Here is a 72089-nt window from a genome sequence, read left to right as displayed (position 1 = left end):
CTCAGCTCCGTCACTCCCTCAGATCCCACAGCTCCCAAAGCTCCCTCAGATCCCACAGCTCCCAAAGCTCCCTCAGCTCCCTCACTCCCACAGCTCCCTCAGCTCCCACAGCTCCCTCAGATCCCACAGTTCCCTCAGCTACCTCAGCTCCCTCATTCCCACAGCTCCCTCATTCCCACAGCTCCCTCAGCTCCCACAACTCCCTCAGCTCCCTCAGCTCCCTCAGCTCCCACAGCTCCCACAACTCCCATAGCTCCCTCAGCTCCCATAACTCCCACAGCTCCCTCAGCTCCCTCAGCTCCCTCAGCTCCCACAGCTCCCAAAGCTCACACAGTTCCCACATCTCCCACATCTCCCACATCTCCCACTCTCCCACTCTCCCACAGCTCCCTCAGCTCCCTCAACTCCCGCATCTCCCACAGCTCCCTCCGATCTCTCAGCTCCCTCAGCTCCCACAGCTCCCACAACTCCCACATCTCGCACAGCTCCCTCAACTCCCACAGCTCCCACAGCTCCCACAACTCTCACAGCTCCCACAGCTCCCACAGCTCCCTCAGCTCCCACAACTCCCTCGGCTCCCTCAGCTCCCTCAGCTCCCTCAGCTCCCTCAGCTCCCACAGCTCCCACAGCTGCCACAACTCCCATAGCTCCCTCAGCTCCCATAACTCCCACAGCTCCCTCAGCTCCCTCAGCTCCCTCAGCTCCCACAGCTCCCAAAGCTCACACAGTTCCCACATCTCCCACATCTCCCACATCTCCCACTCTCCCACTCTCCCACTCTCCCACAGCTCCCTCAGCTCCCTCAACTCCCGCATCTCCCACAGCTCCCTCCGATCTCTCAGCTCCCTCAGCTCCCACAGCTCCCACAACTCCCACATCTCGCACAGCTCCCTCAACTCCCACAGCTCCCACAGCTCCCACAACTCTCACAGCTCCCACAGCTCCCACAGCTCCCTCAGCTCCCACAGCTCCCTCAGCTCCCACAGTCCCCACTCTCTCACAGCTCCCACATCTCCCACAGCTCGCACAGCTAACGCAGCTTCCACAGCTCCCTCAGCCCCCTCTCTCCCACAGCCCCCATCAGCTCCCACTCTCCCAAAGCTCCCACATCTCCCACAGCTCCCACAGCTCTCACATCTCCCACAGCTCCCACAGCTCCCTCTGCCCTCTCAGCTCCCTCAGCTCCCACAGCTCCCTCAGCTCCCACAGCTCCCTCACTCCCTCGCTCCCACAGCTCCCACAGCTCCCACAGCTCTCACAGCTCCCTCACTCCCTCAGATCCCATATCTCCCACATCTCCCACAGCTCCCTCAGTCCCTCAGCTCCCACAACTCCCCCAGCTCCCACAGCTCCCTCACTCCCTCATATCCCACTACTCCCACATCTCCCTGAACTCCCTCAGCTCCCACAGCTTCCTCAGCTCCCTCAGCTGACACAGCTCCCACAGCTCCCACAGCTCCCTCAGTTCCCACTCTCCCACAGCTCCCATAGCTCCCACAGCTCCCTCAGCTCCCACAGCTCCCATAGCTCCCACAGCTCCCTCACCTCCCACTCTCCCACAGCTCCCACAGCTCCCTCAGCTCCCTCACCTCCCTCAGCTCCCACATATCCCTCAGATCCCGCAGCTCCCCCAGCTCCCACAACTCCCTCAGATCCCGCAGCTCCCCCAGATCCCACAGCTACCTCAGATCCCTCAATTCCCTCAGCTCCCACTCTCCCTCAGCTCCCTCAGCTCCCACTCTCCCTCAGCACCCTCAGCTCCCACTCTCCCTCAGCTCCCTCAACTCCCAAAGCTCCCAAAGCTCCCACAGCTCCCACAGCTCCCTCAGCTCCCACAGCTCCCACAGCTCCCTCAGCTCCCACACATCCCTCAGCTCCCACAGCTCCCACAGCTCCCTCAGCTCCCTCAGCTCCCACAGCTCCCTCAGCTCCCACACATCCCTCAGCTCCCACAGCTCCCACAGCTCCCTCAGCTCCCACAGCTCCCCCTCTCCCACAGCTCCCTCAGCTCCCTCACTCCCTCAGCTCCCACAGCGCCCTCAGCTCTCTCAGGTCCCACTCTCCCACTCTCCCATAACTCCCTCAATTCCCTCAGCTCCCACAGCTCCCACAGCTCCTACAGCTCCCTGAGCTTCACCAGCTCCCTCAGCTCCCTCAGCTCCCACAGCTCCCTCAGCTCCCTCAGCTCCCACAGCTCCCTGAGATCCCACAGTTCCCTCAGCTCCCTCACTCCCTCAGCTCCCACAGCTCCCACAGCTCCCTCAGCTCCCTCACTCCCTCAGCTCCCACAGCTCCCTCAGCTCCCACAGCACCCCCTCTCCCACATATCCCTCAGCTCCCACAGCTCCCTCAGATCCCACAGTTCCCTCAGCTCCCTCACTCCCACAGCTCCTACAGCTCCCACCGCTCTCTCAGGTCCCACTCTCCCACTCTCCCATAACTCCCTCAATTCCCTCAACTCCCACAGCTCCCTCAGCTCCCTCAGCTCCCACTCTCCCACAGCTCCCACAGCTCCCTCAGCTCCCACTCTCCCACAGCTCCCACAGCTTCCTTAGCTCCCACAGCTCCCTCAGCTCCCTCACTCCCTCAGCTCCCACAGCTCCCTCAGCTCCCTCAGCTCCCTCAGCTCCCACAGCTCCCTCAGCTCCCACGGCTCCCACAGCTCCCTAAGCTCCCACAGCTCCCGCAGCTCTCTCAGTTCCCACTCTCCCACTCTCCCATAACTCCCTCAATTCCCTCAGCTCCCTCAGCTCCCTCAGCTCCCATAGCTCCCACAGCTCCCTGAGCTTCACCAGCTCCCTCAGCTCCCTCAGCTCCCACAGGTCCCTCAGATCCCCCAGCTCCCCCAGCTCCCACAGCTCCCTCAGATCCCTCAGCTCCCACTCTCCCTCAGCTCCCACAGCACCCTCAGCTCCCTCAGCTCCCTCAGCTCCCTGAGCTCTCACAGCTCCCACTTTCCCACAGCTCCCTCAGCTCCCTCAGCTCCCACACTCCCAGAGCTCCCTAAGCTTCACCAGCTCCCTCAGCTCCCACAACTCCCTCAGATCCCTCAATTCCCTCAGCTCCCTCAGCTCCCACAGCTCCCTCAGCTCCCACAACTCCCTCAGATCCCTCAGATCCCTCAATTCCCTCAGCTCCCACAGCTTCCACTGCTCCCTCAGCTCCCACAGCTCCCACTTTCCCACAGCTCCCTCAGCTCCCACAACTCCCTCAGATCCCTCAATTCCCTCAGCTCCCACAGCTCCCACTCTCCCACAGCTCCCACAGCTCCCACTCTCCCACAGCTCCCACAGCTCCCTCAGCTCCCACAGCTCCCAATCTCCCACAGCTCCCACAGCTCCCTCAGCTCGCACAGCTCCCACTCTCCCACAGCTCCCTCAGCTCCCACAGCTCCCACTCTCCCTCAGCTCCCACTCTCCCACAGCTCCCAGAGCTCCCTCAGCTCCCACAGCTCCCGCAGCTCTCTCAGGTCCGACTCTCCCAATCTCCCATAACTCCATCAATTCCCTCAGCTCCCACAGCTCCGTCAGCTCCCTGAGCTTCACCAGTTCCCTCAGGTCCCACAGCTCCCTCAGCTCCCGCAGCTCTCTCAGGTCCCACTCTCCCACTCTCCCATAACTCCCTCAATTCCCTCAACTCCCACAGCTCCCTCAGCTCCCACCCTCCCACAGCTCCCACAGCTCCCACAGCTCCCTCAGCTCCCTCAGCTCCCACTCTCCCACAGCTCCCACAGCTCACAGCTCCCTCAGCTCCCACAGCTCCCTCAGCTCCCACAGCTCCCTCGCTCCCTCAGCTCCCACGGCTCCCTCAGCTCTCACAGCTCTCACAGCTCCCACAGCTCCCTAAGCTCCCATAGCTCCCACAGCTCTCTCAGTTCCCACTCTCCCACTCTCCCATAACTCCCTCAATTCCCTCAGCTCCCTCAGCTCCAACAGCTCCCACAGCTCCCTGAGCTTCACCAGCTCCATCAGCTCCCACAGCTCCCTCCGATCCCCCAGCTCCCACTTTCCCACAGCTCCCTCAGCTCCCACAACTCCCACAGCTCCCACAGCTCCCACATCTCCCACTCTCCCACAGCACTCATAGCTCCCACAACTCCCATAGCTCCGACAGCTCCCACAGCTCCCTCAGCTCCCAGTCTCCCAAAGCTCCCACAGCTCCCTCACTACCTCAGATCCCACAGCTCCCTCAGCTCCCACAGCACCCACAGCTCCTACAGCTCCCACAGCACCCACAGCTCCCTCAGCTCCCTCAGCTCCCACTTTCCCACAGCTCCCTCTCTCCCACAGCTCCCACAGCTCCCTGAGCTCCCACAGCTCCCACAGCTCTCACAGCTCCCCCAGCTCCCACAGCTCCCTCAGCTCCCTCAGCTCCCACAGCTCCCACAGCTCCCTCACCTCCCTCAGCTCCCTCAGCTCCCACAGCTCCCACAGCTCCCTCAGCTCCCTCAGCTACCTCAGCTCCCTCAGCTCCCACAGCTCCCTCAATTCCTCAGCTCCCACAGCTCCCACAGCTCGCACAGCTCGCACACCTCCCACAGCTCGAACAGCTCCCACAGCTCCCACAGTTGCCACAGCTCCCACAGCTCCCTCAGCTCCGACAGCTCCCTCAGCTCCCACAGCTCGCTCAGTACCCTCAGCTCCCTCAGCTCCCTCAGCTCCCACAGCTCTCTCAGCTCCCACTGCTCCCAAAACTCCCACATCTCCCTCTGATCTCACAACTCCCTCAGCTCCCACAGCTCCCTCAGCTCCCACAGCTCCCTCAGATCCCTCAGATCCCTCAATTCCCTCAGCTCCCACAGCTTCCACAGCTCCCTCAGCTCCCACAGCTCCCACTTTCCCACAGCTCCCTCAGCTCCCACAACTCCCACATCTCCCACAGCTCCCACATCTCCCACTCTCCCACAGCACCCATAGCTCCCACAACTCCCATAGCTCCCACATTACCCACAGCTCCTACAGCTCCATCAGCTTCCACAGCTCCCACAGCCCCCTCAGCTCCCTCAGCTCCCACAGCTCCCACAGCTCCCTCACTACCTCAGATCCCTCAGCTCCCACAGCTCCCACAGCTCCCACAGCTCCCTCAGCTCCCACAGCTCCCTCAGCTCCCACAGCTCCCACTTTCCCACAGCTCTCTCAGCTCCCACTCTCACACAGCTCCCCCTCTCCCACAGCTCCCACAGCTCCCTCAGCTCCCTCAGCTCCCTGAGCTCCCACAGCTCCCACAGCTCCCTCAGCTCCCTCAGCTCCCACAGCTCTCACAGCTCCCACAGCTCCCTCAGCTCCCACAGTTCCCTCAGCTCCCACAGCTCCCTCAGCTCCCACAGCTCCCACAGCTCCGACAGCTCCCTCAGCTCCCACAGCTCCCACAGCTCGCACAGTACCCTCAGCTCCCTCACTCCCTCAGCTCCCACAGCTCTCTCAGCTCCCACTGCTCCCAAAACTCCCACATCTCCCTCTGATCTCACAACTCCCTCAGCTCCCTCAGGTCCCACTCTCCCACAGCTCGCACAGCTCCCTCAGCTCCCTCAGCTCCCTCAGCTCCCACAGCTCCCTCAGATCTCACTCTCCCACAGCTCGCTCAGCTCCCTCAGCTCCCACAGCTCCCTCTCTCCCACAGCTCCCTCAGCTCCCACAGCTCCCACAGCTCCATCAGCACCCTCAGTGCCCTCAGCTCCCTCAACGCCCTCAGCTTTCTCAGCTCCCTCAGCTCCCTCAATCCCTCAGCTCCCACAGCTCCCTCAGATCCCACAGTTCCCTCAGCTCCCTCAGCTCCCTCACTCCCATAGCTCCCACAGCACCCACAGCTCCTACAGCTCCATCAGCTCCCACAGCTCCCTCAGCTCCCTCAGCTCCCACTTTCCCACAGCTCTCTCAGCTCCCACTCTCACACAGCTCCCTCTCTCCCACAGCTCCCACAGCTCCCTCAGCTCCCTCAGCTCCTACAGCTCCATCAGCTCCCACAGCTCCCACAGCTCCCTCAGCTCCCAGTCTCCCACAGCTCCCACAGCTCCCTCACTACCTCAGATCCCTCAGCTCCCACAGCTCCCACAGCTCCCACAGCTCCCTCAGCTCCCACAGCTCCCTCAGCTCCCTCAGCTCCCACTTTCCCACAGCTCTCTCAGCTCCCACTCTCACACAGCTCCCTCTCTCCCACAGCTCCCACAGCTCCCTCAGCTCCCTCAGCTCCCTGAGCTCCCACAGCTCCCACAGCTCCCTCAGCTCCCTCAGCTCGCTCAGCTCCCTCAGCTCCCACAGCTCCCTCAGCTCCCACAGCTCCATCAGCACCCTCAGTGCCCTCAGCTCCCTCAACGCCCTCAGCTTTCTCAGCTCCCTCAGCTCCCTCAATTCCTCAGCTCCCACAGCTCCCTCAGATCCCACAGTTCCCTCAGCTCCCTCAGCTCCCTCAATCCCTCAGCTCCCACAGCTCCCTCAGATGCCACAGTTCCCTCAGCTCCCTCAACTCCCTCAGCTCCCTCACTCCCACAGCTCCCACAGCTCCCTCAGATCCCACAGTTCCCTCAGCCTCCTCAGCTCCCACAGCTCCCTCACTCCCACAGTTCCCTCAGCTCCCTCAGCTCCCTCACTCCCACAGCTCGCTCAGCTCGCTCAGCTCCCACAGCTCCCTCAGCTCCCACAGCTCCCATAACTCCCACAGCTCCCTCAGCTCCCTCAGCTCCCACAGCTCGCACAGCTCCCAAAGCTCCCACTCTCCCACTCTCCCACACCTCCCACAGCTCCCTCAGCTCCCTCAGCTCCCACACCTTCCTCCGATCTCTTAGCTCCCACAGCTCCCACACCTCACTCCGATCTCTCACTTTCCCTCAGCTCCCACAGCTCCCTCCGATCTCTCAGTTCCCTCAGCTCCCAAAGCTCCCACACCTCCCTCCGATCTCTCACTCTCCCTCAGCTCCCTCAGCTCCCACAGCTCCCTCAGCTCCCTCAGCTCCCACAGCTCCCCCTCTCCCACAGCTCCCACAGCTCCCTCAGCTCCCTGAGCTCCCACAGCTCACACAGCTCCCTCAGCTCCCTCAGCTCCCACAGCTCCCACAGCTCCCACAGCTCCCTCAGCTCCCACAGCTCCCTCAGCTCCCACAGCTCCCTCAGCTCCCACAGCTCCCACAGCTCCCTCAGCTCCCTCAGCTCCCACAGCTCCCTCAGCTCCCACAGCTCCCTCAGCTCCCACAGCTCCCACAGCTCCGACAGCTCCCTCAGCTCCCACAGCTCCCACAGCTCGCACAGTACCCTCAGCTCCCTCACTCCCTCAGCTCCCACAGCTCTCTCAGCTCCCACTGCTCCAAAAACTCCCACATCTCCCTCTGATCTCACAACTCCCACAGCTCCCTCAGCTCCCTCAGCTCCCTCAGCTCCCACAGCTCCCTCAGATCTCACTCTCCCACAGCTCGCTCAGCTCCCTCAGCTCCCACAGCTCCCTCTCTCCCACAGCTCCCTCAGCTCCCACAGCTCCATCAGCACCCTCAGTGCCCTCAGCTCCCTCAACGCCCTCAGCTTTCTCAGCTCCCTCAGCTCCCTCAATCCCTCAGCTCCCACAGCTCCCTCAGATCCCACAGTTCCCTCAGCTCCCTCAGCTCCCTCAATCCCTCAGCTCCCACAGCTCCCTCAGATCCCACAGTTCCCTCAGCTCCCTCAGCTCCCTCACTCCCACAGCTCCCACAGCTCCCTCAGATCCCACAGTTCCCTCAGTCTCCTCAGCTCCCACAGCTCCCTCACTCCCACAGTTCCCTCAGCTCCCTCAGCTCCCTCACTCCCACAGCTCGCTCAGCTCGCTCAGCTCCCACAGCTCCCTCAGCTCCCACAGCTCCCATAACTCCCACAGCTCCCTCAGCTCCCTCAGCTCCCACAGCTCGCACAGCTCCCAAAGCTCCCACTCTCCCACTCTCCCACACCTCCCACAGCTCCCTCAGCTCCCTCAGCTCCCACACCTTCCTCCGATCTCTTAGCTCCCACAGCTCCCACACCTCACTCCGATCTCTCACTTTCCCTCAGCTCCCACAGCTCCCTCCGATCTCTCAGTTCCCTCAGCTCCCAAAGCTCCCACACCTCCCTCCGATCTCTCACTCTCCCTCAGCTCCCTCAGCTCCCACAGCTCCCTCAGCTCCCTCAGCTCCCACAGCTCCCCCTCTCCCACAGCTCCCACAGCTCCCTCAGCTCCCTGAGCTCCCTGAGCTCCCACAGCTCCCACAGCTCCCTCAGCTCCCTCAGCTCCCACAGCTCCCACAGCTCCCACAGCTCCCTCAGCTCCCACAGCTCCCTCAGCTCCCACAGCTCCCTCAGCTCCCACAGCTCCCACAGCTCCGACAGCTCCCTCAGCTCCCACAGCTCCCACAGCTCGCACAGTACCCTCAGCTCCCTCACTCCCTCAGCTCCCACAGCTCTCTCAGCTCCCACTGCTCCCAAAACTCCAACATCTCCCTCTGATCTCACAACTCCCTCAGCTCCCTCAGGTCCCACTCTCCCACAGCTCCCACAGCTCCCACAGCTCCCTCAGCTCCCTCAGCTCCCTCAGATCCCACAGTTCCCTCTGCTCCCTCAGCTCCCTCAGCTCCCTCACTCCCACAGCTCCCACAGCTCCCTCAGATCCCACAGTTCCCTCAGCCTCCTCAGCTCCCACAGCTCCCTCACTCCCACAGTTCCCTCAGCTCCCTCAGCTCCCTCACTCCCACAGCTCGCTCAGCTCGCTCAGCTCCCACAGCTCCCTCAGCTCCCACAGCTCCCATCATTCCCACAGCACCCTCAGCTCCCTCAGCTCCCACAGCTCGCACAGCTCCCAAAGCTCCCACTCTCCCACTCTCCCACACCTCCCACAGCTCCCTCAGCTCCCTCAGCTCCCACACCTTCCTCCGATCTCTTAGCTCCCACAGCTCCCACACCTCACTCCGATCTCTCACTTTCCCTCAGCCCCCACAGCTCCCTCCGATCTCTCAGTTCCCTCAGCTCCCAAAGCTCCCACACCTCCCTCCGATCTCTCACTCTCCCTCAGCTCCCACAGCTCCCACAGCTCCCACAGCTCCCACAGCTCCCTCAGCTCCCTCAGCTCCCACAGCTCCCACAGCTCCCACAGCTCCCTCAGCTCCCACAGCTCCCTCAGCTCCCACAGCTCCCACAGCTCCGACAGCTCCCTCAGCTCCCACAGCTCCCACAGCTCGCACAGTACCCTCAGCTCCCTCACTCCCTCAGCTCCCACAGCTCTCTCAGCTCCCACTGCTCCAAAAACTCCCACATCTCCCTCTGATCTCACAACTCCCACAGCTCCCGCAGCTCCCTCAGCTCCCTCAGCTCCCACAGCTCCCTCAGATCTCACTCTCCCACAGCTCGCTCAGCTCCCTCAGCTCCCACAGCTCCCTCTCTCCCACAGCTCCCTCAGCTCCCACAGCTCCATCAGCACCCTCAGTGCCCTCAGCTCCCTCAACGCCCTCAGCTTTCTCAGCTCCCTCAGCTCCCTCAATCCCTCAGCTCCCACAGCTCCCTCAGATCCCACAGTTCCCTCAGCTCCCTCAGCTCCCTCAATCCCTCAGCTCCCACAGCTCCCTCAGATCCCACAGTTCCCTCAGCTCCCTCAGCTCCCTCACTCCCACAGCTCCCACAGCTCCCTCAGATCCCACAGTTCCCTCAGTCTCCTCAGCTCCCACAGCTCCCTCACTCCCACAGTTCCCTCAGCTCCCTCAGCTCCCTCACTCCCACAGCTCGCTCAGCTCGCTCAGCTCCCACAGCTCCCTCAGCTCCCACAGCTCCCATAACTCCCACAGCTCCCTCAGCTCCCTCAGCTCCCACAGCTCGCACAGCTCCCAAAGCTCCCACTCTCCCACTCTCCCACACCTCCCACAGCTCCCTCAGCTCCCTCAGCTCCCACACCTTCCTCCGATCTCTTAGCTCCCACAGCTCCCACACCTCACTCCGATCTCTCACTTTCCCTCAGCTCCCACAGCTCCCTCCGATCTCTCAGTTCCCTCAGCTCCCAAAGCTCCCACACCTCCCTCCGATCTCTCACTCTCCCTCAGCTCCCTCAGCTCCCACAGCTCCCTCAGCTCCCTCAGCTCCCACAGCTCCCCCTCTCCCACAGCTCCCACAGCTCCCTCAGCTCCCTGAGCTCCCTGAGCTCCCACAGCTCCCACAGCTCCCTCAGCTCCCTCAGCTCCCACAGCTCCCACAGCTCCCACAGCTCCCTCAGCTCCCACAGCTCCCTCAGCTCCCACAGCTCCCTCAGCTCCCACAGCTCCCACAGCTCCGACAGCTCCCTCAGCTCCCACAGCTCCCACAGCTCGCACAGTACCCTCAGCTCCCTCACTCCCTCAGCTCCCACAGCTCTCTCAGCTCCCACTGCTCCCAAAACTCCAACATCTCCCTCTGATCTCACAACTCCCTCAGCTCCCTCAGGTCCCACTCTCCCACAGCTCCCACAGCTCCCACAGCTCCCTCAGCTCCCTCAGCTCCCTCAGATCCCACAGTTCCCTCTGCTCCCTCAGCTCCCTCAGCTCCCTCACTCCCACAGCTCCCACAGCTCCCTCAGATCCCACAGTTCCCTCAGCCTCCTCAGCTCCCACAGCTCCCTCACTCCCACAGTTCCCTCAGCTCCCTCAGCTCCCTCACTCCCACAGCTCGCTCAGCTCCCACAGCTCCCTCAGCTCCCACAGCTCCCATCATTCCCACAGCACCCTCAGCTCCCTCAGCTCCCACAGCTCGCACAGCTCCCAAAGCTCCCACTCTCCCACTCTCCCACACCTCCCACAGCTCCCTCAGCTCCCTCAGCTCCCACACCTTCCTCCGATCTCTTAGCTCCCACAGCTCCCACACCTCACTCCGATCTCTCACTTTCCCTCAGCCCCCACAGCTCCCTCCGATCTCTCAGTTCCCTCAGCTCCCAAAGCTCCCACACCTCCCTCCGATCTCTCACTCTCCCTCAGCTCCCTCAGCTCCCACAGCTCCCTCAGCTCCCTCAGCTCCCACAGCTCCCCCTCTCCCACAGCTCCCACAGCTCCCTCAGCTCCCTCAGCTCCCTGAGCTCCCACAGCTCCCACAGCTCCCTCAGCTCCCTCAGCTCCCACAGCTCCCACAGCTCCCACAGCTCCCTCAGCTCCCACAGCTCCCTCAGCTCCCACAGCTCCCTCAGCTCCCACAGCTCCCACAGCTCCGACAGCTCCCTCAGCTCCCACAGCTCCCACAGCTCGCACAGTACCCTCAGCTCCCTCACTCCCTCAGCTCCCACAGCTCTCTCAGCTCCCACAGCTCTCTCAGCTCCCACTGCTCCCAAAACTCCCACATCTCCCTCTGATCTCACAACTCCCTCAGCTCCCTCAGGTCCCACTCTCCCACAGCTCCCACAGCTCCCACAGCTCCCTCAGCTCCCTCAGCTCCCTCAGCTCCCACAGCTCCCTCAGATCTCACTCTCCCACAGCTCGCTCAGCTCCCTCAGCTCCCACAGCTCCCTCTCTCACACAGCTCCCTCAGCTCCCACAGCTCCCACAGCTCCATCAGCACCCTTAGTGCCCTCAGCTCCCTCAACGCCCTCAGCTTTCTCAGCTCCCTCAGCTTCCTCAATCCCTCAGCTCCCACAGCTCCCTCAGATCCCACAGTTCCCTCAGCTCCCTCAGCTCCCTCACTCCCATAGCTCCCACAGCACCCACAGCTCCTACAGCTCCATCAGCTCCCACAGCTCCCTCAGCTCCCTCAGCTCCCACTTTCCCACAGCTCTCTCAGCTCCCACTCTCACACAGCTCCCTCTCTCCCACAGCTCCCACAGCTCCCTCAGCTCCCTCAGCTCCTACAGCTCCATCAGCTCCCACAGCTCCCTCAGCTCCCAGTCTCCCACAGCTCCCACAGCTCCCTCACTACCTCAGATCCCTCAGCTCCCACAGCTCCCACAGCTCCCACAGCTCCCTCAGCTCCCACAGCTCCCTCAGCTCCCTCAGCTCCCACTTTCCCACAGCTCTCTCAGCTCCCACTCTCACACAGCTCCCTCTCTCCCACAGCTCCCACAGCTCCCTCAGCTCCCTGAGCTCCCTGAGCTCCCACAGCTCCCACAGCTCCCTCAGCTCCCTCAGCTCCCACAGCTCCCACAGCTCCCCCAGCTCCCTCAGCTCCCACAGCTCCCTCAGCTCCCACAGCTCCCTCAGCTCCCACAGCTCCCACAGCTCCGACAGCTCCCTCAGCTCCCACAGCTCCCACAGCTCGCACAGTACCCTCAGCTCCCTCACTCCCTCAGCTCCCACAGCTCTCTCAGCTCCCACTGCTCCCAAAACTCCCACATCTCCCTCTGATCTCACAACTCCCTCAGCTCCCTCAGGTCCCACTCTCCCACAGCTCCCACAGCTCCCACAGCTCCCTCAGCTCCCTCAGCTCCCACAGCTCCCTCAGATCTCACTCTCCCACAGCTCGCTCAGCTCCCTCAGCTCCCACAGCTCCCTCTCTCCCACAGCTCCCTCAGGTCCCACAGCTCCCACAGCTCCATCTGCACCCTCAGTGCCCTCAGCTCCCTCAACGCCCTCAGCTTTCTCAGCTCCCTCAGCTCCCTCAATCCCTCAGCTCCCACAGCTCCCTCAGATCCCACAGTTCCCTCAGCTCCCACAGCTCCCTCAGATCCCACAGTTCCCTCAGCTCCCTCAGCTCCCTCACTCCCACAGCTCCCACAGCTCCCTCAGATCCCACAGTTCCCTCAGCCTCCTCAGCTCCCACAGCTCCCTCACTCCCACAGTTCCCTCAGCTCCCTCAGCTCCCTCACTCCCACAGCTCGCTCAGCTCGCTCAGCTCCCACAGCTCCCTCAGCTCCCACAGCTCCCATAACTCCCACAGCTCCCTCAGCTCCCTCAGCTCCCACAGCTCGCACAGCTCCCAAAGCTCCCACTCTCCCACTCTCCCACACCTTCCACAGCTCCCTCAGCTCCCACACCTTCCTCCGATATCTTAGCTCCCACAGCTCCCACACCTCACTCCGATCTCTCACTCTCCCTCAGCTCCCACAGCTCCCTCCGATCTCTCAGTTCCCTCAGCTCCCAAAGCTCCCACACCTCCCTCCGATCTCTCACTCTCCCTCAGCTCCCTCAGCTCCCACAGCTCCCTCAGCTCCCTCAGCTCCCACAGCTCCCCCTCTCCCACAGCTCGCACAGTACCCTCAGCTCCCTCACTCCCACAGCTCTCACACCTCCCTCAGCTCCCTCAGATCTCACTCTCCCACAGCTCACTCAGCTCCCACAGCTCCCTCAGCTCCCTCAGGTCCCACTCTCCCACAGCTCCCTCAGCTCCCACAGCTCCATCAGCTTCCTCAGCTCCCACAGCACCCTCAGCTCCCACAGCTCCCAGTCTCCCAAAGCTCCCACAACTCCCTCAGCTCCCTCACTCCCTCAGCTCCCTCACTCCCTCAGCTCCCACACCTCCCACAGCTCCCACAGCTCGTTCAGCTCATTCAGCTCCCACAGCTCGTTCAGCTCCCACAGCTCCCATAATTCCCACAGCGCCCTCAGATCTCACATCTCCCAAAGCTCCCACAGCTCCCACTCTCCCACAGCTCTCCCATTTTTTTTTAGGTTAGATTAGGTTACATTACAGTGTGGAAACAGGCCCTTCGGCCCAACAAGTCCGCACCGACCCGCCGAAGCGTAACCCACCCCTACCCCTACATTTACCCCTTACCTAACACTACGGGCAATTTAGCATGGCCAATTCACCTGACCTGCACATCTTTGGACTGTGGGAGGAAACCGGAGCACCCGGAGGAAACCCACGCAGACACGGGGAGAATGTGCAAACTCCACACAGTCAGTCGCCTGAGGCGGGAATTGAACCCGGGTCTCTGGCGCTGTGAGGCAGCAGTGCTAACCACTGTGCCACCATGCATCACATTTCCCACAGTTCCCTCAGCTTCCACTCTCACACAGCTCCCACAGCTTCAAGAGCACCCTTAACGCCCTCAGCTCACTCAGCTCCCTCAGCTCCCATAGCTCCCACAGCTCCCTCAGCTCCCACAACTCCCACATCTCGCACAACTCCCTCAGCTCCCATAGCTCCCTCAGCTCCCTCAGCTCCCACAGCTCCCATAGCTCCCACAACTCCCACAACTCCCACATCTCGCACAGCTCCCTCAGCTCCCACAACTCCCACAGCTCCCACAGCTCCCTCAGCTCCCACAGCTCCCACAGCTCCCTCAGATCCCTCAGATCCCTCAACTCCCACATCTCCCACATCTCCCACAGATCCCTCAATTCCCTCAGCTCCCACAGCACCCACAGCTCCCTCAGGTCCCACAGCTCCCACAGCTCCCACAGCTCCCACAGCTCCCACAGCTCCCTCAGCTCCCACAGCTCCCACAGCTCCCACAGCTCCCTCGACAGCAGCTTCCAAACCCACAACCTCGTCCACCCAGACAGACAGCAGCTACATGGGGACACCACCCAGTCCTACTTTCCCAGAGTGGAGCTCGATCCCCAGGTCAGTGTTCTTCTCTTTATCCGTTTGTCCTTCCATCTCTTTGTCATGGAACAGAGAACAGTACGGCACAGGAACAGGCCCTTCGGCCCACCATCTTGTGCTGAACATGACACCAAATGAAAGTAATCCCAAATGAAACTGAACCCCACCCTTCCAACCGCAACAAGGACAGAGTGAACCCCCCACCCCCCAGGTCCTTCCCGCCCACCCCACCAATCCCCAAAGGCCTCTTACTTCAAGGACTGCAACCTCCACACCCACGTGGTTGCTGATGTCCTCCAGCACATCTCCTCCACTTCCCCCACATCCACCCTTGAACCGCCACCCCCCCCAACCACAACAAGGACAGAACCCCCCTAGTCCTCACCTTCCACCCGAACAACCTCCCATTCATTGCATCATCCTCCAGCATTTCCGCCACCAACAAACAGATCCCAGCACCGGGGAAAGATTTCCCTCCCCACCCCTATCTGCATTTCAGAGAGACCATTCCCTCTGTAACTCCCTTGTCAGGGCCACGCTCCCACCCTCCCCTCCCGGCACCTTCCCCTGCCACCACAGGAATTGCAAAACCTGCGCCCACATCACCTCCCTCACCTCCATCCAAGGCCCTAAAGGATCCTTCCACATCTGTCAGAGTTTTACCTGTATTTTCATACATGTCATCTACTGTGTCCATTGCATCTGATGTGATCTCCTCTACATCGGGGAGACAGGACGTCAATTTGCGGAATGCATCAGAGAACATCTCTGGGACACCCACACTAGCCAACCCAAGCCCCGTGATTGGACACTTCAACTCCCCCTCGTACTCCCCCATTGCCAGTTTATAGCCACCCAATGCCTGGAGGAAGAATGCCTCATCTTCCACCTTGGGACACTCCAACCACACGGAGGCACGGTGGCACAGTGGTTAGCACTGCTGCCTCACAGCACCATGAGACCTGGGTTCAATTCCTGCCTCAGGCGACTGACTGTGTGGAGTTTGCACGTTCTCCCCGTGTCTGCGTGGGTTTCCTCCGGGTGCTCCGGTTTCCTCCCACAGTCCAAAGATGTGCAGGTCAGGTGAATTGGCCATGCTAAATTGCCCGCAGTGTTAGGTGTTCAGTATTGGGGTATGGGTGGCTTGCGCTTCGGCGGGTCGGTGTGGACGTGTTGGGCCAATGGGCCTGTTTCCACACTGTAATGTAATCTAATCTAATCTAAAAAAAAATCTAATCTAATGTGGAGTTCACCAGTTTCCTCATCTCTCTCCCCCCACTTCATCCCAGTTCTAACCTTCCAACTCAGCACTGCCTTCATAACCTGTCCATCTTCCTTCCCACCTATCTGCTCCACCCTCCTCTCCAACCTATCACTGTCACCCCCACCTCCATCTACCTATTGCATTCTCAGCTACCTTCCCCCCAGTCCCAACCCCCTCCCATTTATCTCTCTGCCCCCTTGGGCACCCCTACTCCTCATTCCTGATAAAGAGCTTATGCTCAAAACATCGACTCTCCTGCTCCTCGGATGCTGTCTGACCGGCTGTGCTTTTCCAGCACCACTCTTTCCGACTCTCACTTGGCCCATTTTCCTCCATTCCTTGTATATCCCTGTGCTTATCTGAAAGCCCCTGAAATGCCCCTATCGTATCTGCCCCCACCACTACTCCCACACTCCCACCACTCTCTGTGTAATAAACCTTTCCCCTCACATCTCCTTTGAACTTTCCCCCTCTCACCTTAAATGCATGCCCCCTAGTTTTTGATATTTCAACTCTGGGATAAAGATTCTGACCGTCAACACGATCTGTGCATCTCAATTTTATAGACTCCCCTCAGGTCTCCTCTCAGCATCTGCTGCTCCAGGGAAGACAACCTGGGTTTTCCTCACTTCCCCTTATCGCTCATACCCTCAAATCCAGGCAGCATCCTGGTAAACCTCTTCTGTACCCTCTCCAAAGCCTCCACATCCCTCCTGTAATGGGGCGACCGGAACTACAGTTCATTAGTTCATCATTCTCTCCCTGTATTAGTCCCTTAATCTATCCCTCTCTCGTTTTGGGGATAATTGTGTTGATAATTGATAAACCCCTCAGTTGCTGTCATTTGCCCCGTCTCTGATGTAAACAGTGACAGCACACACACTCACCTCGTTAATGAAACAGTTTCAAATATTTATTTTAAACAAAAGCTGTAACAGTTTGACCCTGACGAGTCGGTCAGTGGGCGAGGAATGGAGTGGGCCCTCTGTGCCCGTGGCCATTTGTGATCCCTGAGGGGGGTGAGGGGGTTATCACTAACGTCAGACTGTTTCTGGGGATGAACCAGGGGCCATGACAGCTGAGACTGGGAGATTCAGGGGGATAGACAGCTGACAGACTGACAGTCTGAGGGAGATGGAGAGAGTGAGAGACAGGGAGAGCGACCGACAGGGAAGGAAAGAGATAGTGAGTGAGAGAGATCAGATGACATCGACTCTGGCGAAGGACTGGTCCATTCCCAGACTGTTCTCCACAAAGACTTCATACTTTCCAGCGTCTGCTTTTGTGACATTTTTGATAGTCAACGTGGTGGTGTCTGCGTCAATATCGTAAAACAACCTGAGAGAGACAGAGAGAAAGAGACAGAGAAAGAGAGAGAGAGAGACAGAGAGAGAGAGAGAGAGAGAAAGAGACAGAGAGAGAAAGAATCAGAGAGAGAAAGAATCAGACACAGAGACAGACAGATGGAGAGAAAGACAGAGAGAGAGAGAGAATCAGAGAGAGAAAGAGAATCAGACACAGAGACAGACAGATGGAGAGAAAGACAGAGAGAGAGAGAGAGACAGGCAGAAAGGGAGACAGAGAGGAGCTGAGTTTCCAATCAAAGCTCATAGTGTATCCATTTGTAAAACCTCTTTGCCATCCCAACCCCCTCCATTCCTGTCATACATCCCACGCCTGAACCTAAAAACATACAGTGCATTAAGAGGCCATTCAGCCCATGGTGTCTGTGGCAGCCCTTTGAAAGAGCTCTCCAAATAATCTCATTGCCTGCTCACTCTTCACCATCCTCCCCACTCCCAAGTAAATTTCCCCTCTTCAGCTCCCCTTTTGAAAGCTCTGGTTACCCCGCACATCCCCCCACCTCACCCCCAGCCTTTCAGACAGTGCCTCCTAGTGCCCAGCTGAGTTAATGCTTCTCCTAGTGCCCCCTCCAGACCCATTGACCAGGGACAGAGATGACTATGAGACAGCCCACAGCTCCCTCAGGCTTAGCATCATTCTGATTCAAAGCTAAGGGAGGCCATTTGGCCCTTTGGGCCTGCTGTGCCATGCAGTAAGCCCATGGCTGATCTTCTGCATGAATCTTTCACTTCACTACTATTCAGACCCTCAATCACGTACGGATGGTAGGAAAGGGAGGGGAGTGATGTTTATTGTAGTACCGGTGGGATGATGGCATCGTGGGATTATCACTGGCCTATTAATCCAGAGACCCAGGCAATGTTCTGGGGGACCTGGGCTGGGATCCCACCACGGCAGATGGAGGCATTGAATACAATAAGAATCTGGAATTGGGGATCTAATGATGACCATGAATCCATTGTCCATTGTTGGGAAAACCCATCTGGGTCACTAATGGCCTTTAGGGAAAGAAACTGCCATCCTTACCTACACGTGACTCCAGACCAATGGCAACGAGGTTGACTCTTAACCGCCCTCTGAAATAGTCCAGCAGGACCCTCAGGTTGGGGGTAATTAGGGATGGGCAACAAAAGCTGGTGTTGACGGTGGGGCCCGGTGAAACCTCACTACCGGCGCCTCCTGCAGGCCACAGGCTGGACATTGCCATCCAGACACATGGCCCCTCAGAATGAAACAGAAATAATCGAGGGCACTCTTCCAAATGTGTTTCCATGGAAACAAATGTGACCTAGTTCCCCAAGTCCCCCATTGAGCTCAGTCTGAGATGTAACTTCCCCACCTCCTACCCCCCCACCTCGGATTGGAGGGATCACCACCCCCCTCTCACTGCACCCCCCCCCCCCCACCCGACGCGGATCAGTGATGTCACCCCCCTCCCCCACCCCCACCCCCTCTGATTCAGATTGGAAGTGTCACTCCCCTCCCCCACCCCCACCCCCTCTGATTCGGATTGGAGGTGTCACCACCCTTCCCCCCCCTCGCCTCGGATTGGAGGTGTCACCACCCCCTCCCCCACTGCCCCCCCACACCCAACGTGGATCAGTGATGTCACCCCCCCACCCCCACCCCGAGCCGGACGGGAGAGCTTGGTACCTGTCATCCTCCTCCACGTCCTCACCATCCTTGGCCCAGCCCACGTCAGGCTCAGGCTCTCCACTGATGTGAGCGACCAGCTTCACCATCTGACCAGCCTTCACCTTCACACTGTCCGGCCCCTTCTGAATCTTCCCCGGGACTGCAACGAGACAGACTCCGAGTCAGAGAGACCCACCGGTGTGGGGCATGTGACACAGCCAACCACAGAATGCCCAGGGCGCTGAGGTCAAACCAAGAGGGTCTCACAAACAGTGGGACTCTGTAACCTCAGGAGGTCAGTGTTATCACAAGATGTCACAACACAGATGGCCATTCAGCCCATCATGGCTGTGCCAGGCTATCTGTTGCTTCCATCAACATCCTTGACTAGAAACTCAACTAAACTCGCCACATAAACACAGTGGCTACAAGAGCAGGTCAGAGACGAGGAATCCTGCAGCAAATAACTCCCCTCCTCACTCCCCAAAGCCTGTCCACCATCAACAAGGCACAAGTCAGGAGTGTGAGGGAATACTTCCCACTTGCCCCTGGATGGGGGAAGCTCCAACAACACTCAGGAAGCTTGACACCATCCAGGACAAAGCAGCTGATTGATTGGCACCACATCCACAATCATCCACTCCCTCCACACCAACGCTCAGTAGCAGCAGTGTGTACTATCTACAAGATGCATTGCAGAACTTCACCAAAGATCCTCAGACAGCACCTTCCAAACCCACAACCACTTCCATCGAGAAGGACAAGGGCAGGAGATCCCACGTTGAATTTCATCAGCCATTTCCTGGACCACTCTCCCAAGGTGCCTCACGGGAGGCTGCTGAGTAAGGTGAGGGCCCATTGTGTTCGAGGTGAGCTACTGGCATGGATTGAGGATTGGCTGTCTGACAGAAGGCAGAGAGTTGGGATAAAAGGTTCTTTTTCGGAATGGCAGCCGGTGACAAGCGGTGTCCCGCAGGGTTCAGTGTTGGGGCCGCAGCTGTTCACATTATATATTAATGATCTGGATGAAGGGACTGGGGGCATTCCAGTGAAGTTTGCCGATGATACGAAGTTAAGTGGACAGGCAGGTAGTACTGAGGAAGTGGGGAGGCTGCAGAAGGATCTAGACAGTTTGGGAGAGTGGTCCAGGGAATGGCTGATGGAATTCAATGTGAGCAAATGCGAGGTCTTGCACTTTGGAAAAAAGAATACAGGCATGGACTACTTTCTAAACGGTGAGAAAATTCATAAAGCCAAAGTACAGAGGGATCTGGGAGTGCTAGTCGAGGATTCTCTAAACGTAAACATACAGGTTGAGTCCGTGATTAAGAAAACGAACGCAATGTTGTCATTTATCTCAAGAGGGTTGGAATATAAAAGCACTGTTGTGCTGCCGAAACTTTATAAAGCTCTGGTTAGGCCCCATTTGGAGTACTGTGTCCAGTTTTGGTCCCCACACCTCAGGAAGGACATACTGGCACTGGAGCGTGTCCAGCGGAGATTCACACGGATGATCCCTGGAATGGTAGGTCTAACATACAAGGAACGGCTGAGGATCCTGGGACTATATTCATTGGAGTTTAGAAGATTAAGGGGAGATCTAATAAAAATTTACAAGGTAATACATGGCTTGGAGAGGGTGGACACTAGGAAATTGTTTCCGTTAGGTGAGGAGACTAGGACCCGTGGACACAGCCTTAGAATTAGAGGGGGTAAATTCAGAACAGAAATGCGGAGACATTTCTTCAGCCAGAGAGTGGTGGGCCTGTGAAATTCATTGCCGCAGAGTGTAGTGGAGGCCGGGACGCTAAATGTCTTCAGGGCAGAAATTGATAAATTCTTGATGTCACAAGGAATTAAGGGCTATGGGGAGAATGCGGGTTAGTGGAGTTGAAATGCCCATCAGCCATGATTCAATGGCGGAGTGGACTCGATGGGCCGAATGGCCTTACTTTCACTCCTATGTCTTATGGTCTTATGGTCTTATAGATCCATGGGAACACAGCCCCCTGTAAGTTCCCCTCCGAGCCACTCACCATCCTGACTTCGAAATATATCGCCGTTCCTTCACTGTCACTGGGTCAGAATCCTGGAATTCCCTCCCTAATGAGTGACTCCCCACCACCTTCTCAAAGGGAAACTAGGGATGGGGAATGACTGCTGGGCCCAGCCAGCGACACCCATGTCTCATGAACAAAGGGGAGATGATGGCCTCATGGTATTATCACTGGACTGTTAACCCAGAGACCCAGGGAATGTTCCAGGCACCTGTGTTGATATCCTGCCACGGCAGATGGTGTAATTTAAATTCATTAAAATCTGGAATGAAGAATCTACCATGAATCAATTGTTGATTGTTGTAATAATGTATCTTGTTCACTAATGTCCTTGAGGGAAGGAATTTTCCATCCTTCCCTGGTCTGGCCTACATGTGACTCCAGACCCACAGCAATGGGGTTGACTCTTAACTGCCCTCTGGGTAATAAGGAATTTAGGGTAATAAATACTGGCCTGGCCAGTGATAATCTTATCCCATAAACAAATGAAAAACAAACCTAATTTATTTGGCTCTTTCCCCATGATTCCTCAAGTTCTTTTCCTGTCCAATTATTTATTTAAATCTCGATGAAATTTCCTGTTGAAACTGCCCCCATTGCTCATTTAGGCAGAGTGTCCCACATCACTGTAACTCCCCGTCATTCCCGTTTGAGTTTAGCTAAGTATAAGAACAAAGACGTTCGGGGAGAATGTCCCATAGAACGGGGCGAGGCCTCAAATAGACTTGGCAAGACTTTCAGATTCACGGATTGGGATGTTCAATGTGGGGAACTGGACGAGAAACAGGTAGAGGAGGGTTCCAGAAGGATAGTGAGAAACTGCAGGTGAGTGAGATGGTCCAGTCCAAGGGATAGTCAGTGAGGGGCCTGGGTAAGCAGAAGGGGGGGCTCCAGAGAGGGAGAAGGACTAGGGACCAGAGGGCAGTCAGTCACTGACAGCGTCGGGTTTGAAGGTGACATCACACAGGTAAAGGGCTTCACCAGCAAACTGACAGTATCAGTGAGGGGATATGGGGTGATGTGACAGTGAGGGGATATGGGGTGATGTGACAGTGAGGGGATATGGGGTGATGTGACAGTGAGGGGATATGGGGTGATATGACAGTGAGGGGATATGGGGTGATGTGACAGTGAGGGGATATGGGGTGATGTGACAGTGAGGGGATACAGGGTGATGTGACAGTGAGGGGATATGGGGTGATATGACAGTGAGGGGATATGGGGCAATGTGGCAGTGAGGGGTTATGGGGTGATGTGGCAGTGAGGGGTTATGGGGTGATGTGACAGTGAGGGGATATGGGGTGATGTGACAGTGAGGGGATATGGTGTGATGTGACAGTGAGGGGATATGGGTGATGTGTCAGTGAGGGGAAATGGGGTGATGTGACAGTGAGGGGATATGGGGTGATGTGACAGTGAGGGGATATGGGGCGATGTGACAGTGAGGGGATATGGGTGATGTGACAGTGAGGGGATATGCGGTGATGTGACAGTGAGGGGATATGGGTGATGTGTCAGTGAGGGGATATGGGTGATGTGACAGTGAGGGGATATGGGGTGATATGACAGTGAGGGGATATGGGGCAATGTGGCAGTGAGGGGTTATGGGGTGATGTGTCAGTGAGGGGATATGGGTGATGTGTCAGTGAGGGGATATGGGGTGATGCGACTGTGTGTGGATATGGGGTAATGTGACTGTGGGGGATATAGGGTGATGTTACAGTGAGGGGAAATGGGGTGATATAACAGTGAGGGGATATGGGGTGATGTGACAGTGAGGGGATATGGATGATGTGACAGTGAGGGGATACAGGGTGATATGACAGTGAGGGGATATGGGGTGATGTTACTGTGAGTGGATATGGGGTGGTGTGACAGTGAGGGGATACAGGGTGATGTGACAGTGAGGGGATATGGGGTGATGTGACAGTGAGGGGATACGGGATGATGTAACAGTGAGGGGATATGAGGTGGTGTACAAATGAGGGGATAGGGTGATGTGACAGAGAGGGGATATTGGGTTATGTGACAGTGAGGGGATATGGGGTGATGTACAGTGAGGGGTTATGGGGTGGTGTAACAGTGAGAGGATATGGGGTAATGTGACAGTGATGGGTTGTGGAATGAAGAGACAGTGAGGGGATATGGGGTGGTGCAACAGTGAGGGTATATGGGGTGATGTGACAGTGCGGGGATACAGGATGATGTGATAGTGAGGGTATATGGGGTGGTGTAACAGTGAGAGGATTTAGAGTAATGTGACAGTGAGGGGATATGGAATGATGTGACAGTGAGGGGATATGGATGATGTGACATTGAGGGGATATGGGTGATGTGACAGTGAGGGGATATGGGGTAATGTGACAGTGAGAGGATATGGTGTGATGTGACAGTGAGGGGATATGGTGTGATTTGACAATGAGGGGATATGAGGTGATGTAACAGGTGGGGATATGGAATGATGCAGCAGTGAGGGGATATGGGGTGACGTGACACTGAGGGGATAAGGAATGATGTGACAGTGAGGGGATATGGGTGATGTGATAGTGAGGGTATATGGGGTGAAGTGACAGTGAAAGGATAAGGGTGATATGATAATGAAGGGATATGGTTGATATGACATAGAGGGGATAAGGGGTAATGTGACAGTGAGGGGATATGGGGTGATCTGACAGTGAGTGGACATGGGCTAATATGACAGTGAGGGCATACAGGGTGATGTGACAGTGAGGGAATATGGGGAGATTTGACAGTGAGGGGTTATGGGGTGATGTAACATTGAGGGGATACAGGGTGCTATGTCAGTGAGGAGATATGGGGTGATGTGCCAGTGAGGGGATATGTGGTGATGTGACTGAGCGGATATGGTTTGGTGTGACATTGAGGGGATACAGCGTGATGTGACAGTGAGGGAATATAGGGTGTTATGTCAGTGAGCGGAGATGGGGTGATGTGACTAGAGGGGATATGGGTTTTGTGACAGTGAGGAGATATGGGGTGATGTGACACTGAGGGGATATGAGTGATGTGACACTGAGGGGATATGGGGTGATGTGACAGTGAGGAGATATGGGGTGATATGACAGTGAGGGGATATGGGTGATGTGACAGTGAGGGGATATGGGGTGATGTGACAGTGAGGGGATATGGGTTATGTGACAATGAGGGGATATGAGATGAACTGACAGTGAGGAGATATAGGGTGATGTAATAGTGAGGGGATATGGGATGGTGTAACAGTGAAGTGATATGGGGTGGTGTAACAGTGAGGGTATATGGGGTGATGTGACAGTGAAGGGATATGGGGTGGTGTGGCAGTGAGGGGATATGGGGTTATGTAACTGTGAGGGGATATGGGGTGATATGACAGTGATGGGATACAGGATAATGCGACAGTGAGGGGTTGTGGGGTGATGTGACAGTAATGGAATATGGGGTAATGTGACATTGAAGGGATATGGCATGATGTGACAGTGAGGGGATATGGGGAGAAGTGACAGTGAGAAGATAATGGGTGATGTGACAGTGAAAGGATAAGGGTGATCTGATAATGAAGGGATATGACAGAGATGGGATAAGGGGCAATGTGACAGTGAATGGATACAGGGTGAAGTGACAGTGAGGGGTTATGGGGTGATGTAACAGTGAGCGGATATGGGGTAATGTGACTGTGAGCGGATATGGAGTGGTGTGACAGTGAGGGGATACAGGGTGATATGACAGTGCAGGGATATGGGGCAATGTGTCAGTGAGGGGATATGGGTGATGTGACAGTGAATGGATACAGGGTTATGTGACAGTAAGAGGATATGGGGTGATGTAAGAGTGGGGGGATAGAGGGTGATGTGCCTGTGAGCGGATATGGTGTGATGTGACATTGAGAGGATATGGGGAGATGTGGCAGTGAGGGGATATGGGGTAATGTGACAGTGAGGGGATATGGACTGGTGTTGCAGTGAGGGGATATGGGGTTATGTGGCAATGAGGGGATATGGGTGATGTGACACTAAGGGGATATGGGGTGATGTGACAGTGAGTGGATATGGGGTGATGTAACAGTGAGGGGATATGGGTGATATGACAGTGATGGGATTCAGGATAATGTGACAGTGAGGGGTTGTGGGGTGATGTGATAGTGAGGAGTTACAGGGTGATGTGACAGTAATGGAATATGGGGTAATGTGACATTGAAGGGATATGGCATGATGTGACAGTGAGGGATAAGGAGTGGTGTGACAGTGAGGGGATACAGGGTGATGTGACAGTGAGGGGATATGGGGTGATGTGACTGTGAGTGGATATGGGGTAGTGTGACAGTGAGGGGATACAGCGTGCTGTGACAGTGAGGGGATATGGGGTGATGTAACAGTGAGCGGATATGGGGTAATGTGACATTGAGGGGATACAGGGCGAAGTGACAGTGAGGGGATATGGGGTAGTGTGACAGTGAGGGTATACAGCGTGATGTGACAGTGAGGGGATATGGGGTGATGTAACAGTGAGCGGATATGGGATGATGTGACTGTGAGTGGATATGGGGTAGTGTGACAGTGAGGGGATACAGCGTGATGTGACAGTGAGGGGATATGGGGTGATGTAACAGTGAGCGGATATGGGGTAATGTGACATTGAGGGGATACAGGGCGAAGTGACAGTGAGGGGATATGGGGTGATGTGACAGTGAGGAGATATGGGGTGATGTGACAGTGAGGAGATATGGGGTGATGTGACATTGAGGGGATACAGGGCGAAGTGACAGTGAGGGGATATGGGGTGATGTGACAGTGAGGAGATATGGGGTGATGTGATTGTAAGTGGATATGGGGTAGTGTGACGGTGAGGGGATACAGCGTGATGTGACAGTGAGGGGATATGGGGTGATGTAACAGTGAGCGGATATGGGGTAATGTGACTGTGAGCAGATATGGAGTGGTGTGACAGTGAGGGGATACAGGGTGATATGACAGTGCAGGGATATGGGGCAATGTGTCAGTAAGGGGATATGGGTGATGTGACAGTGAGGGAATACAGGCTGATGTGACAGTGAGGGGATATGGGTTATGTGACAGTGAGTGGATACAGGGTGATGTGACAGTAAGGGGTTATGGGCTGATGTAAGAGTGAGGGGATACAGGGTAATGTGCCTGTGAGCGGATATGGGGTGGTATGACAGTGAGGGGATACAGGGCGTTGTGACAGTGAGGGGATATGGAGAGATGTGTCACTGAGGGGATATGGGTGATGTGACAGTGAGGAAATACAGGCTGATGTGACAGTGAGGGGATATGGTGTGATGTGACATTGAGCGGATATGGAGTGATGTAAGAGTGAGGGGATACAGGGTGATGTGCCTGTGAGTGGATATGGTGTGATGTGACATTGAGAGGATATGGGGAGATGTGGCAGTGAGGGGATACAGGGTGATGTGTCTGTGAGTGGATATGGTGTGATGTGACATTGAGCGGATATGGGGAGATGTAGCAGTGAGGGGATATGGGGTGATGTGACAGTGAGGGGATATGGGTGATATGACAGTGATGGGATTCAGGATAATGTGACAGTGAGGGGTGTGGGGTGATGTGATAGTGTGGAGTTACAGGGTGATGTGACAGTAATGGAATATGGGGTAATGCGACATTGAAGGGATATGGCATGATGTGACAGTGAGGGATAAGGAGTGGTGTGACAGTGAGGGGATACAGGGTGATGTGACAGTAACGGGGCTAGAGGTGATGTGACAGGAAGGGGATAAGGAGTGATGTGACAGTGAGGGGATATGGGGTGGTGTGACTGTGAAGGGATACAGCGTGATGTGACAGTGAGGGGATATGGGGTGATGTAACAGTGAGGGGATACAGGGTGATGTGACAGTGAGGGGATATGGGGTGATGTAACAGTGAGTGGATATGGGGTAATGTGACTGTGAGCGGATATGGAGTGGTGTGACAGTGAGGGGATACAGGGTGATATGACAGTGCAGGGATATGGGGCAATGTGTCAGTGAGGGGATATGGGTGATGTGACAGTGAGGGAATACAGGCTGATGTGACAGTGAGGGGATATGGGGTGATGTGGCAGTGAGGGGATATGGGGTGATGTGACAGTGAGGGGATATGGGGTGATGTGACAGTGAGGGGATATGGGGTGATGTGACAGTGAGGGGATATGGGGTGAAGTGACAGTGAGGAGATAATGGGTGATGTGACAGTGAAAGGATAAGGGTGATCTGATAATAAAGGGATATGGTTGATATGACAGAGAGGGTATAAGGGGTAATGTGACAATGAACAGATATGGGGTGATGTGACAGTGAGGGGATATGGTGTAATGTGACTGTGAGCAGATATGGAGTGATGTGATAGTGAGGGGATACAGGGAGATATGACAGTGCAGGGATATGGAGCGATGTGTCAGTGAGGGGATATGGGTGATGTGACAGTGAGGGGATACGGGGTGGTGTGACAGTGAGGGGATACAGGGTGATGTGACAGTACTGGGATATGGGGTGATGTAACAGTGAGGGGATACAGGGTGATGTGCCTATGAGCAGATATGGGGTGTTATGACAGTGAGGGGATATGGGGTGATGTGACATTGAGCGGATATGGGGTGATGTGACAGTGAGGGCATATGGGCTGGTCTTGCAGTAAGGGGTTATGGGGAGATGTGCCAGTGAGGGGATATGGGTGATGTGACACTGAGGTGATATGGGGTGATGTGACAGTGAGTGGGTATGGGTGATATGGCACTGAGGGGATATGGGTGATGTGACAGTGAGGGGATACAGGGTGATGTGACAGTGCGGGGATATGGGTGATGTGGCAGTGAGACTATATGTGGTGATGTGATAATGAGGGGATATGGGGTGGTGTGGCAGTGAGGGAATATGGGGTTATGTAACTGTGAGGGGATATGGGTGATCTGACAGTGATGGGATATGGGGTAATGTGACAGTAATCGAATATGGGGTAATGTGACATTGAAGGGATATGGCATGATGTGACAGTGAGGGGTAAGGAGTGGTGTGACAGTGAGGGGATACAGGGTGATGTGGCTGTGAGGGGATACAGGGTGGTGTGACAGTGAGGGGATACAGGGTGATGTGACAGTGAGGGGATACAGGGTGATGTGACAGTGAGGGGATAAGAGGTGATGTGACAGGAAGGGGATAAGGAGTAATGTGGCAGTGAGGGGATATGGGGTGATGTGGCAGTGAAAGGATAAGGGTGATATGATAATGAAGGGATATGGTTGATATGACAGAGAGGGGATAAGGGGTAATGTGACAGTGAACAGATATGGGGTGATGTGACAGTGAGGAGATATGGGGTGATGTGACAGTGAGGAGATATGGGGTGATGTGACAGTGAGGGGATATGGGGTGATGTGACAGTGAAAGGATAAGGGTGATATGATAATGAAGGGATATGGTTGATATGACAGAGAGGGGATAAGGGGTAATGTGACAGTGAACAGATATGGGGTGATGTGACAGTGAGGAGATATGGTGTAATGTGACTGTGAGCAGATATGGAGTGGTGTGATAGTGAGGGGATACAGGGAGATATGACAGTGCAGGGATATAGGGCGATGTGTCAGTGAGGGGATATGGGTGATGTGACAGTGAGGGAATATCAGCTGCTGTGACAGAGAGGGGATATGGGGTGGTGTGACAGTGAGGGGATACAGGGTGATGTGACAGTAATGGGATATGGGGTGATGTAACAGTGAGGGGATACAGGGTGTTATGACAGTGAGGGGATATGGGGTGATATGACATTGAGCGGATATGGGGTGATGTGACAGTGAGGGCATATGGGCTGGTCTTGCAGTGAGGGGATATGGGGAGATGTGCCAGTGAGGGGATATGGGTGATGTGACACTGACGTGATATGGGGTGATGTGACAGTGAGTGGGTATGGGTGATGTGGCACTGAGGGATATGGGTGATGTGACAGTGAGGGGATACAGGGTGATGTGACAGTGCAGGGATATGGGGTGATGTGACAGTGAGGGAATACTGGGTGTTGTGACAGTGAGGGGATACTGGCTGATGTGACAGTGAGGGTATATGGGATGATGTGTCAGTGAGGGAATATGGGGTGATGTGCTGTGAGGGGATATGGGGTGATGTGACAATGAGGGGATATGGGGTGATGTGACAATGAGGGGATATGGGGTAGTGTTGCAGTGAGGAGCTATGGTGTGATGTGACGTTGAGGGGATATGGGGTGATACGACAGTGAGGGGATATGGGGTAGTGTTGCAGTGAGGGGCTATGGTGTGATGTGACGTTGAGGGGTTATGGGGTGATGTGACAGTGAGGGGTTATGGGTGGTATGACAGTGAGGGGATATGTGGTGATGTGTCAGTGAGGGGATATGGGGTAATATGACTGTGAGTGGATATGGGTTGGTGTGACAGTGAAGGGATATGGGGTAGTGTGGCAGTGAGGGGATATGGGTTGGTGTGACAGTGAAGAGATATGGGGTAATGTCACAGTGAAAGGATAAGGTTGATATGACAGTGAGTGGGTATGGGGTGATGTGACGTTGAGGGGTTATGGGGTGATGTGACAGTGAAGGGATATGGCTGATATGACATAGCATGCATATGGGTTGATGTGACATTGAGGGGATATGGGGTGATGTGACAGTGAAGGGATATGGGGTGGTGTGACAGTGAAAGGATATGGGGTGATGTGACAGTGAGGGGATATGGGGTGATGTGACAGTGAGGGGATATGGGGTAATATGACTGTGAGTGGATATGGGGTGGTGTGACAGTGAAGGGATACAGGGTGATGTGGCAGTGAGGGGATATGGGGCGGTGTAGCAGTGAGGGGATATGGGTTGATATGACAGTAAAGGGATATGGGGTAATGTCACAGTGAAAGGATAAGGGTGATATGACAGTGAGGGGGTATGGGGTGATGTGACAGTGAGGGGATATGGGTGATGTGGTAGTGAGGGAATATGGGTGATGTGACAGTGAGGGGATATGGGGTGATGTGACAGTGAGGGGTTTTGGGGTGATGTGACAGTGAAGGGATATGTGGTGGTGTGACAGTGAAAGGATATGGGGTGATATGACAGTGAGGGGATATGGGGTGATGTACAATGAGGTGATATGGGAAGATCTGACAGTGAGGTGATATGGGGTGATGTGCAATGAGGGGATATGAGATGATCTGACAGTGAGGGGAGATAGGGTGATGTGGTAGTGAGAGGATATGGGGTGCTGTGACAGTGAGGAGATATTGGGTGACGTGACAGTGAGTGGATATGGGGTAATATGACTGTGAGCGGATATGGAGTGGTGTGGCAGTGAAGGAATATGGGGTGGTGTAACAGTGAGGGAATATGTGGAGTTGTGAGAGTGAGGGGATATGGGGTGGTATGGCAGTGCGGGGATATGGGGAGTATGACAGTGAGGGGATATAGGGTGATGTGGCAGTGAGAGGATATGGTGTGATGTGATAGTGAGGGTATATGGGGTGATGTAACAGTGAGGGGATACAAGGTGATATGCCTGTGAGCGGATATGGGGTGGTATGTCAATGAGGGGATACAGGGTGTTATGACAGTGAGGGGATATGGGGTGATGTGACATTGAGCAGATATGGGGTGATGTGGCAGTGAGGGGATATAGGGCGATGTAACACTGAGGGGATATGGGGTGATGTGACACTGAGGGGATATGGGGTGATGTGACAGTGAGTGGATATGGGGTGATGTGACAGTGAGGGGATATGGGGGATGTGGCAGTGAGGGGATGTGGGTGATGTGACAGTGAGAGGATATGGGGTGAGGGGATATGGGTGATGTGCAGTGAGGGGATATGGGTGATGTGACAGTGAGCGGATACAGGGTGATGTGACAGTGCGGGGATATGGGGTGATGCGACAGTGAGGGGATACTGGGTGTTGTGACAGTGAGGGGATACTGGCTGATGTGACAGTGAGGGGATATGGGATGATGTGTCAGTGAGGGAATATGGGGTGATGTGCAGTGAGGGGATATAGGGTGATGTGACAGTGAGGGGATATGGGGTAGTGTTGCAGTGAGGGGCTATGGTGTGATGTGACGTTGAGGGGATATGGGGTGATGTGACAGTGAGGGGTTATGTGTGGTATGACAGTGAGGGGATATGCGGTGAAGTGGCAGTGAGGGGATATGGGGTGGTGTAACAGTGAGGCGATATGGGGTAGTGTGGCAGTGAGGGGATATGGGTTGATGTGACAGTAAAGGGATATGGGGTAATGTTACAGTGAAAGGATAATGGGATGATGTGTCAGTGAGGGAATATGGGGTGATATGACAGTGAGGGGGTATGGGGTGATGTGACAGTGAGTGGATATGGTGTGATGTGCAATGAGGGGATATGGGATGATCTGACAGTGAGGGGATATGGGTGATGTGGTAGTGAGAGGATATGGGGTGCTGTGACAGTGAGGAGATATGGGATGATGTGACAGTGAGGAGATATGGGGTGGTGTGGCAGTGAGGGAATATGGGTGATGTGACAGTGAGGGGTTATGGGGTGATGTGACAGTGAAGGGATATGTGGTGGTGTGACAGTGAAGGGATATGTGGTGGTGTGACAGTGAAAGGATATGGGGTGATATGACAGTGAGGGGATATGGGGTGATGTGCAATGAGGGGATATGGGATGATCTGACAGTGAGGGGATATGGGTGATGTGGTAGTGAGAGGATATGGGGTGCTGTGACAGTGAGGAGATATTGGGTGACGTGACAGTGAGTGGATATGCGGTGATGTGACAGTGAAGGGATATGGGGTAATGTGACTGTGAGCGGATATGTATTGTTGTGTCAGTGAAGGGATATGGGGTGGTGTAACAGTGAGGGAATATGTGGAGTTGTGAGAGTGAGGGGATATGGGGTGGAGTGGCTGTGCGGGAATATGGGGAGTATGACAGTGAGGGGATATGGGATGATGTGTCAGTGAGGGAATATGGGGTGATGTGTCAGTGAGGGGATATAGGGTGATGTGGTAGTGAGAGGATATGGGGTGATGTGACGGTGCGGGGATATGGGATAATATGACTGTGAGGGGATATGGAGTGGTGTGACAGTGAAGGGATACAGGGTGATGTGGCAGTGAGGGGTTATGGGGCGGTGTAACAGTGAGGGGATATGGGTTGATGTGACAGTAAAGGGATATGGGGTAATGTCACAGTGAAAGGATAAGGGTGATATGACAGTGAGGGGGTATGGGGTGATGTGACAGTGAGGGGACATGGGGTGATGTAACAGTGAGGGGATACAGGGTGATGTGCCTGTGAGCAGATATAGGGTGGTATGTCAGTGAGGGGATACAGGGTGTTATGACAGTGAGGGGATGTGGGGTGATGTGACATTGAGCAGATATGGGGTGATGTGGCAGTGAGGGGATATGGGGTGATGTGACAGTGAGGGGCTATGGTGTGATGTGACGGTGAGGAGATATGGGTGATGTGGCACTGCGGGGATATGGTTGATGTGACAGTGAGGGGATATGGTGTGATGTAACGTGAGGGGATATGGGGTGATGCGACAGCGAGGGGATATGGGGTGATATGTCAGTGAGGGGATATGGGGTGATATGACATTGACGGGATATGGGGTAAAGCAACAGTGAGGGGATATGGGGTGATGTGACAGTGAGGGAATATGGGTGATGTGGCAGTGAGAGAATATGGGTGTTGTGACAGTGAGGGGTTATGGGTGGTGTGGCAGTGAGGGGATATAGGGTGATCTGACAGTGAAGGGATATGGTGTGATGTGGCAGTGAGGGGATATGGGTGATGTGGTAGTGAGAGGATATGGGGTGCTGTGACAGAGAGGAGATATGGGATGATGTGACAGTGAGGAGATATGGGGTGGTGTGGCAGTGAGGGAATATGGGTGATGTGACAGTGAGGGGATATGGGGTGGTGTGACGGTGAAAGGATATGGGGTGATATGACAGGGAGGGGATATGGGGTGATGTGACAGTGAGTGGATATGCGGTGATGTGACAGTGAAGGGATATGGGTTTTAGATTAGATTAGATTAGATTACTTACAGTGTGGAAACAGGCCCTTCGGCCCAACAAGTCCACACCGACCCGCCGAAGCATAACCCACCCATACCCCTACATTTACCCCTTACCTAACACTAAGGGCAATTTCCCATGGCCAATTCACCTGACCTGCACATCTTTGGACTGTGGGAGGAAACCGGAGCACCCGGAGGAAACCCATGCAGACACGGGGAGAATGTGCAAACTCCACACAGTCAGTCGCCTGAGGTGGGAATTGAACCCGGGTCGGTGTGAGAGTGAGGGGATATGGGGTGATGTGACAGTGATGTGTTATGGGTGATATGACAGTGAAGGGATATGCGGTGAAGTGGCAGTGAGGGGATATGGGGTGGTGTGACAGTGAAAGGATATGGGGTAATATAACTGTGAGTGGATATGGAGTGGTGTGACAGTGAAGGGATACAGGGTGATGTGGCAGTGAGGGAATATGGGTGATGTGACAGTGAGGGGATATGGGGTGATGTGACAGTGAAAGGATATAGGGTGATATGACAGTGAGGGGGTATGGGGTAATGTGACAGTGAGAGGATATGGGGTAATATAACTGTGAGTGGATATGGAGTGGTGTGACAGTGAAGGGATACAGGGTGATGTGACAGTGAGGGAATATGGGTGATGTGACAGTGAAGGGATATGGGGTGGTGTGACAGTGAAAGGATATGGGGTGGTGTGACAGTGAAAGGATATGCAGTGATATGACAGTGAGTGGATATGCGGTGATGTGACAGTGAGAGGATATGGGGTGATGTGACAGAGAGGGGATATGGGGCGGTGTAACAGTGAGGCGATACGGGGTAGTGTGGCAGTGTGGGGATATGGTTTGATGTGACAGTGAAGGGATATGCGGTGGTATGACAGTGAGGGGATACAGGGTGATGTGGCTGTGATGGCATATGGGGTAATGTGATAGTGAGGGGATATGGGGTGATGTGACAGCGATGAGATACAGGGTAATGTGGCAGTGAGGGGATAAGGGGTGGTGTGGCAATGCGGAGATATGGGTGATGTGACAGTGGAGGGATATGGGGTGGTGCGACAGTGAGGGGATATGGGGTAGTGTGACAGTGAGGGGATACAGGATGATGTGACAATGAGGGGATATGGGGTGATGTAACAGTGAGGGGATATGGGGTGATGTGACAGTGATGGGATATGGGGTGATGTGACAGTGGGGGGATATGGGGTAATATGACAGTGATGGGATATGGGTGATGTGACATTGTGAGGATGTGGGATGATGTGACAGTGAGGGGTACAGGAAGTTGTGACAGTGAGTAGATATGGGGTGATATGGCAGTGGGGGGATATGGGGTGATATGAAAGTGCGGGGATGTGGGTTGATGTGACAGTGAGGGGATTGAGGTGATGTGACTGAGAGGATATGGTATGGTATAATAGTGAGGGGATATGGGGTGATGTGACATTAAGGGGATATGGGTGACATTATAGTGAGGGGATATGGGTGATGTGACAGTGAGGGGATATAGATGATTTGACCATGTGGGGATACAGGGTGATGAGACAGTGAGTGGATATGGGGTGTAGTGACAGTGAGGGGATATGGGTGATTTGACCGTGAGGGGATACAGGGTGATGAGACAGTGAGTGGATATGGGGTGTAGTGACAGTGAGGGGATATGGGGTGATGTGACAGTGAGGTGATTGGGGTGATGTGACAGTGAGGGGATATGGGGTGATGTGACAGTGAGGGGATATGCGATGATGTGACAGTGAGGGGATATGGGGTGATGTGGCAGTGAGGGGATATGGGTGATGTGACAGAGAGAGGATATGGGGTGATGTGACAGTGAGGGATATGGGCTGAAGTGACAGTGAAGTGATAGAGGTTACATGACAGTGAGAGGATATGGGTGATTTGACAGTGAGGGGATATGGGGTGATATGTCAGTGAGGGGATGTGGGGTGGTATGACAGTGAGGGATATGGGTAATGTGACAATGAGGGGATAGGGGGTGATGTGACAATGAAGGGATATGGGGTGATGTAACAGTGAGGGGATATGGTGTGATGTAACAGTGAGGGGATATGGTGTGATGTGACAGTGAGGGGATATGGGTGATGTGACATTGAGAGGATATGGGATGATGTGACAGTGAGGGGTACAGGGAGTTGTGACAGTGAGTGGATATGGGGTGATAAGACAGTGGGGGGATATGGGGTGATATGCCAGTGAGGGGATGTGGGGTGATATGACAGTGAGGGGTATGGGTGATGTGACAATGAGGGGATATGGAGTGATGTGACTATGAAGGGATATAGGGGTGATGTAACAGTGAGGGGATATGGTGTGATGTGACAGTGAGGGGATATGGATGATGTGGCAGTGAGAGGATATGGGGTGATGTGACATGGAGGGCATTTGGGGTAATGTGACAGTGATGGCATATGGGTGATGTGACATTGAGAGGATATGGGATGATGTGACAGTGAGGGGTACAGGGAGTTGTGACAGTGAGTGGATATGGGGTGATATGACAGTGGGGGGATATGGGGTGATATGAAATTGTGGGGATGTGGGGTGATGTGACAGTGAGGGGATATGGGTGATGTGACAGTGAGGGATACAGGGAGTTGTCACAGTGAGTGGATATGGGGTGATATGACAGTGGGGTGATATGGGGTGGTATGACAGTGAGGGGATATGGGGTCATGTCACAGTGAGGGGATATGGGGTGATGTGACAGTGAGGGATACAGGGAGTTGTCACAGTGAGTGGATATGGGGTGATATGACAGTGGGGTGATATGGGGTGGTATGACAGTGAGGGGATATGGGGTCATGTGACAGTGAGGGGATATGGGGTCATGTGACAGTGAGGGGTTATGGGGTGATGTGACAATGAGGGGATATGGAGTAATGTGACAGTGAGGGTAATGTGGTGATGTGACAGTGAGGGTATATGGGGTGGTGTGACAGTGAGGGGATATGGTTGATGTGACAGTAAGGGGATATGGGTGATGTGACAGTGAGGGGATACAGGGTGTTATATCAGTGAGAGGATATGGGGTGGTGTGACAGTGAGGGAATATGGGTGATGTGACAGTGAGGGTAATGTGTCATGTGACAGTGAGGGGATGTGGGTAATGTAACAGTGAGGGGATATGGGTGATGTAACAGTGAGAGGGTGTGGGTGATGTGACAGTGAGGGGATATGGGTGATGTGACAGTGAGAGAATATGGGGTGAGGGGATATGGGTGATGTGACAGTGAGGGGATATGGGTGATGTAACAGTGATGGGATGTGGGTGATGTGACAGTGAGGGGATATGGGTGATGTGACAGTGAGGGGATATGGGGTGAGGGGATATGGGTGATGTGACAGTGAGGGGATATGGGTGATGTGACAGTGAGGGGATATGGGTGATGTAACAGTGATGGGATGTGGGTGATGTGACAGTGAGGGGATATGGGTGATGTGACAGTGAGAGAATATGGGGTGAGAGGATATGGGTGATGTGACAGTGAGGGGATGTGGGTGATGTGACAGTGAGAGGATATGGGTGATGTGACAGTGAGAGAATATGGGGTGAGGGGATATGGGTGATGTGACAGTGAGGGGATATGGGTGATGTAACAGTGATGGGATGTGGGGGATGTGGCAGTGAGAGGATGTGGGTGATGTGACAGTGAGGGGATATGGGTGATGTAACAGTGAGGGGATATGGGGGATGTGGCAGTGAGGGGATACAGGGTGATGTAACAGTGAGGGGATATGGGGTGATGTGACAGTGAGGGGATGTGGGTGATGTGACAGTGAGAGGATGTGGGTGATGTGACAGTGAGAGAATATGGGGTGAGGGGATATGGGTGATGTGACAGTGAGGGGATGTGGGTGATGTGACAGTGAGGGGATGTGGGTGATGTGACAGTGAGAGGATATGGGTGATGTAACAGTGAGAGAATATGGGGTGAGGGGATATGGGTGATGTGACAGTGAGGGGATATGGGGGATGTGGCAGCGAGGGGATGTGGGTGATGTGACAGTGAGGGGATATGGGGTGAGGGGATGTGGGTGATGTGACAGTGAGGGGATATGGGTGATGTGACAGTGAGAGAATATGGGGTGAGGGGATGTGGGTGATGTGACAGTGAGGGGATATAGGGTGGTGTGACAGTGAGAGAATATGGGGTGAGAGGATATGGGTGATGTGACAGTGAGGGGATGTGGGTGATGTGACAGTGAGAGGATATGGGTGATGTGACAGTGAGAGAATATGGGGTGAGGGGATATGGGGATGTGACAGTGAGGGGATATGGGTGATGTGACAGTGAGGGGATGTGGGTGATGTGACAGTGAGAGAATATGGGGTGAGGGGATGTGGGTGATGTGACAGTGAGAGGATATGGGTGATGTGACAGTGAGAGAATATGGGGTGAGGGGATATGGGTGATGTGACAGTGAGGGGATATGGGTGATGTGACAGTGAGGGGATGTGGGTGATGTGACAGTGAGGGGATATGGGTGATGTGACAGTGAGAGGATATGGGTGATGTGACAGTGAGAGAATATGGGGTGAGAGGATATGGGTGATGTGACAGTGAGGGGATGTGGGTGATGTGACAGTGAGAGGATATGGGTGATGTGACAGTGAGAGAATATGGGGTGAGGGGATGTGGGTGATGTGACAGTGAGGGGATGTGGGTGATGTGACAGTGAGAGGATATGGGTGATGTGACAGTGAGAGAATATGGGATGAGAGGATATGGGTGATGTGACAGTGAGGGGATGTGGGTGATGTGACAGTGAGAGGATATGGGTGATGTGACAGTGAGGGGATGTGGGTGATGTGACAGTGAGAGGATATGGGTGATGTGACAGTGAGAGAATATGGGGTGAGAGGATATGGGTGATGTGACAGTGAGGGGATGTGGGTGATGTGACAGTGAGAGGATGTGGGTGATGTGACAGTGAGGGGATATGGGTGATGTGACAGTGAGAGAATATGGGGTGAGAGGATATGGGTGATGTGACAGTGAGGGGATGTGGGTGATGTGACAGTGAGAGGATATGGGTGATGTGACAGTGAGGGGATGTGGGTGATGTGACAGTGAGAGGATATGGGGTGAGAGGATATGGGTGATGTGACAGTGAGGGGATATGGGGGATGTGGCAGTGAGGGGATGTGGGTGATGTGACAGTGAGGGGATATGGGTGATGTAACAGTGAGGGGATATGGGTGATGTAACAGTGAGGGGATATGGGGTGATGTGACAGTGAGGGGATATGGGGGATGTGGCAGTGAGGGGATATGGGGTGATGTGACAGTGAGGGGATATGGGGTGAGGGGATATGGGTGATGTGACAGTGAGGGGATATGGGGTGAGGGGATATGGGTGATGTGACAGTGAGGGGATATGGGTGATGTAACAGTGAGGGGATATGGGTGATGTAACAGTGAGGGGATGTGGGTGATGTGACAGTGAGAGAATATGGGGTGAGGGGATGTGGGTGATGTGACAGTGAGAGAATATGGGGTGAGGGGATGTGGGTGATGTGACAGTGAGGGGATGTGGGTGATGTGACAGTGAGAGAATATGGGGTGAGGGGATGTGGGTGATGTGACAGTGAGGGGATGTGGGTGATGTGACAGTGAGAGAATATGGGGTGAGGGGATGTGGGTGATGTGACAGTGAGAGAATATGGGGTGAGGGGATGTGGGTGATGTGACAGTGAGGGGATGTGGGTGATGTGACAGTGAGGGGATGTGGGTGATGTGACAGTGAGAGAATATGGGGTGATGTGACAGTGAGGGGATATGGGGTGTTATGACAGTGAGGGGATATGGGGTGTTATGACAGTGAGGGGATATGGGGTGATTTGACAGTGAGGGGATATGGGGTGATGAGACAGTGAGGGGATATAGGGTGATGTGACTGGGGAATGCATTGGGTGCTGTTTCTGATGGAGACACTTGGAGCTCAGCTCTGAGTGAAGTAGGTTGTGAGAACCTGAACGGGTGGCCAATGAGGGACCATAAGGTATAGGAACCAAAATAGGCCATTCAGTCCATCGAGTCTGCTCCACTGTTCAACCATGGCCAATCTGTTCATCCTCAACTCCACCCTCCTGCCTTTTACCACAAGGGATTTCTTTGGGAACAGTGACCAGTTTTAGAATACTCGGAGATAAAGAAGAGAGTGGTCCTAAGGGAAGAGGATTAAACTGGGCCAAGGCCAATTATACCAAAATTAGGCAGGAGCTTGGAAATGTGAATTGGGGGCAGCTATTTAAAGGGAAGTCCACATTTAATATGTGGATGGCTTTCAAAGATAGGTTAAAGGTAGTGCAGGATAGGCATGACCCCTTGAAAGCAAAAGATAGGAAGGGCAGGATTTGTGAACTGTGGATGACAGGAGAAATTGTACGACTAGCCAAGAGGAAAAGGGAAGCAGACATAAGGTCCAGGCAGCTAAGAACAGAACGGGCCCTAGAGGAATATCGAGAGAGTAGGACAAGTCTTAAACGAGGAATCAAGTGGGCTAAAAGGGGTCATGAAATAGCTTTAGCGAGCAGAATTAAGGAGAATCCCAAAGCATTTTATTCTTTTTTCAGAAGCAAGTGGGTAACTAGAGAAAGGATTGGTCCACTATAGGATAATGAAGGAAGGCTGTGTGTCGAACCTGAGAGAATGGGTGAGATTCTGATTGATTACTTTGCATCAGTGTTCACTGAGGAGAGGAACATGATGGATGGTGAGATTAGAGATCGAAATTTGAGTACTCTGGATCACGTTGACATAAGGAGGGAAGATGTGTTGGGTAGGCTCGAGGTTATTAAGGTGGACAAATCCCCAGGACCGGATAGGATCCAGGTTGCTGAGGAAGGCGAGATAGCTGGGGCCCTGACAGATATCTTTGTAGCATCCTTAAATACAGGTGAGGTGCTGGAGGACTGGAGGGTTGCTCATGTTGTCCCCCTGTACAAGAAGGGTAGTAGGGATATTCCAGGTAACTACAGACCAGTGAGCCTGACGTCAGTGGTGAGAAAGTTGCTGGAGAAGGTACAGAGGGATAGGATCTATTTATATTTAGAAAAGAATGGGCTTATCAGTGATAGGCAACATGGTTTTGTGCGGGGGAGATCGTGCCTTACCAACTTAATAGAGGTCTTCGAGGAAGTGACCAAGTTGATAGATGAAGGCAGGGCTGTAGATGTCATATACATGGACTTCAGTAAGGCGTTTGATAAAGTTCCCCATGGCAGACTAATGGAGAAACTGAAGTCACATGGTGTGCAGGGTGTTCTAGCTAGGTGGATAAAGAACTGGTTGAGCAACAGGAGACAGAGAGTAGTAGTTGAAGGGAGTTTCTCGAAATGGAGAAAGGTGACAGTGGTGTGCCACAGGGGTCAGTGTTGGGGCCACTGTTGTTTGTAATAAACATAAATGATCTAGAAGAGGGCACTGTTAGTATGATCAGCAAGTTTGCAGATGGCACGAAGATTGGTGGAGTAGCAGAAAGCATAAGGGACTGTCAAAGAATACAGGAGGATATAAATAGACTGGAGAGCTGGGTGGAAAAGTGGCAGATGGTTTTCAATCCAGAAAAATGTGAGGTGATGCATTTAGGCAAGTCTAATTCTAGAGCAAATTATATAATGAACGGAAGAGCCTTGGGAAAAGTTGATGAGCAGAGAGATCTGGGAGTGCAGGTCCATTGTACCCTGAAGGTTGCTGCACAGGTGGATAGAGTGGTCAAGAAGGCATATAGTATGCTTACCTTCATTGGACGGGGTATTGAGTATAAGAGCTGGCAAGTCATATTAAAATTGTACAAGACATTGGCTCGGCCGCATTTAGAATACTGTGTACAGTTCTGGTCGCCACATTACCAAAAGGATGTGGACGCTTTGGAGAGGGTGCAGAGAAGGTTTACGAAGATGTTGCCTGGTATGGAAGGTGCTAGCTATGAAGAAAGGTTGAGTAGGTTAGGTTTATTTTCACTAGAAAAAAGGAGATTGAGGGGGACCTGAGGTTTATAAAATCATGAGGGTATAGACAGGGTGGATAGAGACAAGCTTTTTCCCAGGCTGAAGGATTCAATAACAAGAGGTCACGCTTTCAAGATGAGAGGTGAAAAGTTTAAGGGGGATACACGCGGCAAGTACTTCACACAGAGGGTGGTGGGCGTTTGGAACGCGTTGCCAGCAGCGGTGGTAGAGGCAGGCACGGTAGATTCATTTAAAATGCGTCTGGATAAATGCATAAGCAGAGGGATACAGATGCTTAGGAATTGACCGACAGGTTTAGACAGTACATTTGGATCGGCTCAGGCTTGGAGGGCCGAAGGGCTTGTTCCTGGACTGTAAATTTTCTTTGTTCTTTGTTCTCTTTGTATAACCCATAATTCTCCTTCCTGATTAAACAACTGTCCATCACATCCTTAAATATGTTCAGTGACCCAGCCTCGACAGCCCTCTGTGGTAAAGAATTCCACAGATTCACTCCACTCAGAGAGAAGAAATTCCTCCTCATCTCTTCAATGGGTGCCCCCTTACTCTGAGATGATGCCCCTCTATTTCTAGTCTGTCCCGGAGGGGAAACAGGCTCTCCACACCTCCCCTCTCAAGGCCCGTCAGAATTGTCTAAGTTTCAATGAGGTCATCTCTCATCTTCTATATTCCAAGAGTAAAGAGCCAACCTACTCAACCTCTCCTCATCAACAGTCCATCTATAGCCAGCAGCAGCCAAGAGCTTCTTCTCTGGACTGTCCCCAATGTCAGTTTCCTTAGATACAGGGCCCAGAACTGTTCACAGTGTTCCAGCTGGGGTCTGACTCGTGCCTGGTATAGTTTTAGCAAAACCTCCCTCTTTTTATACCTCACTCCATCAGAAATAAATTCTGTCTGCTTTCCCATTACTAACGGAACTTGGAGGGTCGCGTTTTGTGAGTTCCACACGAGGACTTCCGAATCCCTCAGTTCTGTAGCTCCCTGCCATGTTTGCCACGTTGTCAGTCACGTTCAGGAGGTGGATGGGTGTTGGGGGTCGGAGGGGATTGTGGAGGCAGTGGATTCGGGTGATGAGGGAGGGGGAGGGGGTGCTTCTGTTTGGAGTTTGCCCTGAGACATTGCCAAGGTCGGGGGGGAGCATGAGGAAGTGGGGTTGGGTCTCCAGCTATGGCTCTGGGGTCTCTACCACCTAAGGGAGTTCAGGAGTTGGAGGAAGGGAGGCACAATCTACCGGGGACATCGGAGTGGTGGGAAGCGAAGGACTCCTACAGTTTGAGGAGGGAATGAAGTTAGGAGTGAGGGGGGGAAGGAGAGTGAGGGAGGGCAGGGAAGGAGGGTTGTAAGGGAGAAAAGTGAGGGAGGGTAGGGAAGGAGGGGATTGAGGGAGGGGAGTGAAGAAGGATAGAGAGGGAGGGAGTAAGGGAGACGAGTGAGGGAGGATAGGGAAGGAGGGGAGTGAGGGAAGGAGGAGAGTGAGGGAGGTTGGGGAGGGGAGTAAGGGAGAAGAGTGAGTGAGGGTAGGGAGAGAGGGGAGTGGGGAGGGTAGGGAGGGAGGAGAGTGAGGGAGGGTAGGGAAGGAGGGGAGGGGAGGAGAAGAGTGAGGGAGGGTAGGGAAGGAGGGGAGTGGGGGAAGGTACGGAAGGAGGGGAGTGGGGGAGGGTAGGGAGGGAGGAGAGTGAGGGAGGAGAGTGAGGGAGGTTGGGGAGGGGAGTGAGGGAGGAGAGTGAGGGAGGGTAGGGAAGGAGGGGAGTAAGGGAGAAGAGTGAGGGAGGGTAGGGAGGGAGGGGAGTGGAGGAGAAGAGTGAGGGAGGGTAGGGAAGGAGGGGAGTGGGGGAGGGTAGGGAGGGAGGGGAGTGGAGGAGGGTAGGGAGGGAGGAGAGTGAGGGAGGAAAGTGAGGGAGGTTGGGGATGGGAGTGAGGGAGGGTAGGGAAGGAGGGGATTAAGGGAGAAGAGTGAGGGAGGGTAGGGAGGGAGGGGAGTGGGGGAGGGTAGGGAGGGAGGAGAGTGAGGGAGGTTGGGGAGGGGAGTGAGGGAGGAGAGTCAGGGAGGGTAGGGAGGGAGGTGAGTGAGGGAGGAGAGTGAGGGAGGTTGGGGAGGGGAGTGAGGCAGGGTAGGGAGGGAGGGGATGAAGGGAAAAGAGTGAGGGAGGGTAGGGAGGGAGGGGAGTGGGGGAGGGTAGGGAGGGAGGAGAGTGAGGGAGGAGAGTGAAGGAGGTTGGGGACGGGAGTGAGGGAGGAGTGTGAGGGAGGAGAATGAGGGAGGGTAGGGAAGGAGGGGAGTGAAGAGGGTACAGAGGGAGGGGAGTAAGGGAGAAGAGTGAAGGAGGGAGGTGAGTGAGGCAGGATAGGGAGGAGAGGGGGGAGTGAGGCAGGGTAGGGAGGGGAGGGAGGGAGTGGAGGAAGGCTGGGGAGTGAGGGGTATTAGTAAGGGAGAGAGTGAGAAAAGGTAGGGAGAGAGGGTAGGGAGGGAAGGGAGTTTGGGTGGGTAATGAGCGAGGAGAGTGAATGAGGAGAGTGAGGATGGGGAGTGAAGGAGGGGAGTAAGGGAGGGTAAGGATCTAAAATCTGGATCTAGGCTGTTGTCAGGAGCAACCATTTAATACATGCCCTTAATAACAACAAAATGGCGTCTTAATGCAAGTAACATAAAGTAACAAAACAAAATGGCTCCTAGGCAGCAAATGGACAATTCTGGTTAAGATGGCTTTTAACGCTGCTAAAAGCTGCATTCCTGAACTACCTGAACCAAAGATTAGCAGACAATGCTTCCTTCACAGTATGGAATTAACGAAGCGAGATAGGACATTACTAACCATCATCACTAACCTTGGAGACACATGTGCCAAGAGATAAAATGTGCAAAACAAAGTCAGTTCCCAGGAAATCTCATTGGCTTAACCTTATGTCTACAATGTCATTTTATTATATTTTATTGGATTTGCTCAGTAATTAAGGCTGTACTATTCCTTAAGAACCATATAAAAAATGACTTTTTTTTAAGCCATTTGCACAGTTTCTCCAAGGAACACAAAAGCGTTTACCCTCTGTGTTACTGAACAACCTGAGCTCAGCCGTGATAATAAACTGTGAAATTGTGCAGAACCAGACCGAACTGCTAGTGTTTATTGGACCGATTGCAGAACCGAGAGACCCCTCCCGTGGGTCAAGATCTTCAAGGGTAGGGAGGGAGAAGAATGAAGGAGGGTAGGGAGGGAGGACAGTGAGGGAGGAGAGTGAGGGAGGGCGTGAGGGAGTGGAGTGAGGGAGGGTAGTGAGTGAGGAGATTGAGAGGGGGTAGGGAGAAAAGTTAGGGAGGAAGGAGAGTTAGGGAGGAGAGTGAGGGATGGTAGTGAGGGAGGAGAGTGAGGGAGGGGAGTGAGATTGGGGAGTGAGGCTGGGGAGTGAGGGAGGGTAGTGAGGGAGGACAGTGAGTGTTGGGAGTAAGGTTAGAGTATGAGGGAGAGTAGTGAGTGTGGAGTATGGAGGAGGGAGTGAGGGTGAAATGTTAGGGATGGTGGGGAGGGAGGGGCGTGAAGGTGGAGTTAGAGGAAGGGAGTGATGGTGATGGGTGGGTGAGGGAGTGAGGCTGGGGTGTTGGGGAGGTGAACAAATATAGGGTGTGGAGGAGGGGAACGAGGGTGTGGCGTTGGGGAGGGGAGTGAAGGTGGGGATTGAGGCAGGGAAGTGAGGCTGAACTGGGGAGGGGAGTGAGGGTGAGATGGGGAGGGGAGCGAGGGTAGGGTGTGCAGAAGGAGAGTGAGAGTGGGAAGTGTGGGAGGTGAGTTAGGGTGGGGTGTGAGGCAGGGGAATGAGGGTGAGTGTGGGGAGAAGGGTGAATGGGAGGTGTGGGGGCGAGGAATGAGGCTGGGTGTGTGGGGGAGGAGAGTGAAAGTGTGTTGTGGGGGTGGGGTGTGAGGATGTGGTTTGTGGGATGGGACTGAGGGTGGGTGTGGGGGAAGAGATTGAGGATAGGTTGAGGACGAGAGTGAGAGTGGAATGTGGGGGAGGGGAGTGAGGAATGGGTTAGGGAGACAAATGGAGTCTGATTTGTTGAGGTCCGTGCATGAAGGAACAGCCCTCAGTGAGGTAACAGTCATGGTGTCCACTGTCCAACCAATCAGAACCATTTTTACTCCTATAGTAGAAATTGTTGTTCTCTTGGGGATTTGGTATTCTTGTGATTGTGTCCTGCCTCCAGTCGCCTCGGGCTCCAATCCACCAATCAGATCATGGAAGGAGCTGGATGGGAAAAGTTCAAAGGGCTTTCAGATGTGATTGGCCAAGATTGTGATAGGTTAAAGTGAGCTTTGGGAACACACACTTGGGAGCTCGGAGGAATCTTATGGGATTAGATGGAATGTGGTGTGATCTGTTGGAATCTGGCGGGGCCTGGTGGAATCTGGTGGGGTCTGGGAATCTGGTGGGATCTGTTGGAGTCTGATGGGGCCTGGTAGATTCTGGTGCGGCCTGGTGGAGTCTGGTGGGATCTGGTGGGGCCTGGTGGGATCTAGTGGGATCTGGTGGGGCCTGGTGGAGTCTGGTGGGGTCTGGTGGGATCTCTTTACCTTCGATGATGATCTTTGCCGAGTCGAAGGCTTCTCCGAAGGTATTGCTGATGGAGATGGTGTATTTTCCCAGATCAGAGAGTGTCCCATCCCTAACCACCAACGCTACGACATCAGGGTCCTCAAACATATAGCGGTACTTGGGCCCATCCTTCAGCTCCTGCCCGTCCTTGAACCAGCGGATGAGGGGGTCAGGGAAGGCACTGACCCTGCAATCCAGCCTTGCTGCACTGCCCTCGATCAGCACCACATCCTTCAGCTCTTTCAGGATCCTCGGTGGGCCCTTCTCCCGCAGCTCCTGCCGGGACCTGGATAAGACGGGAAGGCAGGATGAAGGGAGGACATTATCGAATAACCAATCACCGTGCCTGTTTACAGCTAGGTGGGCTGGCCAAATTATCCCCGAGGGAGGTACACTCTGACCCCTGAGGGAGTTACACGCTGAACCCCCCAGGGAATTACAGAGTGACCCCTGAGAGGATTAACACTGACTGGGATCTGCCGCAGTGGCTGAGCTTGCCCTTGCCCCTCGCCCCTTGCCCGCATGCCCCCTGCCCCCTGCCCGCATGCCTCCTGCCCCCTGCCCCATGCCCCCTGCCCCCAGCCCCATGCCCCCGCCCCTGCCCACTGCCCTGCCCCATGCCCCCTGTCCCATGACCCCCGCCCCATGCCCCCTGCCCCATGCTCCCCGTCCCCTGCCCACTGCCCTGCCCCATGCCCCCTGTCCCATGACCCCTGCCTCCTGCCCACTGCCCTGCCCCCTGCCCCTCTGCCTCATGCCCCCTGCCCCTGCACCTTGCCCCCTCACCTCCTGCTCATGCCCCCTGCCCCTTACCTGTGCCCTCGGTACGAGGCCTGGATTTTAATGGCTGCATCTTGAACTTTGGGATCGTTGATGTCGATGGTGCATCCTGGGGGGGGCGCAGCTTTCTTTGCAGGTGCAGCCTTCGACATCTGCCAACAACAACTACAACAATTGACTGGTGCCTGGCACTAAGGATTGACCACAACACTGCCTGCTCCTTCACCATCATGTCCCTATACCCTCTGGGAGGAGCAGGGAAGGGGGGGCCGAGTGATGGATGTGGTGCGGTCAGTGTAAAGATGAAACAGGAGAGAAAGTCTTCCACCCAGCGAGTAATCCCACTGACAGTGGTTCAAATCCCACCGCGGGGACATTATCTCAGTTACTTCAATCAAACCAGAATAAAAACCTCCTCTCAGGACCAGTCACTGTGGAACCCCCAGATTATCTTAAAACCAAGATATTGGTCTCACTCAGCGAATCACAGGCTGGGTATAGTACTGAAAGAGGCCATTCAGCCACCATGTCAATGTTAGAATAGCTCACTGCCATTAGCTCTGGCTCCAGGATTTTTTCCACCTCCTGCATCTTCCCTGCTTCCAAGACATTCCCAATGATCTGACAGACTCCAATCCCTAAGGAAGCAGCAGTGGGGAAGACAGAGAGTATTTCGGGTGTTGGATAGGGAATACAATGCTCTCCATAACAAACCATCACAACCTGAAAGCAGAGTCACACCAGACTCTAACCGTTAACTCTGTTTCTTTCTCTCTGCAGATGCTACAAGACCTGCTGAGTTTCTCCAGCACTGTCTGTTCCTGTCCCACAACCGGAACCCAATGTGAGGATGGTAACAACTCTCCCTTTCAATAAATGAAGGGACCACCCTCTCCAAGTAGCTCTCGGTGTTCCACATGACAGGAACCTGGAACATCCGAGTCAGGAACAGGAGGAGGCCATTCAGCCCCTTGAACGTGCTCCGCCAATCGACAAGATCACAGTCAAACAAATGATGGCCATGGCCCTCTGTCTCACTTATCCCTGATAACCTTTGACCCCCTTCCTAATCAAGGATCTAGCTTCAGTGAATCTTCCTCCATTATTTTCTGGAGATGATAATTCCATGGACTAATGACCGTCTGAGAAAAAATAAATTCTCCTCATCTCTGTCCGAAACGAGAAGCCCCCTATTTGCGAACGGTGACCCCTTCTTCAAATCTCTCCCAAGAGGGGAAACAAGCTCTCCATACCTACCCCTTCAATAAACTCACCTCTCGTTCTCCCAAATGCCAATGAGGATAGGCCCAACCTCCTCAGCCCTGCCTTGTGTGACAGCCCCATCATCGCAGGAATCGGCCCAGTGAACCTCCTCTAAGCTGACTCCACTACACACTCCACTACACACATGTCCCTCCTTTGGTCAGGAGTCCCACAATGCACACAGTCCTCCAGGTCAGTTCTCAGCTATACCCAGTCCAGTCGCAGCAAGATTTCCTTTTCTTAATACTTCACCTCTTTGATATAATCACAGAATTGTCATTGCTTAAAAGGAGGCACCTGCATCAGCTCTTCAAACAAAACATCCTTACTTTGTGCCATTCTCCTGCTTTTCCTTCGGCTCTCACACTCTATTCCTCTCCTATTTCGAGGTACAGGTCAACCTTACATTTGTCTTCCTAATCACTTCCTGTACCTGCAGTAAGCCATTTGTGATTCATGTACAGGGATTCCAAGATTCCTCTGTACCTCACTCCGTTTGTGATTCATGTACAGGGATACCCAGATCCCTCTGTACCTCAGTGTTCTGCAATCTCTCTCCATTTCAATAACACTTTGCATTTTGACTTTTCCTGCTAAAATGCATCACCTTGTATTTTCTCACATTTGAAATGCCAATTCTTTCATTTAACCTGTTGATGTCTCTTTGCAGACTCGTGAAATCGCCCTCAGAGCTTGCTTTCTGCCCACCTTTGTGTCTTTCGAAACTTTAGTGACAATGAAAAGCTGCTGCCCCTGGTCCCAATCTTTTGGATGGAGTTGAGGTCCCAGCACCAGTACGGGCTGTATTCCACTGGTTAGTTTGTTAACCTGACTCAAATTGACTCAAACTTTGCACAATGCTCTTTAGCTGATCTTCTATGCATGTTAATATATCCCCATCATCTTGTTTTCTTGTAGTAACCTTTTATGTGACACCTTATTGAAAGCCCTTTTGCTAATCTAAATATACCACAGTTACTGGTTCCTCTTGACCCACTCAGCTTGTTATATCTTGATAAGCTCTTTACATTAGGAGAAAGTGAGGACTGCCGATGCTGGAGATCAGAGCTGAAAATGTGTTGCTGGAAAAGCACAGCAGGTCAGGCAGCATCCAGGGAACAGGAGAATCGACGTTTTGGGCATAAGCCCTTCTTCAGGAATGAGGAAAGTGTGCCCAGCAGGCTAAGATAAAAGATAGGGAGGAGGGACTTGGGAGAGGGGCGTTGGAAATGCAATAGGTGGAAGGAGGTAAAGGTGAGGGTGATAGGCCGGAGTGGGGTGGGGGCGGAGAGGCCAGGAAGAAGATTGCAGGTTACGAAGGCGGTGCTGAGTTCGAGGGATTTGACTGAGACAAGGTGGGGGGAGGGGAAATGAGGAAACTGGAGAAATCTGAGTTCATCCCTTGTGGTTGGAGGGTTCCTAGGCGCCTCATCTTCCACCCCAAGTCCCTCCTCCCTACCTTTTATCTTAGCCTGCTGGGCACACTTTCCTCATTCCTGAAGAAGGACTTATGCCCGAAACGTCAATTCTCTTGTTTCTTGGATGCTGCCTGACCTGCTGCGCTTTTCCAGCAACACATTTTCAAGCTCTTTACATTAGTCGAGCACAACTTACCTTTCACAAACAAATTGCGTTATGATTTTCTAAATGTCCTGTTACTACAGCTTTATTAATGGATTCCAGTATTTTCCCAGTGACAGAGTTTAAGCTCAAAGTCATACAACACTGGAGACTCTCACTGATGATATGACCTAGTCATGGTAACGAAACATCTGAAAACAAACCTTCCAGCTCAGTGAGCACACTTACATCCATATCATCAACCTGAGCTATAAATCATCTCAAAAATCCCTACCAGTACATAAGATCCTGAGAGGCATGGATAGGGTGAATGCGCTCAGTCTTTTTTTCCAGGTTGGGAAATCAAGGACCAGAGGACATCAGTTTAAGGTTAGAGGGGAAAGAATAAAAGGGAACCTGAGGGGCAACCTTTTTGCACAGAGGCTGCTATGCATGTGAAATGAGTTGCCAGCAGAAGTGGTTGAGGCGGGTACATTAACAACATTTAAAAGGCATTTGGACAGATATATGGATAGGAAAGGATTAGAAGGATATGGGCCAAGAGCAGGGAAATGGGGTTAGTGTGGATGGGTATTTTGGTCAGCATGGACTAGTTTGGGGCAAAGGGCCTGTCTCTGTGCTGTAGGACTCTGTGACTCTGTGATCAGGTTATAGTCCAACAGGTTTATTTGAAATCACAAGCGTAGCCCCTTCATCACTGACTCTAACCTGGTGTTGGACAATAACCTAGATTTGGACTCTAACCTGGTGTTGGACTCTAATCTGGAGTTGGACTCCAACCTGGTGTTGGACTCTAACCTGGTGTTGGATTTTAACCTGGTGTTAGACTCTAACCTGGTGTTGGACTCTAACCTGGTGTTGGATTTTAACCTGGTGTTAGACTCTAACCTGGTGTTGGATTTTAACCTGGTGTTGGACTCTAACCTGGAGTTGGACTCTAACCTGGTGTTGGATTTTAACCTGGAGTTGGACTCTTACCTGGAGTTGGACTCTAACCTGGTGTTGGACTCTAATCTGGTGTTGGATTTTAACCTGGTGTTGGACTCTAACCTGGAGTTGGACTCTAACCTGGTGTTGGATTTTAACCTGGTGTTGGACTCTAACCTGGTGTTGGACTCTAACCTGGTGTTGGATTTTAACCTGGTGTTAGACTCTAACCTGGTGTTGGATTTTAACCTGGTGTTGGACTCTAACCTGGAGTTGGACTCTAATCTGGTGTTGGATTTTAACCTGGTGTTGGACTCTAACCTGGTGTTGGACTCTAATCTGGTGTTGGATTTTAACCTGGTGTTAGACTCTAACCTGGTGTTGGATTTTAACCTGGTGTTGGACTCTAACCTGGAGTTGGACTCTAACCTGGTGTTAGACTCTAACCTGGTGTTGGACTCTAACCTGGTGTTGGATTTTAACCTGGTGTTGGATTTTAACCTGGTGTTGGACTCTAACCTGGTGTTGGACTCTAACCTGGAGTTGGACTCTAACCTGGTGTTGGATTTTAACCTGGTGTTGGACTCTAACCTGGTGTTGGATTTTAACCTGGTGTTAGACTCTAACCTGGTTTTGGACTCTAACCTGGTGTTGGATTTTAACCTGGTGTTGGACTCTAACCTGGAGTTGGACTCTAACCTGGTGTTGGACTCTAACCTGGTGTTGGATTTTAACCTGGTGTTAGATTCTAACCTGGTGTTGGACTCTAACCTGGTGTTGGATTTTAACCTGGTGTTGGACTCTAACCTGGTGTTGGACTCTAACCTGGTGTTGGATTTTAACCTGGAGTTGGACTCTAACCTGGTGTTGGACTCTAACCTGGTGTTGGACTCTAACCTGGTGTTATGTGACTTCTGACCTTGTCCAACTCCAGTCAAACACAGGCACCACCACATCAGAGTTTAGACTGACTGCTCTGAAGTTGCCCATTTTCACTCTCCCTCCTTTCTTGAACTGAGATGTTACATTTATGCTTTTCCAACTCCTGAGACCCTTCCAGAATCCAGGGAGCTTTGGGAAGATTCCAATCAATGTAACCACTCCCAGGATGGAGGCCGTCAGCTGGAGAGGAAACTGCCAGCCTTTATTCTCATTCGTTCTCCCAGAACTTTCTCTCCGCACATCGGGAACAGTTTAAGTTTCCCTTTTGTTTTGTTTTCCTGATTTCTCCCCGATCCTGGGAATCCTTGATGTGCTGCTACCCATTAGAGTACCACAGCTGGATAGTTCATGGAAGTCCAGGTGGTAACAGAGAGCAATGTGGAGAGGATCCCTCACCCTTCCTCACTGATTGCGGTGGGAACAGGCAAAGGTCTCTATCCCTAAGGAACAAGCAATTCACCCGTGTGACACACCACTACCTCCTCACAGCCTGGCAGGTTGCTGACGTTAACTTATCGCCAGGCTAGACCTGATTCCCCCTTCCCACACACCACCCCACCCCTCAGTAAATACTACACAATGTTGGTTTTGAGTTGGTGGAGAGAATTTCCATTCTGTCACTTACCCTGGTGAATCACTGAGTCCTCCCTCAGGCAGCCACTTCCTCCTTCTTATTTATTAGAAAGGAGAATATTTTATATTCTTGAAAAGTAGCAGCGAGATCGACAACCGATTGAGAAAGGGAGCGGTCACCTTATAAACCCCTGTTGGGCTGGGGGAGGGTGTGGGCGGGGAGAGGGACAGTGTGGGAGGGGGGAACAGAGGGAGGTAGAGCCAGAGAGTGATTGCCCTCCCCTTCCACATTCCTAGACAGCAATTAACCTTCTTTGGAGCAGGTCTCTGTGCACCTTGAGCACTCATATTGTGAACTCCCCACTGACTTACAGTCAGATCTTTCTCATCCCTTATATAGTGCTCAGTCTGGGGGTCTCGCGGGGGACTCTGGGCCTAAATGTGGAATCCATGCTGTGTAATCAAATAACTGAGGAGCGCTTAATTAATACGGAGAGAAACTTAAAATGTCCCCAGTGACATCGCAACAGCTGGTTAATGTTCTCATAGCACCGTAACTCGGCTGATATTACAATTAGAGACCCTGCCTGTGTCTTACAGCATCAAGGCCTGAATTGGGAATGTTTGCTGATCATTACAAGTGGCAAGTAACATCAACGCCACACAAATGCCAGGCAATGACCATCTCCTTACGAGATAATCTAACCACCGCCCCTTGACATTCAATGGTGTTACCATCCCTGAATCCCCCACTATCAATATCCTGGGGGCTACCATTGACCAGAAACTCAACTGGACTCACCATATAAATGCATTGGCTACAACAGCAGGTCAGAGGCTGGGAATACTGCAGCAAGTAACTCCCCTCCTGACTCCCCAAAGCCTGTCCACCATCTACAAGGCACAAGTCAGGAGTGTGATGGAATACTCCCCACTTGCCCCGGATGGGGGCAGCTCCAACAACACTCAAGAAGCTCAACACCACCCAGGACAAAGTAACCGCTTGATTGGCACCACACCCACAAACATCCACTCCCTCCACCACTGACGCTCAGTAGTAGCAGTGTGTAACATTTACAGGATGCACTGAAGAAATTCACCAAAGTTCCTCAGACGATCTCCGACTTCATGCCTAACCCCGCCCCCACGCCCATCTCCGTCACCACGTCTAACCCCGCCCCTTCGCCTATCGCCATCACCACGCCCGCCCCCGCCCCCACGCCGATCTCCGTCCCCGCCCCCAGACCTAACCCCGCCCCCACACTCAGCTCCAGCCCCACACCAGGTCCTAGCTCCCAGCCCTGCCGTATTTTCACCATCCGTCCAGACCTACCCCTCTCTGAGGATGAAAGATCAGTCCTCAGCAGAGGCCTCACCTTCATTCCCCTACGCTCCCGGATTAATGAGTTCAACACGCGGCGTGACATCGAACAATTCTTCCGCCGCCTTCGCCTCCGTGCTTACTTCTTTAACCAAGACTCCCGCCCACCCTCTGACGACCCCTTCTCCCACCTCCAACACACCCCGTCCACCTGGACACCCCGTGCTGGCCTCCTACCTGCCCTCGACCTCTGCATAGCCAACTGCCGCCGCGATATTAACCGCCACCTGAACTCCCCCACCCCTCTCACCCACTCCAACCTCTCACCCTCGGAACGCGCAGCCCTCCACTCGCTCCGTTGCAACCCCAACCTCACTATCAAACCAGCAGACAAGGGAGGCGCGGTAGTAGTTTGGCGCACCGACCTCTACACCGCTGAGGCCAAACGCAGATACCTCCTCCTACTGCCCCCTTGACCATGACCCCACCCCCCACCACCAAACCATCATCTCCCAGACCGTCCATAACCTCATCACCTCAGGGGATCTACCATCCACCGCCTCCAACCTCATAGTCCCACAACCCCGCACCTCCCGCTTCTACCTCCTGCCCAAAATCCACAAACCTGACTGCCCCGGCCGACCCATTGTCTCAGCCTGCTCCTGCCCCACCGAACTCATCTCCCCATACCTTGACACCGTCCTGTCCCCCTTAGTCCAAGAACTCCCCACCTACGTTCGGGACACCACCCATGCCCTCCACCTGCTCCATGATTTTTGCTTCCCCGGTCCCCAACGCCTTATTTTCACCATGGACATCCAGTCCCTGTACACCTCCATCCCCCATCACGAAGGACTCAAAGCCCTCCGCTTCTTCCTTTCCCGCCGTACCGACCAGTACCCTTCCACAGACACCCTCCTTCGACTGACTGAACTGATCCTCACCCTGAACAACTTCTCTTTCCAATCCTCCCACTTCCTCCAAACGAAAGGAGTAGCCATGGGCACCCGCATGGGCCCCAGCTATGCCTGCCTCTTCGTAGGATATGTGGAACAGTCCATCTTCCGCAACTACACTGGCCCCAACCCCCACCTTTTCCTCCGCTACATCGATGACTGTATCGGCGCCGCCTCGTGCTCCCACGAGGAGGTTGAACAGTTCATCCACTTCACCAACACCTTCCACCCCGACCTCAAATTCACCTGGACAGTCTCAGATTCCTCCCTCCCCCTCCTCGACCTTTCTATTTCTATCTCAGGCGAACGAATCAACACGGACATCTACTACAAACCAACCGACTCCCACAGCTACCTGGACTACACCTCCTCCCATCCTGCCCCCTGTAAAAACGCCATCCCATTCTCCCAATTCCTTCGACTCCACCGCATCTGCTCCCAGGAGGACCAGTTCCAAAAACGTACAACCCAGATGGCCTCCTTCTTCAAGGACCGCAATTTCCCCCCCGACGTGGTCGACGATGCCCTCCACCGCATCTCTTCCACTTCCCGATCCTCCGCCCTTGAACCCCGCCCCTCCAACCGCCACCAGGACAGAACCCCACTGGTCCTCACCTACCACCCCACTAACCTCCATGTACAGCGCATCATCCGCCGCCATTTCCGCCACCTCCAAACGGACCCCACCACCAAGGATATATTTCCCTCCCCTCCCCTATCAGCATTCCGTAAAGACCACTCCCTCCGTGACTCCCTCGTCAGATCCACACCCCCCACCAACCCAACCTCCACTCCCGGCACCTTCCCCTGCAACCGCAGGAGGTGCAAGACTTGCGCCCACACCTCCCCCCTCACCTCCCTCCAAGGTCCCAAAGGAAACTTCCATATCCGCCACAGATTCACCTGTACCTCCACACATATCATCTATTGCATCCTTTGCACCCGATGTGGCCTCCTCTATATTGGGGAGACAGGCCGCCTACTTGCGGAGGGTTTCAGAGAACACCTCTGGGACACCCGGACCAACCAACCCAACCACCCTGTAGCTCAACATTTCAATTCCCCCTCCCACTCCACCAAGGATATGCAGGTCTTTGGACTCCTCCATCGTCAGACCACAGCGAAACGACGGTTGGAGGAAGAACGCCTCATCTTCCGGCTAGGAACCCTCCAACCACAAGGGATGAACTTGGATTTCACCAGTTTCCTCATTTCCCCTCCCCCCACCCTGTCTCAGTCAAATCCATCAAATTCAGCACCGCCTTCCTAACCTGCAATCTTCTTCCCGACCTCTCCGCCCCCACCCCAGTCTGACCTATCACCCTCACCTTGATCTCTTTCCACCTATCACATTTCCGACGCCCCGCCCCCAAGTCCCTCCTCCCTATCTTTTATCTTAGCCTGCTGGACCAACTTCCCTCATTCCTGAAGAAGGGCTAATGCCCGAAACGTCGATTCTCCTGTTCCCTAGATGCTGCCTGACCTGCTGCGCTTTTCCAGCAACATATTTCCATCTCTTCCTCAGACAGCACCTTCCAAACCCACAACCACCTCCATCTAGAAGGTCAACAGCAACAGTTACACAGGAACACCACCCTCTGCAAATTCTCCTCCAAGCCACTCACCATCCTGACTTGGAACTATATCACCGTACCTTCAGTGTCACTGGGTCAGAATCCTGGAATTCCTTTCTGAACGTCTGACCTACTCTCGTGGTGGTTAATCAGTGGAAATATTACTGTGGTTGACTTGGTGATGGAGGAAGAGAACAAGAACAATGAACACTACAGCACACAAACAGGCCCTTTGGCCCCCGAAGCCTGCACCGACACATTTTGCTCTTCCATACCAAAAATGACTAGCTCATTCCTGATGAAGGGCTCTTGACAGAAACATCGATTCTCCTGCTTCTCGGATGTTGCCTGATTAGATTAGATTACATTACATTACATTACATTGTGGAAACAGGTCCTTCGGCCCAACAAATCCACACCGACCTGCCGAAGCGCAACCACCTATACCCCTACATTTAGTCCTTACCTAACACTACGGGCAATTTAGCATGGCCAATTAACCTGACGTGCACATCTTTGGACTGTGGGAGGAAACCGGAGCACCCGGAGGAAACCCACGCAGATACGGGGAGAACGTGCAAACTCCACACAGTCAGTCGCCTGAGGCGGGAATTGAACCCGGGTCTCAGGCGCTGTGAGGCAGCAGTGCTAACCACTGTGCCACCGTGCCGCCCATAAGCTGATCTGCTGTGCTTTTCCAGCGCCAAACTCTCCACTCTTTAAAACTTCCCTCCACTCTGCACCTTGAATCTGCGTCCTCTAGTGTTTGACCCCTCCACCCTGGGAAAAAGCCTATCCAGCCTTTTCAAAGCTAAAATCCCCCAGACCAGGCAACATCCTAGTTAACCTTTTCTGTACCCACATCCTTCTGATAGTGTGGTGACCAGAACTGTACACAATATTCCAAGTGTGGCCTCACTAAAGTTCTATAAAGCTGCAGCATAACTAGTCTATCCTTATACTCAATACCCCTGCCAATGAAGGTAAACATGCCATAGACCTTTTTACTACCTTACCTACCTGTGCTGCCCCCTTCAGTGATCTGTGAACCTGCAGACCCAGATCTCTCTGCATATCAATACTCCTGAGGGTTCTGCCATTCACTGTACTTGACTTTCCAAAATGCACCACCTCACATTTGTCCAGTTTTAACTCCATCTGCCATTTTTCTGCCCATGCTCCCAACTGATCTACATCCTGCTGTATTCTCTGACAATCCTCCTCACTATCCACAACTCAACCATCTTTGTATCATCCACAAACTTACTAATTAGACCAGCTACCTTTGCCTCCAAATCATTTATGTAGACCACAAATAGCAGAGGTCCCAGCACTGATCCCTGTGGAATGCCACTAGTCACAAACCTCCATTCTGAAAAGCATCATTCCACTGCTACCCTGTCTCCTATGACTAAGCCAGTTCTGTATCCAATTTGCCAGCTCACCCTGATACCATGTGACTTCACCTTTCATACCAGTCTGCCATGAGGGACCTTGTCAAAGGCTTTACTGAAGTCCATGTAGACAACATCAACCACTTTTCCCTCATCAATCATCTTCGTCACCTCCTCAAAAAACTTGATCAGGTTAGGGAGACACAACCTCCCCCCACACAAAACCATGCTATCGTTAATGAGTCCATTTTCTTTTAACATTGTTCTGTTGTGTGTAAGAGCACTGTGGATGTAAAAAAATTAACATCTGGAATGGTGTGGGCACTTGTGGTGCAGTGTAGTGTCCTTACCTCTGAGCTAGGAGCCCTGGTTTTAAGTCCTACCTTGCTTAGAACATTTCTGCGCAGGTTGATATGAAAATAAAATCTGGAATTGAAACCTGGTCTCAATGATGGTGACCATTCTTTAATTTTTTTGTAAAAGCCCATTTGCTTTACTGATGCCCTTTATCTGCCATCCTTAGCAGGTCGGGCCTACATGTGACTCCAGACACACAGCAATCTGGTAGATTCTTAACTGCCCTTTGCAATGGCTGAACAAGTACTGGGGTCAATTAGAGATGGATAATAAAATGCTGAGTCAAGATTAGAGTGGTGCTGAAAAAGCACAGCAGGTCAGGCAGCAACCAAGGAGCATGAGAATCGATGTTTCGGGCAAAAGCCCTTCATCAGGTTCTAATCTCCAGCATCTGCAGTACGCATTTCTGCCCAATAAAATGCTGGCCTAGCCAGCGATGCCCCACATCCCAGGAAATAAGAGGACTCTTTTGTTGGTTCCTACCCTACAGTCATAGTGTCATAGCAATGTACAGCACAGAAATAGACCCTTCGGCCCAACCCTTCCATGCCAACCAGATATCCTAACCTTATCTATTTACAAGCACTTGGCCTATATCCCTCTAAACCCTTCCTATTCATATACCCTTCCAGATGCCTTTTAAATGCTGTAATTGTACCAGCCTCTACCACTTCCTCTGGCAGCTGATTCCATACACGTACCACCCTCTGTGTGAAAAAGTTGCCCCTTAGATCTCTTTTATATCTTTCCCTTCTCACCCTAAACCTATGCCCTCTAATTCTGCGCGTTCTTATACTAGTCCCTCTCCCCATTTCGGGACAGACTGTGAGCTGAGGAGACAGTAATCGGAGCCAGGTCTTGTCCTGTCCTGTCATGGCTGCTGTTACCATGGCTGCAGCCAATCCTCCTCCTCTGGGACTCCGTCATTGTCAGTGCAGCATCCTTGAGTCAGATTCCCTTCATTCCGAGATTTCTCTCTCCAGGCTGGGATTAGCTGCCGAGGTTTCCATTTCAGGAAGGCTGCAGCAGTAATGGCTGGCTGATTCCACTGCACAGCAGGTCATTAAAATAATCTCCTGAGCAATCGGCCACCTTGGGCAGGGACGTAGTGGCCCCAGTTGGTGTCAGGACTGAAGCACATCAAATTGTTTTGGGTTTGACACTGACAGGCTCTTTCCCTCTGGCTGGGCAATATAAAATACACAGGTCACAGGCTCTGTGACCATTTGGACTGAGGTGAGGGAGAAACGGGAACACTTGGATCTGAACATCTGACAGCTCCACTTCAAATGTATGGAATGAGTTGCCAGAGGATGTGGTGGAGGCTGGCACAATTGCAACATTTAAGAGGCATTTGGATGGGTATATGAATAGGAAGGGTTTGGAGGGATATGGGCCTGGTTCTGGCAGGTGGGACTAGATTGGGTTGGGATATCTGGTCGGCATGGACGGGTTGGACCGAAGGGTCTGTTTCCGTGCTGTACATCTCTATGACTCTAAGATGTACACATGGTGTTCTTACCAGTGCCTCTTGTTCATCAATTTTACTGATTTTTCTCCTTAATTTCTTCAATTAGGTATGTGCCAACTGTAGGGAAATGGGGTTAGCGTGGCTGGACATTTTGGTCGGCATGGACCATTTTTGGCGGATAGGCCTGTCTCCCTGCTATAGGTCTCTGGATTCTATGACAGAGGGTTGTCAATCAGAACTTTTCATTTGGGTCAGAAATTGGCTAGCTGAAAGAAGACAGAGTGGTGGTTGATGGGAAATATTCATCATGGAGCTCGGTTACCAGTGGTGTGTCACAAGGATCTGTTTTGGAGCCACTGCTGTTTGTCATTTTTATAAATGATCTGGAGGTGGGCGTGGAAGGATGGGTTAGTAAATTTGCAGATGACGCGAAGGTAGGCAGAGTTGTGGATAGTGCTGAAGGATGTTGTGGGTTACAGAGGAACATAGATAAGATGCAGAGCTGGGCTGAGAAGTGGCAAATGGAATTTAATGCAGAAAAGTGTGAGGTAGTTCACTTCGAAAGAAGTAACAGGAATGCAGAGTACTGGGCTAATGGTAAAATTCTTGGCAGTGTAGATGAACAGAGAGATTTCGGTGTCCAGGTGCATAAATCCCTGAAAGTTGCCACCCAGGTTGATAGGTTGTTAAAAAGGCATATAGTGTGTTGGCAAGATTAGAGCAGTGCTGGAAAAGCACAGCAGGTTAGGCAGCATCCGAGGAGCAGGAAAATTGAAGTTTCAGGCAGGAGCCCCCTGATGAAGGGCTCTTCCTGAAACGTCGATTTTCCTGCTCGACGGATGCTGCTGGACGTGCTGTGCTTTTCCAGCACCACTCTAAGCTTGACTCTAATCTCCAGCATCTGCAGTCCTCACTTTCGCCTATATGATGTGTTAGCTTTTATTGGTAGAGGAATTGAGTTTCGGAGTCATGAGGTCATGCTTCAGCTGTACAAAACTCTGATGCAGCTGCACCTGGAGTATTGCGTACAGTTCTGGTCACCACATTATAAGATGGATGTGGAAGCTTTGGAAAGGGATCAGAGGAGATTTACTAGGATATTGCCTGGTATGGAGGGAAGGTCTTATGAGGAAAAGCTGAGGGAACTGAGACTGTTTTCATTGGAGAGAAGACGGTTGAGAGGTGACTTAATCGAGATGTATAAGATAATCAGAGGGTTAGATAGGGTGGACAGTGAGAGTTTTTTTCCTTGGATGGTGAAGGCTAACATGAGGGGGTTTAAATTGAGGGGTGATGGATTTAGGACAGATATCAGGGGTAGTTTCCTTACTCAGAGAATAATAGAAGCATGAAATGGCTTGCTTGCTACAGTAATAGACTTGCTGACGTTAAGGGCATTTAAATAAGCTTTGGACATACATACGGATAATAATGGAATAGTGTAGGTTAGATGGTCATCAGATTAATTTCACAGGTTGGCGCAACATTGAGGCTGAAGGGCCTGTACTGCGCTGTAACGTTCTATGTATTATTAATCTTTCTCCCAGGGATGTTAGTGAACCCAATAGGTTTTTACAATAATTACTGTTAGTTTTCAGACTAGCTGTCAATTCTAGATTTATTAATCAGATTTAAATCCCACCAGCAGATGTGGTGGGATTTGAACCTGCGTCCCCACAACATTAGAGTGGTGCTGGAAAAGCACAGCAGGTCAGGCAGCATCTGAGGAGCAGGAAAATCGATGTTTCGGGCAGGAGCCCTTCATCAGATTACCAGTCCAGTGAGTCTATCACCTCACGATTATCTCCACTCCAAACTAAATAAATTGCCTTTATATAGTACCTTTCAGAACATCAGACAATGCCAATATTTAACTATTAATGTGGAAACAAGATTCCACAACAGTAATTATAGAATTATAGAGTCACAGAGACGTACAGCATGGAAACAGACCCTTTGGTCCAATCCGTCCATGCCGACCAGATATCCCAACCCAATCTAGTCCCACCTGCCAGCACCCGGCCCATATCCCTCCAAACCCTTCCTATTCATATACCCATCCAAATGCCTCTTAAATGTTGCAATTGTACCAGCCTCCACCACATCCTCTGCAAGCTCATTCCATGCACGCACCACCCTCTGCGTGAAAAGGTTGCCCCTTAGGTCTCTTTTATATCTTTCCCCTCTCACCCTAAACCTATGCCCTCGAGTTCTGGTTCTTGTGAGAACCATCTCTTTTAGTGACATGAGATTATTATTGGCCCAGGACATTAGAACTAAATAGATCCCATTGTTTCTCGAGCAATGCTGTGGAATCTTTCACATTTACCCGAAAGGCCAGACAAGGCCTGAGTTTAAGGCCTCATCCAACAGGCAGCAGGGGTGTCACGGTGGCTCAGTGGTTAGCACTGCTGCCTCACAGTGCCAGGGACCAGGGTTTGATTCCAGTCTCGGGCGACTGTCTGTGTGGAGTTTGCACATTCTCCTTGTCTCTGCGTGGGTTTCATCCGGATGCATCAGTTTCCTCCCACAGTCCAAAGATGTGGTTAGGTGAACTGGCCATGCTAAATTGCCCCATAGTGTTCAGGGATGTGCAGGTTGGAGTGGATTGGCAATGGGAAAGTCAGAGTTAGGATGGGGGGTGGGGGGGAGGTGGATCTGGCTGCAATGTGATTCAGAGGGTTGGTGTGGGCTGGATGAGCTGAATGGCCTGCTTTCACAGTGTAGGGATCCTATTAACAGACAGTGCAGCACTCCCTCAGTACAGTACTTGGGAGGGTGTGTTTTAGCCTCTAGACCAAGACTCGAACCCACATTGCTCTGACACAGGGATGAAGACACAACCCCCTGGACACAGAAAGGCAGCTGGGATCCATGTTCCTCAGCACTTCCCTGTGACTACTGCCTGAGTGTGGATTTCAGGGCATAGGGAAGGGTCCAGTTCAACCTCTTCTTTAATGAGAAGACACATGAGTGGTTCATCCTGGAGCTACAGTGATTCAAACAGGTCCATCAACTCTGTGTAGAAAGGAGGAATTCAGTGTGTTGCACTTCAGCCCCTGCTCCTTGTCTATGGACACCCCATGTAGGCAGGGTCCATCACTGGGGGTTATAGTGCCAGACTTCCTGCCCCTCCTTCGCAGTTACAACCCCCACCCAGGGGTCCATCATCCCCTGAGAACGCTACTTGGGTCGAGTATATCTCCATTCATGTTTTTGTAAGCTTCCTGTAAAAGGGTTTGCTTGTATTTTTGTGGCAGTGCTCCATCAGGGGCTCGCTAACGATTGGTGAACGTGATGTTGAGAAAGTATAGAAAGGGTAATGGATGGAAGCCATGGATTATACACCACGGTGAGCAGCGGGAGGAGGGGTGGATTCTTAACTGAAATCCCTCGAGATATTCGTTTGAGGAGAATCTGTTTTTGAGAAAGCCAGGGAGTCCAGCATTTTCAGAACATTTAAGAAGATACAGGCATGGTCAGTAAGTGTAAGGGCTGGGACATGGTTGGTGGGGGGGTGGGGGGGGGGGGGGGGCACAGTCTGCAGGGAACAACAGGGCACAGGTCCAAGTTGCTGTCTTGACACCAAGGGTGGTGAGCAGAGGGAGAATGAGGGTGCGGAATAGCACAAGACCAATCACTGAGATACCCCTCATGCGTTTGGAGTCTTTCGAGAGTCTGTAGAGTCAGAGCTTGGGCTGAGAGCTTAGGCACATGAAAGGTACCTGCAGAGAAAGGAAAACTACACTAGACACATCCAGGACCAGGCAGAAACAAACAGGGACAAAAACGGGAGCACTTGCTACTCACACAGAGGATTGTTCTACAGCCACCACACAGCATGAGGAATGGCTACAGGGGAAAAGGCAAGGACCAAGGAATAAATCTCCAGCAAGATTACAGCATCAGGAAGATCATGGATCGGAGATGATAAAAGGGCAAATCTAAAATGTAGAAGACAGAGCCAGACACGACACAAAGGTAAGAAGATTTGACAGGATGAAGAAATGAACAATTAAAACCAGGGAAGATGTTTTACATTCACAGCCACAGAAGGATATAAGAGGTGACAGAGATAGAGAGGGGGTGTAGGAACTGGAGGAGGGGACAGAGATAGGGAGAGGATGTAGGGGCTGGAGGAAGTTTCAGAGAAAGGGTGGATTGTAGGGGACTGGAGAGGGTTACAGAGATGCAGAGGGGGTGTCGGGGCTGGAGGGGGTGACAGAGATAGGGAGGGGGTGTAGGGGCTGGAGAAGATTACAGAGATAGGGAGGGGGTGTCGGGGCTGGAGGGGGTGACAGAGATAGGGAGGGGGTGTAGGGGCTGGAGAAGATTACAGAGATAGGGAGGGGGTGTCGGGGCTGGAGATGGTAGAGAGAGGGAGGAGTGTAGGGGTGGAGGAAGTGACACAGATAGAGAGAAGTGTAGGGATTGGAGAAAGTGACAGAGATAGGGAGTGGGTGTAGGGGCTGGAGGAGGTAACAGATAGGGAGGGGGTGAAGGGGGCTGGAGGGGGTGACAGAGATAGGGAGTGGGTGTAGGGACTGGAGGAGGTGCAGTTTACATGTAGGGGTTGGCAGATAACCGATATCTGGGAGTGAATGACAGACTGGAATCTAATTGAGGGGTTTGGGGTAGTTTACATATAGAATAACAGATCCCCGGGAGTGAATTGGAGGCTGGAATCTAGTAAAAGGAGTCCGAGATTTATGTATGAAAGACCAGATACCTGGGCATTAGTTAAAGACTGGAATCTCAAAGAGATTTATGTCGAGAATAATAGACTTCAGGAGCGAATTTAATAGAAGGATTTGGGGAGTTTGTGTAGAAGAGTGAGTTACAGATGGGAATCTAACCAAGGGGCTCAAGGTGGTTTATGTACAGAATAACAGATATCTGTGAGTGAGTTACACACTGGAATCTAATCGAGGGGTTTGGGTGGTTTCTATACAGAATAACATATACCCGGGAGGGAGTTACAGACTAGAATCTAATTAAAGGGTTTGGGGTCGTTTATATATTGAATAATAGATACCTGGGAATGAGTTGCAGACAGGAATGTAATCGAGGGGTGATTTAAATATTGAATAACAGACACCGAAGAGTAAGTTAGAGACTGGAATCTAATCAGGGAGTTCAGGGTCTATATATAGAACAACAGATACCCGGGAGGGAGTTACACACAGAAGTCTCATTGAGGGGTTCGGGGTGCTTTATATGTAGAATAACAGAAGCATGTCAGTGAGTTACAGACTGGAATCTAATCGAGGGGTTCGGGATGGTTTGTACATAGAATAACAGATACCCGGAAGTGAGTTTCAGACTGGAATCTAATCGAGGGGTTCGGGATGGTTTGTACATAGAATAACAGATACCCGGAAGTGAGTTTCAGACTGGAATCTAATCAAGGCATTCACGGTGATTTATATATACAACAGATACCCAGGAGTGAGTTACAGACTGGAATCTAACTTGAGGCATTCGATGTGGTTTATATATAGAATAACAAATACCCGGGAGTGAGTTACAGATTTGAGTCTAATTACAAGGTTTGGGGTGGTTTATATATATATAACAGATACCTGGGAGTGAGTTACAGACTGAAATCTAATCGAGGTGTTCGGTGTGGTTTATATGTAACAGTTACCCAGTACTGAGTTACAGACTGGAATCTAATTGACGGGCTTGGGGTGGTTAATATTTGAATAACAGATACCCGTGAGTGAATTACAGACTGGAATCTAAACAAGGCATTCGGTGTGGTTTATTTATATGATATCCGGGAGGGTGTTACAGACTAGAATCTAATCCAGGGGTTCGGGGTGGTGTATATATAGAATAACAGATACCTGGGAATGAGTTACAGACTGAAATCTAATCGAGGGGTTCGGTGTGGTTTATATATATAACACATACCCAGGTGGGAGTTCCAGACTGGAATCTAATCAAGGGGTTTAGGTGGTCTGTATATAGAATAAGATACCCAAGAGTGAGTCACAGACTGGAATCTATTCGAGGCGTTTGGAGTGGTGTATATATAGTATAAGATACAAGGATTGAGTTAGGCAGGAATCTAATTGAGGGGTTCGGGGTGGGGTTTATCATTTATGGGATCTATCAGGAATCTCTGGGTAGTTTCCCAATGTAGTTGCTGTCAATAGATTGAATGTGGACGATGACTGCAGTCAGGTTTCTGTCTATCTTTATTTAGCTCAGCTGTCATGCCTCTGCTGCACACCAGAACAAACAGCAACCGTCAAACCCAAAATACTACATCAGTTTCAGTCATTCGCATCGATTAGATACTCAGTGAAAAACCATCTGGAGTCCTTTCAAAAAATTGATAGTGCATCCCTGTCATCACATTACAGCCAGGGCATTGGAAAGACCACATGTACACATAGATAATTTAAACTGTCCTTGACCAGTCCAGCATTAGAAACATGACTTGTACACAATACCATCAATTAGGTTCTAAACCAGACGTTAGCATTCTTAATACTACAATGTGCACGTGTTCTAGATCACAGTATGGCTTTATAAATAAGTGTACACAATTATTTTCAAGGTATTCTAAATCAGTCTGGCATCTTCATACTGCATATACACAAATACGCTCATAGCATTCTACATCATAATCTTAAATTACTGGCAGTTTAAGCAGCTTTACATCATATCCACTTTTTTTTACTTAAAACCATTGATTAATGGTTATTAATGACACCAAAGAAACCCACTGACAGCTTTACTCTGTGTACAAGGAGGTGGGATCACACATGTCCTGCTAACTATCCCCATCTTCATTGCTGAGACTGAGCCTACTGTGTGTCAGTGTTCAGCTCTCTGGACTGGGAGTTCACCACCATCAGTCAAGAGGAAAGAGGCCAGTGAGGAGTGTGCATTGGTTCTGGAAAACTGAGTGTGAGGAACAGAGAACTGAAGTGGAGGAGAGAGAGTGAGTCTGTAGGAGAGATGGAAGACACTGGAGAGGGTGGAAACACATTGGGAGACTGAGAGAAACCAAGACACGTCGTGAGAGAGGTAACATGGGTGAAGGTGAACTACAGGAGGGACAAAGCTAAAAATCACACAACACCAGGCTATAGTCCAACAAGTTTATTTGGAAGCACTAGCTTTCAGAGCGCTGCTCCTTCATCAGGTTGTTGTGGAGCAACATCATAAGACACAATTTATAGCAAAAGATTAAGTGTCAGGCAGCTGAAATGGTATATTGAACAAACCTAGACTGTTGTTCTCTTTCATCTCTTAGAATGGATAGAATGGGTTAAAATGTTTAGAGTTAACAACAATCTAGGTTTGTTCAATATATAATTTGTTGCATGACACTGTAATCTTTTGCTATAAATTCTGTGTCATGATCCTGTTCTACAACTACCTGAAGGTGCATCACTCTGAATGCTTGTACTTCCAATAAACCTGTTGGACTATAACCTGTTGTGTGATTTTTAATTTTGTCCACCCCAGGCCCATACCGGCTCCTCCACATACAGGAGGGAGAGAGACAGAGAAGCAATGGTGAGAATGAGCTGGGGAAGGGAGTCAAAGGTCATGGGGTGTTGGGGTTGGAAATGTGGACTTATTGAATGGCTCAGCAGATCCGAGGGGCCAAATAACCTTCTCCTAATTAATCAGATTGTTGCACATGGATATTGGTGGCAAACAAATCAGTTCACATGAGCTTTAATCCTGCTGGAGGATCGAGTCGAATCCAGGACATGGGACCCAGGGGCAGAATGCATGGTTTGGCAGGAGGTTACTGAAAGGATAGATCAGCATCAGACTAGGTTTGATCAATTTGGACCTCAGAGATAGCCCAGAGAAACGCTGGTACAGTCTCCTCAGAGAATATTACCAGGAGATTGGATCACAGTGTTTAGCTAGGGAAACATTGATAATGAAGTTGCGTGTGAGGGGATGTAAATTCCTATACAACAGCTGGACTGGGATCAAGTTAGAAGAGGAGAATGGTACTGATCCAATAGGAACAAACCAGACAAACACTGGAAAAGAAGCATTTACAGGAGCATAAGGGAAAATGCACTGGGCACAACAGGCTAACTCCCCCTCAGTTCAACTCTGCTGTGATTCCACAGGAGTTGAAGATAAATGGGAGCTTACTGGGAGTGTCCCAGTCAAAAGAAACCCTGAAGGTCTCAGGGAGTCCAACATGTGGGACTCTGTGGGAAGCTAGAGAAGTGATTGCTGGGCCTCTTGCTGAGATATTTGTATCATTGATAGTCACAGGTGAGGTGCCGGAAGACTGGAGGTTGGCAAACATGGTGCCACTGTTTAAGAAAGGTGGTAAAGCCAAGGAACTATAGACCGGTGAGCCTGATGTTAGTGGTGGGCAAGTTGTTGGAGGGAATCCTGAGGGACAGGATGTACATGTATTTGGAAAGGCAAGAACTGATTAGTGATAGTCATCATGGCTTTGTTCATTGGAAATCATGTCTCACAAACTTGATTGAGTGTATTTTGAAGTAACAAAGAAGATTGATGAGGGCAGAGCAGTAGATGTGATCTACATGGACTTCAATAAGGTGTTCGACAAGGTTCCCCATGGGAGACTGATTAGCAAGGTTAGATCTCATGGAATACAGGGAGAAGTAGCCATTTGGATACAGAACTGGCTCAAAGACAGAAGTCAGAGGGTTTTTCAGACTGGAGGCTTGTGACCATTGGAGTGCCACAAGGATCGGTGCTGGGTCCTCTACTTTTACATAAATGATTTGGATGCGAGCATAAGAGGTACAGTTAGTAAGTTTGCAGATGACACCAAAATTGGAGGTGTAGTGGACAGCAAAGAGGGTTACCTCAGATTACAACAGAATCTTGACCAGATGGGCCGAGAAGTGGCAGATGGAGTTTAATTCAGATAAATGCGAAGTGCTGCATTTTGGGAAAGCAAATCTTAGCAGGACTTATACACTTAATGGTAAGGTCCTAAGGAGTGTTGCTGAACAAAGAGACCTTGGAGTACAGGTTCATATCTCCTTGAAAGTGGAGTCGCAGGTGCATAGGACAGTGAAGAAGGCGCTTGGTATGCTTTTCTTTATTGGTCAGAGTATTGAGTACAGGAGTTGGGAGGTCATGTTGCGGCTCTACAGGACATTGGTGAGGCCACTGTTGGAATATTGCGTGCAATTCTGGTCCTATCGGAAAGATGTTGTAAAACTTGAACGAGTTCAAAAAAGATATACAAGGATGTTGCCAAGGTTGGACGATTTGAGCTATAGGGAGAGGCTGAACAGGCTAGGGCTGTTTTCCCTGAAGCGTTGGAGACTGAGGGGTGACCTTATAGAGGTTTACAAAATTATGAGGGGCATGGATAGGATAAATGGGCAAAGTCTTTTCCCTGCGTCGGGGAGTCCAGAACTAGAGGGCATAGGTTTAGGGTGAGAGGGGAAAGACATAAAAGAGACCTAAGGGGCAACTTTTTCACACAGAGAGTGGTACGGGTATGGAATAAGCTGCCAGAGGAAGTAGTGGAGGCTGGCACAATTGCAACATTTAAGAGGCATTTGGATGGGTATATGAATAGGAAGGGTTTGGAGGGATATGGGCCGGGTGCTGGCAGGTGGGACGAGATTGGGTTGGGATATCTGGTTGGCATGGACAGGTTGTACCGAAGGGTCTGTTTCCGTGCTATACATCTCTGTGACTCTATGTGGGAAAAATGAGTGAGACGAGGAATGTGTGTGAGACAGAGGGAGAGGGACAGAGGGAGTGTGAGACAGATAGAGGGAATGTGGGAGTGACAGAGGGAGTGTGAGAGGGATAAAAGGAATGCAGGAGGGACAGAGGAAGTGAGAGAGGGACAGAGGGAGTGTGAGGGATAGAGGGAATGGGGAAGGGACAGATGGACTGCGAAGGATAGAGGGAGTGAAAGAGGGACATAGGGAGTGTGTGAGAGACAGAGGGAGAGGGATAGAGAGAATGCAGGACGGACAGAGGAAGTGCGTGAGACAGAGGGAGAGTGAGTGTGATAGGGATAGAGGAAGTGACAGGGCCAGAGGGAGTGTGTGAGGTACTGAGGGAGAGTGTGAGGGATAGAGGGAGTCTGATGGGCAGAGGGAGTGAGAGAGGAACAGAGGGAGTGAGAGAGGTACAGAGGGAATGAGTGAGGGACAGGAGAGTGTGAGGGATAGAGGGAGAGTGAAGAACAGAGAGTGAGTGGGATAGAGGGAGTGAGAGGGGGACAGAGGGTGTGAAGTGGAGCCTGAAAGTAATAAGGGGTCAGGGATATAATGTGAGAGATCGGGTGTGGGACAAAAAGAGAGATAGAGAAAAACCGAGGGACAAAGACACATAAAGAGAGAGAATCCATGGTAAGGTCAGGGTGAGCAAAAGCAAAGGATTAACTCAGACAGTGCTGGAAAAACTCAACATATGAACATTCAAAACCTAGGTGGTGGTCACTCTGCCCCTCAGTAAGATGGTGGCTGTTCTGATTACATCCCCAACTATTCCTGGTAACCTTTCACCCCATTCAACAAGAATCTACCCAGCTGTCATAAAAATATTCAAAGATTCATTTCCACCACCTTTTGAGGAAGAGAGTTCTAAAGATCCAGGACTCAGAAAATATTTTTCTCATCTTTGTCTAAAATGGATAAGCCCTGATTTTTAAACAGTCACCTGGAGCTCTAAATCCTTCTACAAGAGGAACCATCCTCTCCCTCACCACCCAGTTAAGACCCCTCACTGTTTTCTGTGTTTCAATCAAGTTGCCTTTCTCTTCTCTAAACTGCCAGTGGATATGAAGCCAGCTGCCTAAGGTATTAGATGGGAAACGTTCTCTCAGCAAACACAGGCTGATGAATTGGCCTGAGTGATTCCATCAAATCCCCTCAGTATAGGATGACCCAGTGTGGCTGGGATTGTCAGAACCATCATGACTTGGAGCTAGCTATTTCTCAGAAGACAGCTTCTCTCAAATCTCCCCTTGCTCTCACCCTAACATCCTAAAGCTCCCAATCATGTCACATCTCCATGAACTTTCTAGTTCTGGGCAACCTCCTTTGCTCTGTCTCAGGGACTGTACCTTCAGCTGCTTGGGTTCCGAGTTGCGGAATTCCCTCCCTGTCTCTGTCCCCACTTTACGACGCAGTTAAAACAGACCTCTCTCCCTCTCGCCAAACTTTGAACATCTGCTTTGTCACTGCCTTCTCTGTCTTGGTATAAATGTTTCCACCCACAATTGCACCTGCGTTTGCCATGTTAAAGGCGCCATATAAATGTAAGCTATTTTTGCCTGATCTCAGCATTGAGCTGTGCTAGTTGGTATGAGCCAGCCATCTATGACGGGCAGGAAAGCGGTTGATGGTCAATGCTGGGTAGAGGTGGGTGATGACAGCTGTGGCTGCTGGGTTCTGACGCTGTTTCCTGACCATGGGAAACACCCCCACCCCAGCTTTCCTTTTGTTCCTAAAGATAGCAGCAAGGGCGTCCATTCAACAGGACAGTCCCCAAATTCCCAAAGTGATGGATGCAAGCTATTGTGATTTACACTTCCAGCGCAACCTCGCACACTTGCCTTGCAAGAGATTTTAGTCGCATGAATAATCGCTGGAGCTCAAAATATCCCTAAAAATATCAATTCAAGGGAAATTACATTCCCCTTTTTTTTGCTTGTGAAATCTTCTTGTGCTGTGTGCAATTAATTATTTAAAGTTGGCCATGTGTCATAATCAAACCAGTCACAAGTCTGTCTCAGTGTGCACGGATCTTTACACATGTGTCCGTGCACATGGATAAGCACACATGTGCATGTGTTGGTGCACAGATGTTCACGCACCAGATCTGTGCACACTACTACATGTGTCTTCGCACACATTGCATGTGTGCACCAGTGTGGATGTGCACGCATGTGTGACCATGCGTGAATGCGTGCAAGTGTGTGTTAGGCTGTGACTGCATGTACATGGCTATGGGTGTGTGTGTGTGTGTGCGCGCGCGAGAGAGAGAATGTGAGTGTGTGTGTGTATGAGAAACTGTGTGAGTGTGAGAGTCTGCGCAAATGTCTCTGTGTAAGAGTGTGTATGAGTGTGTGTACGTATGTGTGTGTGTGTGCATACACGCACACTTCATCCTATTGCAAACACACAAGTATGAAAATATATGCAGGAATCTCCCTGCCTCATTTCCCAACCTCCCTCCACTGTGTGGCAAAATACACAGGCCAACCCTCAGCCCAATACTCATCAAGTAAAATCTTACAAATGTCTTTCAGGAAGGCCTTGCAACATAATTTCTATTTACATCCATTTTACTCGCCCAAAGATATCCCCAAACTAGAGAGCAGGGACACCAGATTAGACCAGTTCCCTGCCCTGGGCCCTCAGTTGGAGCTGATAGATTTTCAGAGGCTGGTAGTTGAGAGGAGCCTTTCCAGGGACAGGGAGATGGCTCTCTCCAGTGTGACCTGACAGCCCAGAGATGCCAATCCCTGCTTAATTCTATGGTGGTGCAGGTAATCTCCAGGAGGTTGGTGAGAAAGGAGTTGGGGGAAGGTGGGAGCAAGATCGGGATCTTCTTAGTCCCTGGAAATTCAGTCATGTATGGAACCGAAACTTCAGAGTCTGCTTGATGGGCTCGGAGGACCAGGGAGTCCTGCAGAACCAAATTGCACTTCATTGAGAGAGAATCGAAACTTAAGTGAATCCCTGTGTAAAGAGACTGCTCACATCTCTCGATGTACAAAGGAAAATCAGATGAGAGAGGGGGCCATCTCTCTGTCTCCCTCTCTGCAAAGTATTGAGAAGATTGGAGTCCCGGAGATTCGGGGCAAGGGTTTGGGAAGGGGCTGGGATGCACACATACTCAAAGGGAAAATCGACAGTAAGGCTGGTTTTTGTCCATTCTCTTATGAAGCAGGTCTCCACTCTGCCCCCAGTGGGTCACAATGAAGTTGGTTCCAGTCACTAACCTATGCACTGCTCGCTCCCCCCATTCCCTCCCTTGGATTCGGAGACAAAGCCTTTTGCTAAAAACCATTTGGACACAAGATGCACAACCTCACGTCCTTGGTTACTGTCTTAAATAAATAGAGAAAAGAAAACTGTCAGTGCTAGGTGTCTGTCCCTTAATGGTTTGATCGTTGGTGTCGAGATGTGGGGAATGGCTGTCCCCTCTGTCCCTCGGCAGGATGGGTTCAAGTGTTTGCAATGCAGGTGTTGACTGGAATGTTGCCCTCAGATTTCTCATTGCCTCCCCGCTCCCCCAGCTCCTCGGGGTGGGGGTGAGGGGTCACTGGGTTGCCGGAGGGACGCCAGGGCTCCCGGGCTGGCTGGTGGTGTTGCTGTAGGACCGCAGGAGAACTCGGTGCCGAGTGAGGGTCTCAGATCGCTTCTTCTGGTGGTGGACCAGGAACTCCTTCAGTCGGGTGGTAGTGAAGGTCAGCGTCTGTCGACGGAGCTTCATCAGGTAGTTATCCTGGAGCCAGGGGTTAGCATGACATTCCTTCACCGTCGGTCGTGTCCTGGAGCAGGCCGAGATAAAGAGGAATTAAAAACAGCAAGAATAGGCTACTCAGCCCATCTAA

The 72089-nt window shown here is 52.3% G+C and overlaps 2 protein-coding genes across 5 annotated transcripts in view; both read right to left on the bottom strand.

Annotated features, from left to right (window-relative positions):
• Positions 1–16575: 16575 nt before the first annotated feature.
• LOC122546182 (SPEG neighbor protein-like) lies at positions 16576–51660 on the bottom strand. Its single transcript, XM_087988629.1, has 5 exons — positions 51505–51660; positions 46200–46318; positions 45365–45672; positions 18703–18844; positions 16576–17022 (listed from the first exon to the last, which is right to left on the bottom strand). The coding sequence occupies exons 2-5, from the start codon at positions 46316–46318 to the stop codon at positions 16884–16886; spliced, it is 708 nt and encodes a 235-aa protein (XP_087844755.1). The 5' UTR covers positions 51505–51660; the 3' UTR covers positions 16576–16883.
• Positions 51661–67203: 15543 nt separating this feature from the next.
• Positions 67204–72089, bottom strand: part of spega (striated muscle enriched protein kinase a) — a 396078-nt gene continuing 391192 nt past the window's right edge. For all 4 annotated transcript variants that reach the window (XM_087989394.1, XM_087989395.1, XM_087989396.1 and 1 more), the window contains one exon: positions 67204–72026. In XM_087989394.1, coding sequence (XP_087845520.1) covers positions 71795–72026 — 232 coding nt within the window. In that variant the 3' untranslated portion in view covers positions 67204–71794. The remainder of the gene's footprint in view (positions 72027–72089) is intronic.

This window comes from Chiloscyllium plagiosum, unplaced genomic scaffold (assembly GCF_037043375.1).
Source record: "Chiloscyllium plagiosum isolate Xiang-an unplaced genomic scaffold, Cpla_swu_hap1 HiC_scaffold_7, whole genome shotgun sequence".
NCBI classification, from domain to species: Eukaryota; Metazoa; Chordata; class Chondrichthyes; order Orectolobiformes; family Hemiscylliidae; genus Chiloscyllium; species Chiloscyllium plagiosum.
This window is presented reverse-complemented; position numbering and strand designations above follow the sequence as displayed.

Coding starts and splice junctions, on each gene's coding strand:
- LOC122546182 (XM_087988629.1), bottom strand. CDS start 46,318: ATGTCGAAGGCTGCACCTGCAAAGAAAGCTGCGCCCCCCCCAGGATGC. Junction 45,673..46,199: donor GCCTCGTACCGAGGGCACAG/GTAAGGGGCAGG, acceptor CGTCTTATCCAG/GTCCCGGCAGGAGCTGCGGG. Junction 18,845..45,364: donor GGCAAAGATCATCATCGAAG/GTAAAGAGATCC, acceptor GTCTCGTTGCAG/TCCCGGGGAAGATTCAGAAG.